The sequence below is a fragment of the Lolium rigidum genome, chromosome 3, assembly GCF_022539505.1.
Source record: "Lolium rigidum isolate FL_2022 chromosome 3, APGP_CSIRO_Lrig_0.1, whole genome shotgun sequence".
NCBI lineage: Eukaryota > Viridiplantae > Streptophyta > Magnoliopsida > Poales > Poaceae > Lolium > Lolium rigidum.
Window position 1 is genome coordinate 292,024,537 of NC_061510.1, and position 60,342 is coordinate 292,084,878.

Here is a 60,342-nt window from a genome sequence, read left to right on the forward strand (position 1 = left end):
TCTTAGTGCATAAACCCTTGTGATCATTTCGCAAACTTTGTGTAACACTTCTACTTCTAGTAAAAATTCTGATGTCTTTTCCCGATAATCAGCACTCGCGGGTTGGCGATGGCTCCGTTCCATGCCTCATTTCACGGGGAAGCCAAAAGTGGCTCTATTTCATTGTATTTCACTTTCTAGCACTTCCTATCATTTAATATCCATCCCTTTGGTCTTATTGACATAAGAGATGTCATCTATAGTCTATCTCTTTCTATATATGGAAAATCAAGAAATTCTCATCGAAACATCGATAAATTGTGTGTTGCCTACTGGCACTAGTAGAGTAGGATTGGCCTGACCTGTAATCCATAACCTTTCATGTAAGTGTAGCCTTTCGCTCAATACTCAAATCCATAATTGAAGCATCCGAGGCCGCATCAATAGAGGATATACGACATAATGAATTGTTAGTTCACCTCACCTTCCTGAATCGTGGGTTTTCTTTACTAATACTCTTCTTTCAATGCAAACCCCCTCACTTTCGCGGAAGACTGAGGTCTAGGTAGGGCTAAAAAAACAAAAAACGAGTCAAATCGCACCATCTCTATAATAAGTAAATGCTTTTTTTCTCCTAAGGTTTTTGGAATTATTCGCAATAAAATATTGGCTACAATTGAGGAGGTCTTAACAATGAAATTTCCATGATAAAGCTGATGTAGGCACTCTTAAAATTGTTAGGTAACGCGTGTGCGTTGGATGTCACTATTATACTTTAACACATTTAGTTGGGAATTAATAAAATTTAGAGGAAGGTGCAGCTTTGCGCGGTATCATGACACGACAACGGCGTGCCTCGTTGTGTTCTTCTAGGCTCATTATGTATGGTGGACCCTTGTATTATGAGCCAATTAATTAAGGAGGGAGACCGCGCGAACGCTCAGAATTTCGCAGTGCCGCGCGACGCTGGTGATGAATGAGATTAATATAATGAGGAGCAACGTAGGGATAGTACTCCCTGCAAGTTAAATTGTGTAAATTTTTGACTAAAAATATGGATAATAATACAAAGATCTACTACGACAAATGCATATAACATAAAAAAATATTTCATGAAAATTCTAAAAATATTTTTTTGTCGTATATGTTTACATTTGTATTAATATAGATCTTGACCAAACCTTATATGCAACATATTTTGGGCAGGAGGGAGTTTTTTAGATAAAGGATGCTTTATTACTTTTTGAGAAGCAATTACATCCAGCCTCTGCATAACCAGGATGCACACAGCCGTTTATGAGTCTTAAGTCCAAAAGATATCAAAACTAAAAAAACTAGGCGGAATACATATCGCAACGATGAATCATATAACGCCTAAGGTGTGGGTGGGGCTTCAATCCGTAGACTATGCTGCCACCCATGTAGGGAAAAAGTATCCCTCGCCGTAGCCTCCGACCGTGTACAGACCTCCGTAAATAGGTCTCGGTTCTCCATGCGCTGAAGAGGTTACCACAAACGGAGAATACCTGTACATCTGTAGATGACCTGCAGCAAAGAGTAATTTTTATCATTAAAAATCTTGTCATTTCTCCTCAGCCAAAGCGCCCAGATAACTGCTAGCGCCCCCACCCTAAGAAGCAACTTGAACCTTGGATCTATACCGTGAAGCTAATTGTCAAAGACATTGGCCACACTAGTCGGAGGATACAAGGTAGACGCAACTTGGATAACAGACCAAACAGATCTCGCAAATTGGCACTGGAAGAAAATGTGTTTAATGGTTTCATCCTAATGACAAAAAAACACACCGAGTACTTCCGTGCCAATTCCGCTTAACAAGATTGTCTCTGGTGAGAATAACTCCTCGACGAAGGTACCATCCAATTTTATTTTTATTTTTAGTGGTATCTTCATCTTCCAAATTTTCTTATTATTATCAACTGGTAAATCACAAAACCACATTTATTATTTTGTACACTCATTCTTACTTAGTACCCTAATTACTACTATTTTGGCATTGTATGTTATGTTATTAAAGTACTTAATTGGCATTGCATGTTACTAGCTATGTACTTTCCCTATAAAAAGTAGCTTTAAAAAAATAAGTCACCATGGCCCACACTTAAAGCCCCGACAACACTTATTTTAGCCGTCGCGTATAAGTCCTTTTGCGGGCACGTTTTGCCTTTAGAGCATCTCTAACAAATACCCTATAATTATCTAAAAAACCGATACCCTATAATAGGGCAGCAATTTTTTGTTATAGGATATGTGTTTTAGTGTTTTATAGGGCACCATTTTTTTTTCTTTCGAGATGCCCTATTAATTTTAGGGCGCGATCGCTCCAACATATGTCTCAAAATAGGGCACGATAGAAATGTTTCGACAGGCCAGGTAGAAGTTATTCTGGTAGTTCATAAACTTCAAAATTAAACATATATTCGACTCACATTTGAACGATTTCACCTTAATATGAATGATTTGAATGCAATTCAAATAATTTGACCTTAATTCAAAGCCCTAGTTCTACCAATCCCATTGATACATGTCGTACCGTGAATCAGACTCCAGCGGTATCACCTTCGGCGGTCCGGCCTCCTCCTTCACCGTCATCGACGGTCTGGCCTCCACCTTCTTCATCGCCACAGCCATGCTGGCGAGGAAATCGAGCTCTGCCCTGTACGATTTCAGGGTGCCCATCGCGGAAGCGGGCCATATCGGCCTAGTCGGCTTGTGCGTCGCAGAGCTGCTTCTCTGCCTAGCGGCTCTCCTTCTCTTCCTCCATGGATAGGAAGCAGATGTTCCCAGCGCGACGAACTTTGCCTCTGCCTCGTCCCGCGTGTCCGGGAAGTTTAGGTGGTGGTGGGGGATGCCGAAGCGGAAGCCAGCAAGGTCGTAGGCGTGTGTGGCTTCTTTGGCGCGATCGAAGATACCCATCCACCAGTGGTCACCGTCGCGGGTGATGTCGGCCGCATACCGGCTAGACCGCCGCTGGTAGATGTCGCGGAAGTCGGTTGCGCTTGCGGGCTGCGGCGCAAAGGTATGGCGGGGAAGCAGCACGAGGAAGGCCGGTGGGTCTCCCCGGCTGCCGTTTTTGGCTAGAATCAGCGGCGCGGCGGAATAAGCTAGCGGAATGGGGCGGGTTGCGGAAGCGGCGAGGCGGTGGGTGGGGGAAAATGATATCCGCGACGGCGACGGTTGGGTTGCGCGGGTTTTAACGCGACGGCGACCTCTATGCCCCAAATATGAGGCAGAGTGGCAAAATTTGAGGCAGCCTTTAGATAGGGCACAATTTAGGGTATCTGTTGAAGTTCGTTTTTCGGCCTCTCGTGCCCTAAAAACTGGTTTTAGGGCACCATTGGGCATTTGTAAGAAATGCTCTTAGAATTTCGTTAATTAGATCAATCTATTTTCAATTCTGTCATCCTAGCTAATCCTACCTATAAATACTGAGGTGGGACTGGATCCACACCACACATGCAAGCAACGATCATTTACCTAGCCACTCTTTGAAGTAGCTAGCCACATTAATATGGATGCGAGCAATGGCAGCTCCTCAGCAGCGGCACCTCAAAGCCGGCCTCTCTCGATACGCACGAAACCAAGGGCACCAGCCGCCGGCACCGACGAATGGACGACGAACGATTCCACGGCGGAGAAGGAGCCCGTGAGCCCTACTGCAAGGCTCATGGAACCTGTATACATCGTCGTAACCATTGGCCTCGGCTCACCCTTAGACCTACCCGTCTTCACCACCCACATGGCCAGCGGGCTTCCCCGATATTCACGCTTCCAAAGTATTCAGGTACTCCTTCCAGGGAGGGCTATATTACCACCGCTATATATTATATACTCCGATTCAGATTGTTAGCCATTTTGCCGCAATCCATTGTTGCACGCACAGGTGACAGAGGATGGCAACCTGCGGTGGGCACGCGTAAAGGTGAAGGTGGAGGATCACATCGTCGTCCCGACGCTGGATCCCGTGGCCGTGGCCGTGGCCGCTAACCCAGACCAGTCCGTGGAGGATTACGTGGCCTCGCTGTTCACGCTCCCCATGGACCGCTCCCGCCCGCTCTGGGAGTTCCACTTCCTCAACTTCCCGACTTCGGAGGCCACCTCCACCGCCATCATCCGCGTGCACCACTCCCTTGGCGACGGGATGTCGCTCATGACGCTCCTCATGTCGTCTGCAAGCAGCGCCGCTGACCCGACGAGACTGCCGGCCATGCCGAAGCAGCCAGAGCGCACTGGCGCCATCTACGCGCCGCGGCGGCCGCGCTCTTCTGGCGCCATGCCTTTTCTCGGCTGGGTCTGCTCGTATTTTGTCTTAGCCTGGAACACCATGGTGGACGTTGCCGCCTTCATCGCCACAATGATGTTCCTGAGAGACCCGCACACGCTCTTCAAGCGCTCCGACGACACAGTGTTCAACCCACCGAGGCGCTTCGTACACAGGAGTCTTAGCTTGGACGACGTCAAGTTCATCAAGAATGCCATCAACTGCGTAAGTATGGGCAGCTAGGATATTTATACTTTATCTCCCATGTATCTTTACTATCTTTATCTTTACTTACTAGTACTAGTACAAGTGCCCGTGCGTTGCCACGGGTCATTAAATTTTATTTTTCAATGCATATATATAATTCACAACTTATACATCTGAAAATTCGAAAGAGTGATAGTTGATTTGAATATTGTTAATCTAGCATTTTTTTTAAATTAACTTTTTCAGTTTTGAACAATCTTCAAATTTGAATAGCCTTTTTAGAATTATCGGACAAAATATATCCCGACATGTATTCCATAAACTTTAACCTCCACAAACCAAAGGATACTTAACTCATTACGATAATCTGAATGATGCACTTTTTAAGAAAATTATGATTTCCAGGAAAATCAAATAAAACCAATTATCAAAAAATATCATAAGATTTATTTTTAAAACAAGTAGGATGCTTAAAATATTTTTATAGTCCTAATGCTAGCTGGACCAAAACAAGTCTGAGAGCATCTTCAGTTGCGTCCCCCAAACCGTTCCGTAAACGGCGCCAGATCGAGCGTTTGGGGGACGTCGCTCCCTAGTCACGTCCCCCAAACAAAATTTCGGAAATTTTAAACTTGAGCGAGATTCGATTAAATTCATCCAAATTTGGCATATATTACATAGATCCGAACGAGATTCGACTAAATTTATACTAAACATAATCTAGAAGTACTTGCGGCGGCCAGAGGCGTCGTAGTATTGGTGGAAGTTGTACATGTTGTCGATGAAGACCTTCTGCTTGACGCGCTCGTAGCTCTGGGCAGTCCCCGGGGTCGTCACTGCTGGCGATGAGCCGCTGCTGTCGCTCGTACTCCGCCAGCAGCGCCTCCTTCGACGCTTCCTCCGGCTCCTCCTTCACCTTCGGCTTCTTGATTGCAATAGGACGCGTGATGGTGATTTTAGGTTTCATACGTAAACAAAACCGATGCCTTCATCCGCTGGATCCGTAATTCCAGCAATTGGTAGTACGTACTAAAATAAACCAAGCGACGGATTCCTTCGTTCGTGATGCGCGTCGCCAGAAAAAGTGAGCGGTTCTGAAAGGAAACTGGACAACGTCTACGAGTAGGATTTATGTGCGGATGACTTTCCAAATTAGATGATTTCTTTAGATACTGTATAATCCAATCAAGAGAAGAATCAAAGCCAGGGAAATTTGGCTGAGGAGCGAAACATACTGGTTGTTCGATGCACTCTCGTACGTGATGTCGTCAACTCCTCATCCCAACACCCAACGTGCCTTCCGCGCATAGATATCGAGATCGAGATCCTTGCCTGTTATGGCTGCCGCTGCAGCTTAATTAGTTGTGTTTCCATGTCTACGTGCGTGCGAGTGGCGTTCATCAAAACGTGGGATCGTGGCCATCGAGTTATCCTAGCTCGGCTCCTGGTGGCGTTGGCCGTACACGTCTCTATGCTCGACGCGACCGGCATCACAATCCTCACGTTCACGCTCCAATCCACTCCGGCCGAGTTCTCACTTCTCAGTGACCTCCTCCGGCTACGAGGGCCTCAGCCGGAGTGCCGGCGCGCCTTCCGCTTCACCATCCTCGATTCCTCGTCAAGATTCAAGGTCGGAAACGTGCCCACCATGATTTCTTTTTTGAAGATGAAGATCAGGAGGCGAGAACCCAGGCTGTGCCGGCGGCCCGACGCAGATGGGAATAGTCATGGCAACGCACTGAGCGTAGTTAATGGGTTTGACAGCTCTCTCTCTCTCGATCTCTCTCTCGTGGATGCAAAGTAGAGAAGAACGCGATGAACACATGAGGTTTTGTGCCGCGTACAACGTACAGCTTTTCCGTTTCTTCTTCTCCTTTTGTTCTCAACTGAAAGGGAAATAGTGACCTGGTAGTGCTCCTACCCCTACGCCACGATCCGGACATCTCGTGCCATCCCACGAAACCGATCGTGATCGATCACGACCCTATAAACACGCTACGACTGAGTCCTGATGCAACAGGCTCGTGTCTTCGAACTGAAAAACGAATTCAGATAAGTAAACTATCCTAGTAGCTGACGACAAACAGGGTTATTCAGCTAACAATCACCCCCTTAATCATGTCGTCGTCAGGCTTATTGCAGCAACGCCAATTCTGCTCCTCAGCTCCTGGAAACGGATACGCCCAAGTGCTTTCGTCATGACGTAGTCGACCTCAAGGACTCCCTTCTCCACATAATCGCGGATCAGATGGTAGCGGGTGTCGATGTGCTTGCTACGGTCATGGAACACAGGATTCTTGACGAGTTGGATCGCCGATTTGTTGTCAACCAACAGCTTCGGCGGCCTCGGATCTTCATTCAGCAGCTCCCCAATGAGCCTGCTCAGCCAGACGCCCTGGCAGGATGTGGTGGCAGCTGCGATGTACTCCGATTCGCATGACGATACTGCCACCACGCGTTGCTTCTGCCAATGCCAACTGATCGGGCTCCATCCAAAGAAGAAGACCATGCCTGTCGTGCTCTTCCGATCGTCGACGTCCCAGGCCAGATCAGCGTCACTGTACCCCAGCAGCTCCTGCCTTCCCTGTCCACGCCTGTAGGTGACACCGTAGGACAGGGTTCCAGCGATGTACCGCAGCAGGTGCTTCACCGCTGCAAGGTGCTCAGAGGTGGGCGCCTCCATGAAGCGACTGACGTAGCCTACGGCGTAGGAGATGTCAGGCCTCGTGTGTACGAGATACCTGAGCCCGCCCACGATGCTGCGGTAGTGGGTGGCGTCCACCGGTTTACCTGGTCCTGCTCAGCTTCAGGCGCGCCTCCATTGGCGTGGCGCATGGGTTGCAATCGTCCATGCCCGCGCGCTGCAGCAGCTTCTTGGCGTAAGCGGCCTGTTGGAGCCTGATCGTTCCGTCCTCCTGCTGCACAGTGATGCCGAGGTAGAAGCTGAGCTCGCCCAGGTCGCTCATGCGGAAGAGATTGGTCATCTCCTCCTTGAACCTTGTCACCTCCTCGATCGACGTACTAGTGATGACGAGGTCGTAGACGTACACGCCCACGAGTAGCAGCTCCTTGCTGCCTCCGCGGCGGTACACAGCATGCTCCGTTTGGCTGCGCACGAACCCGAGAGAGTGGAGGCTAGCGTCAAGCTTCGCGTTCCACGCCCTCGGTGCCTGACGGAGCCCGTCGAGCGCCTTGTCCAGCTTCAGCACCTTGTGTTCTTCTCCGTCGACGACGAAGCCAGGAGGTTGCTCGACGTACACCTCCTCCAACAGCTCACCGTTCAGAAACACCGTCTTCACGTCCATGTGATGGATGGGCCAGCCGTGGTGAGCAGCGAGTGCAACCAGCAGCCGCACGCTCTCCATTCGGGCAACAGGGGCGAACACTTCGTGGAAATCCACCCCCTGTTGCTGGACATACCCTTTCGCCACCAATCGTGCCTTGCGCTTCACCACGTCGCCATTGGAGTCTCTCTTGAGCTTGTACACCCACTTGAGACCAATGGCACGGTGCCACGGCGGCAATCGCATTAGCCGCCAGGTCTGGTTGGCTTCGATGCTCGCCATCTCCTCCATCATCGCCGCACGCCACTCCGTGTCCTTCTCTGCTTCAGAGAAGTTCGCTGGTTCGTCTGCAGCGAGCAGGCACAGGTCGCTGCCGGGCGCTTCCGTTTCATCAGTGGCGTCGTACAGCTCCTCCAACAAGCGGTAGCGTCGAGGGGCCTCCTCACCTGGGGAGGGTAGCGACGCGTTCGACGGTGGAGTGGCGAACTCCACCATGCGCGACGGTGGTGTCGCAGGGGTCGCTGGTGGAGCGGGCGAAGAAACGTTGCACATTCCAGCAGTGTCGTGACCGTCGACGTCGTGGGCACGCTCTGTGCGCGTCCCGTTCTCGGATGGCATGTCCGGTGCGCGCCCAGAGCGCGTCGTGTTCCAGCTTAAGTCGGCACCTGAAATGGGAACGACAAGATGCTCAACGGTGAACGGGTCAGCAGCATCACTTTGCTGCTTCTCCGCGCTGGTCCAGTCCCATGTTGCGTCTTAGTCGAACACGACGTCACGAGACACGTGCACCTTGTGCGTGGCAGGGTCGTACACACGGTACGCAGCAGAGCCAGGCTCATAGCCTAGCAGCACCATGGGGATGCTCCTGTCCGCCAGCTTCTTCAGGTTCGGGCGCGTGACCTTGACGTGGGCCACGCAGCCGAACACCCGCAGGTGCTGCACGCTTGGACGCCGGCCGTGCCATGCTTCAAATGGCGTCTTACCCGCGACACTCTTCATCGCGACGCGGTTCAGGAGATACACCGCCATCGTGACGGCCTCACCCCAGAAGCGAGCAGGAACGTTCCTGGTCTTGAGCAAGCACCTTACCATGCCGACGACGGTTTGATTGCGCTGCTCGACCACCCCGTTTTGCTGTGGGGAGTACGCTGCCGTCAGCTTCCTCTGGACACCAAGGTCGGAGAAGTACTCCCCGAGCTCGTTGGAGTTGAACTCCCCGCCCCTGTCCGTGCGCAGCATCTTCAGCTTCTGACCGCTCTCGAGCTCAGCCGCTGCCTGGAACTTCTTGATCGCCGCGGACGCCTGATCCTTCGTCGCCAGCAGGTGCAGCCACATGTAGCAACTGTTGTCGTCCACCGGGAGGAGGAAATAGCGTTTCCCTCCGGGCGTTGGCAGATCGATGGGGCCGCATAGATCCGCATGGACGAGTCCAAGCCTTTTGTCCGCGCGGTTGACGGCCTGACGAGGAAACGGAGCGCGTTTCTGTTTCCCGGCGAGGCAGGCGTCGCAGAGGCGTTCGAGTTCGTCGAGGAGGGGCAGTCCATGCACCATGTCGCCACGGGCGAGGCGGCGGAGTGCATCGAAGTGCATGTGTCCGTACGTCGCGTGCCAGCGCCACGCGTCCTCGCCGCCGTGCGACGCAAGGCACACCGGCTGTGCCAGCTTGAGGTGAAGGATGTAGAGCCTCCCACGGCTCCGTGGCACACGTGCTAGCAGCCGTTCGTCAAGGTCCCGCAGCTGCAGCTAGCCGTGGCGGATGCGGGTGTCGTACCCTAGTTCGTCGAGCTGGCCCAAGGAGACGATGCTGCTGCAGAGCTTGGGGATGAAGTAGACCTCGGACAGGGTCAGGTGCTCCCCGTTCTTGCAGGTGAAGAGGGTCGTTCCACGACCCTCGATTTCCACGGAAGTGTCGTCGCCGAGCTTGACGAAGCCGTGCACGCTTGTGTCGAGCTCGGAAAAGAACTCGCGCCGGCCGCACATGTGGTTGCTGGCACCGGAGTCCAGGAACCATGATGTGTCGTAGCGGATCGTGCCGTCTGTGGCCATGGCTCTGGAGCGCTTCTCGTTGAGGAGAACGATCTCTCCGCCGTGCTCGATTGGCGTGGCCAGCAGGACCTCACCGACACGCGCCATCAGGAGAGCCTCTTCCTCCGTCTCCTCCTGGGCAAGATTCGCCCCGCCCTTCCACTCGCGTTGAGGCTCTGGACACTGCTTCGAGAATGGCCCTTGTTATTACAATTGTAACACATTACCGTGCTCATGTCGCGCTCGCCGCCACGGTCGTTGCCGTTCTTGGCCTTGGCCTTGCCTTTCTTGCCGCCGTTGTCGTTGCGGTTGTTGGCATGCCCTTGACCTTGATCACATTGGCGACGCCGTTTCTCCCACTCCTCCTCAGTGAGGACTAGGTTGCCGTCGTTGTTCGCTGTCGATGAGGATGCGCCGCCCCGTCCCTCGCTGGAGCGCAGACGACCGAGCAGCTCCTCGACGGAGATCGTGCTCAGATCGAGCAGTGTCTCGATGGAGCACGCCATCGGCGCGTACTCCTTGGGCACCTCACGCAAGATCTTCTCGACGACCCTCACCTCTTCCAATTGATCGCCGAGGGAGCGGAGGTTGTTGACGATCCTCGTGATCCGCATCACGAACGAGTCCAAGGACTCGCCGTCGCGGAACGTGAGAGCCTCGAACTCCTTTCGGAGTCGCTGCGCCGTCGCCTGTCTGACGCGGTTCACGCCGACCCGCATCATCTTCACGGCCTCCCACACCTCCTTCGTTGTGCGCTTCACCAGGAGCGCAGCTTGCATGTCTGCCGGTACGGTACGCAGGATCATCGCGAGGGCGGCCTTGTCGATGGGAACGCTTGGTGCGTTTCCCTCCACCGCGTCCCACAGCACGCAGGCCTCCATGTTGATCTGCATGAGAAGCGCCCACTCGATGTAGTTCGTGGAGGTTAGCATGGGCCAGACAAGCACCCCGGCCTGCACCGCCGGCCGCTCCTGGTACATCGTCTCGCGCACGACGATCTCCTTGCCGTTCTGACGTGAACGGCTTCGCCCGCGGCTCTGGTTCCGTGTCTGCGGGGGAGTCGCCGATCGTTGTGGCGGAGGCGATCTACCCGCCGTTGGGGCAGGCGCGCCTGGAGCCGACGCGGCAGCAGCGGCCTGGCACGCTGCAGCGCCTGCCGCCGCGGTACCACCTCCTCCGTCGTTCACCATGGTCCCTCAAAGCTCTAACGCGGCTCTGATACCAATTGACAGCTCTCTCTCTCGATCTCTCTCTCGTGGATGCAAAGTAGAGAAGAACGCGATGAACACAGGAGGTTTTGTGCCGCGTACAACGTACGGCTTTTCCGTTTGTTCTTCTCCTTTTGTTCTCAACTGAAAGGGAAAACGTGACCTGGTAATGCTCCTACCCCTACGCCACGATCCGGACATCTCGTGCCATCCCACGAAACCGATCGTGATCGATCACGACGCTATAAACACGCTACGACTGAGTCCTGATGCAACAGGCTCGTGTCTGTCTAAACTGAATGAACTGAAAAAACGAATTCAGATAAGCAAACTATCCTAGTAGCTGACGACAGACAGGGTTATTCAGCTAACAGGGTTCTCTGACCATGGCCATGGAAATGGCGTCAACTTCCTGGCCATGGGCGACAGGCCACAGCTGCGCCGAAAATATGATGGGGCTGCATCAAAAGCGTGACGCGCCTGCTGGTGCCGAACGGTACCATCACGTCCTACAAGCCAACCATGTCGCACAACATCGCCACGAAGGTGCTCCACAGTCCACACGCCCACACCACCGTTGGTGAGGGTGCCGACCAAGTGACGGTGTCTCCATTGACTCAATGAGAGCACGGCGTTACCGGTCACGCACTGTCTGTCGTCATTGACACCCAGCGTGGCGTGGTTGCTACCCGACATCATGGGAGGCCCCACGGCTCCATCGAGGTTTGAGTGTTGGTACCGCCTCCGGCGACACATGCTGAGCAGCCCTCCCGGCGACAAATGAAGGAGACACCACAAAGTTTTTACGGAGACGAACGCCACGGCGCAACACTACCAGAGGAGCTCTCCTGCCGGTCAGGCACACACCACGGTCGCGGCGAAGACTACACGCTCATACGCGGGAGACTACACAGGAGACTCTCTCATATGCTAGCTACTCAACTCAACTCCCAACACTACCAGATTAAATAAGCACCATTAGTAGAAAAGGGGGCTTCCGTCTAGGCCTTTAGTACCGGTTTCCTTACGAACCGGTACTAAAGGGTGCATTAGTACCGGTTGCACTGTCCAGACCGCCGGCAACCTTTAGTACCGGTTCGTGTGGGATCTTTAGTACCGGTTCGTGTCATGAACCGGTACTAAAGGGTTGGCGTCAGCCAGAAAACCTTTAGTACCGGTTACTAAAGGTTTTCCTGCTCCCCACGCACCTCCCCCCCCCCCCCCTCGCGTGGATCGGCTTTTTTAACACTGTAAAATTAAAGAAAATGATAGAAAATTCAAAAAATAAAATGTTTTCATATTCCTACATGTTATGCAACCTACTATTCGGTGAAATTAAGAAATTTTAATTTTCACTTTTTTCGCAAAAAAAGTTTGAAAAATGGTAAAACCGCTTTAACTTTTGCATACGACGCCGGAAAAAACGTATAATATATGAAAGCAGGAATATTTTAGTTTTTTTCCAGAATTTTAGAATTTAATATATTTCTATTTTTAAAAAATTAAAACTAATAATTGCAACCTGCACAAAGATTACTACTACTTTTAGAAAATTATAAGATTTTCAAATTTTCAAGTTTTAGGTTTGGCAAAAAATATATTTAAAAATAATAAATATTAAAAAGTTAATTTTATTTATTTATTAAACATTATTATTACATCATTACTTTTATTTATTAAAATAATTATTTGGAATTTAAATAATAAATAAGTGTGACATCGACCAACATGTTAATAGGATTGATATGATACTACTATCAACATCATGCGCGCGAAGCACTTGGATGCGGGACGGATGGAACTCAGAAGTTAAGCGTGCTAGTGCTGGAGTAGTGGGAGGATGGGTGACTGACCGGGAAGTTTGGCCATGGGAAGTAATTTGACTAGAGATTAAGTGTAGTTGAGACTAAGTGAAATACTAGAAATTTTGAAAAAAGTATAAATAAAAAAGGGAGTGAAAAATAATAATTAGAAAAAAATGGATAATTTTTTTAACGAAATAGCCTTTAGTACCGGTTCGTGTTACGAAGCGGTACCAAAGGTCTCTAGACTCGTGGGCTCCTCCGTGCCCACGTGGAGGCACCTTTAATACTGGTTCGTAAGGAACCGGTACTAAAGGGGGGAGGCTTTAGTACGGAATCTTTAGTACCGGTCCAAAACCGGTACTAAAGGCCCTTTAGAACCGGTATTAAAGGGGGTTTCTCTACTAGTGCACACAACAACTTATGCAGTTATGAAAAAAAGTTCGGAAAGTCTCCTCCCGGGTCACTCTCGCGCGGGGCAACTCTGGAGGCACCCCAAACCCTAGCAGAGCCGCCCCAGATCCCGGCCACCACGGGCCGCTGCTGCCGCCTGCGGCGCCTGGCCGCTGAAGGCGGAGGGCTTGGCGGGCGCCCCAGACACCTCTCTTGCGCGCGTTCAGGCGGCGGTTGTGGGGGTCGCATGGTGCGGCACGGCGACCCGTTGGCGGGTGCTGTGGCATGGGACCGGTGGGGCGAGGGTGCGGCGGAGGTCCAGGAGGCGTCGGCGCGGGCTCGGGAGCGTCGGCTTCGGCTGCGGCCGCGGCGCCGCTGCGCGGGCCGCGAGAGCCTGGTGCGGGCCGGCCTGGGCCTTCTCTGGGCTGCGGCGCCGCGCTCTCCCGGTGGCGGGGTGGCTGCCAGGAAGACTGGTGGGGAGGCAGGTCGCGGCAGCGGCGCCCGGGCCGTGGGGCTCTGCCCGGCGTGCGCGGTGTCTCTACCGCCCGTGGTCCTGTTTCTGGTCGGGCCGGGGCACCAGCGGTGTTGGGCGGCTGCTCCGGGATCTCGACGGTGGCTCCTTTGCGGCCGTGGCGCTGCTGCCGCGTTGGAGGTGTGTTTTCAGCGGGGTGCGGGCTGGCGGCGATGTGCTCCGTCTTGTTGTCCGGCTGCGTGAGGAGGTGAAGGTTTCGGTTGCTCCGGGCGAAAGCCTGATCGCGCGGCGTGTGCGGATGTCGCCATCCTCCTTGGGGGCGGTCGTGGAGCTCTCCGACCTTCGCTGCCCTCGGGTTCACTTCTTCGAGTGAAAGCCTAGATCCTAAGGGATCGGACGACGGCGTCGTTTCTTCGTTGTTTCCCCTCTTGGGGGCATCGTCTTGAAGTTGGTGATCCCCTTCGCGCACTCCGGCGAGCTGTACACACAAGGCATCTGGGTTGGCAGGAGGTCAACCGGAGATGCGGGTGTTCCAGGTGGAGGCTTGTGAGGCAACGACGATGGTGGTGGCCAAGGTCTGGTTGCGGCAAGGTCATGTTAGTCGGCTCCGTTCCGGCGTGTCCGGATGTCTTCGTGCTGGTCTCCTCTTGCTGTGAAGTCGAAGCTGCCCTTGAGCGGTGTACGATGAACTTCGAGGGGCGGTCCGGTGAAGGTCCTATTCGGCGCTTGTCTTGCTCATCTCCTTCCCGGGGCTCGTCTTCAGAATCGGAGCTTCCGGTCTTTTCTCGAAGGGTCATCGGTTTGGCATAGGCCAACTTGAGCTTCTTGTGTAGCTTTTGTTGGTAGCCAGGATGGCTAGGTGTGTCCCTCGCGGGAGTGTGGGTGGTTGTGGGTGTGCCTTGGCGCTGTTGTGTTGTTGTTGGTTTTTGCCTGGTTTTCTCCTAAAAACCGGGCACCTTCTGCTTAATGAATGAAGAGGCAAAGCTTTTGACTCCATTTCGAAAAAAAATAACAACTTATGCAGTTGATTGTTGCCAGCTTCGTGCGGACGACTCCGCTAACACCAACCAGCCATGATCAAGATTAGTGATGACAATTTCCCCCTAATCTTGATATGGCTCGTAGTCGATTGACCTGAACTGTTCGCCCGATGCCACCACACGCCTCTACATGCAATCACGCCTCCATGGCCGTTGTTCCATGGCCGTTGCACCCGCTGCAGACTTCGCTGCCGGACGGCACCTCCATGCTGGCACGCCGCCGTGTGCACGTTGCACCATGCTGTGCCTCCGTGGCCTCTGCGCCACGACAAATCGCCTCCGCGGCTTCGACGCTCGCTGCAGACTAACCGTGTGCCACGGCCTCCGTCGCCTTGAGAGGCTTTGATACCAATTGTTGAGACTGCCTCCGGCTACACAAGCCGAGCAGCCCTCCCGACGACAAACGTCGTTTCCCTCTGGCGACACACACCGTGCAGCTCTCCGGTGACACGAATGCTGGAATGGAAGAACTCGAAAGAGACACCACAAAGTTTTCCCGGTGACGAATGCCGCGCGCACAAACGCCTGTATCTTGGCTTTATTTCTAACAACGACTCAGATAAATACATGGAGGTACACACGCAAACACGCAACACTACCCAGAGGAGCTCTCGTGCCGGTCAGGCACACACCACAGCCGCGACCGACAGGGACGGAGCCCAATGGGCTCACTCTGATGCACATGCATCAGGGTCCAGATTTTTTTTTTGCTTGTATTTGAGGCCAAAAAAGGCCATGTGCATCACCTTAGCCCAATAAAAGTGCATCAGGAAAGCCCATTTTTCTCATACGAAGGAAGAGTTGCATGAACATGCATTAGGGTGGAAAAAAGTCGAGCTCCGCCCTACGGAGACTACACCTCTGGCTCCTCCGCGCACACACGCTCATACGCGGAAGACTACACAGGAGACTCTCCCATTTGCTAGCTACTCAACTCAACACCCAGCACTACCGGATTAAATAAGCACACAACAACTCACGTCGACCTGGCCGCGCATGTCCGCACAAGCTGTGCCATGATCCGCATGCTGCGCCCACTGATAAGCCCAACTCGATCACTGGACAGCTCGGTGCGGACAACTCGGCTAAGAGTAGTCATGCACATGATATTAGTTTAGGATACTACCCCACAATGCATAGTATCATAAGAAAGTATCATAATATCATCATATTTAATGTTTTGTAGAATCTTAATGCAAATTTGTGTACATGATGTATTTGCCATTAAGTTTTCTAGTTTTATGTGCTATGATACGGTATCATATTATGATACCACACCCATCTTTCATCTCATTAATTGGTGCGCCACATCAGATTTTTGTCATGGCATGCATGATACTACTTATGATACTTCCACTATGGCTAGTCTAACACCAACCGGCCGTGATAAAAAATTAGTGCTGCCATTGAGCTCGTGTTGGTCGAGCCACCGCTAGCGTAGGATCTCACGACAACTAACGCCGTGTCGTCCTCGTCTCCCATGGCGTTGTTGGGCTTCATGTCCAACAACCTCCACGCTCCAAACGCCACGTACGTTGTGGGAATCTAGGATTTGAAGTACCATACCAGGGAGTCCATGCTATCAGAATTCAACATCCTAACCACAGAAACACCCTAATAGCGCGCAACCCCAGTCGCTCGGCAGGGTCAACACTCAATAAGGGGCTAGGAAAGGTAGTAAGATGTATAGTCCCACCAATAGAGCGGATACGAAGTAGAAGGCCAGACTTTATCTCTGCCAGGTTGCTTTTGTTATTTTGAATCCACTTGCTATTATTTTTATTTCCATTGAGAATCGCCACTTGATCCTGTTGTGTCTTGGCTTGGACATGCCATGCTTGAAGCCTCTTGGTAAACATGCTTATATATTAATTTTTACTATGTTTAAGTCATCATTCTTTGCTCTTTTCAAGTTCCCCCTAAATTCGTCAGTGTTGATGTTTTATGTACAATCATTAAGGTGCATAGCTTATTTTCATGGGATTTGCTATTTCTCGGCTAAGTTCGTGCTCAGTTAAGTCTTACACCGTTTGATTACATCGTGATTCGTGCATATGAGTTGCAAGTTACGTTGCAACTGGGGTTTTTCAGTTGCAAGGCCATCAGCGTCAAGGGCCATCTATTTTCGCGATCTAGCGATTTTTGCCCATCTGATACTATTTGGGTCGTATGTTCCTAGCGGCACCTCTCTGGAGAACAAATCGATTTTACATGGTTGATTTGGGCTCGTACAAAGCCCGCAACCCAAATAACCGAACCTTTTCGGTCTATCCTTTTTTATCCCACATAGTTTTTCTTAGATAGAAGGCTTAAAGAGCCTGATATAAAATTAATAATGCCATAAATAACAGGTATATAGAGCTTACAAGACCGAGAAAACATGCAAACAAAGAAAGGAAAAGTAATCCGAAAGTGTCTTTGGCACATGACGACTAGTGCTCATGATTTTTAAAAATCATATTTTTTGGATTCTAAAAAATTTAAAATTGAATACACACATACATATAGGTACAGTAGAAATTTTGGAGAAAAATATATTGTATTTTGAGCTGTACAAAAAATACAAATTTTTGAGCCTATACACATCCATAAATTTGTTTTTTTCCTGTAACTCAAAATACAACGCAATTTCTACCGAAACTTTGCACAAGTATTCAGGACATGTGCATGTATTCATGGAATAAATTTGCTAATTTTTTGGTACATAGAAATACAATTTTCAAATACTTTAGAAACCGGGAGCAGTAGTGCTCATGTGCACCAAATTTGCTTCCAAATAAACCCCACTTGAAAGTAATATGAGGTTATCGTCTTCCACAACAACCAAGGGTAGAAGAGAGGCAAGCATCAATGTAAGAGGCACCATTAGCGGAAGAGTGTGCTCTCTTCTCTCCTGAATGTCCAATTGGTGTCCAACCCTCCATCTGTATCTCTAAAGACTAAAGAGGGGTCCTTTCCCCCTCTCCCTGGTTTGAAGAGCGACAACTGTTGGCAGGCAATGCGGTTCACCCAAGAGCCCGTAGGAGCAAGGTCGGAAAAATACTTTGAGAGGGGGGCATACAAGCAATTTCTGACAAATTAGGGCTCAATCTGGCATAGTGCCCAGCCCGCACCCCTAGCTATCCTAGAAGTATATATTGGAATCACCCACCCAATCCATTAGTTAGGTCGTCGGTCAGGCTGAACCATGTATGACACTAGCTTCTTCCTTCACAACTTGTTACTTCTCCCACAACATGGATGACACTAGCTCCTTCCCGAGTTGTCTCTCTCCTCACGCAATCATTCCTCTGTAGTGCTCCCTCCTGCTAAGAACCATGGATGACTTCTTGGTGGATCACGATTTTGCACCATCTATCTCGGGGAAAAGGTGGCCCAAAAGGAAATGGTCCGGGATCACCCAATCTGAAATGTTGGGCGGTGAGCACCCAACGGTGAAGTCGGTGCCTCCATTATTCACTTTTTGTTTTATATAGATAAACTATGAGGAGAGACATATTGAACTCACATGGGTACATATTATTATACTGCTTATAAAAACAATGTATCAAATATGTATTTTTTATAAATATTAGGTCATTGACTCGTTGTTATCCAGTTATTCGGTCACTTGCATCAGCTTGACACATTAGTTCTAGTTAGTTTGCACTGTAGTTGTTGATGTTTAAGACTGCTTCTTTGGTTTTAAAAGATACTTCGTGTTGTGTAATTTTGTTTCTCTGTACTTTTGTGCTTCCGTAGACTGTCAATGATGTCTTAGTTGGTGCGACTTCTGCTGCTCTGTCACGGTATTACTTCCGCAAGTCAGGTAAGTGGTAGCTGCTGTGATTGTGCATTTTATCCTACCGGAAGGATATTAAACATTCGTGTAGCTTACCTTCAATTAACGTCAGGTAACAGCAACTCGGATAAAATCCGTCTGCGCTCGGTCCTCCCTGTCAATTTAAGGTCAACCACTAGCTTACAAGTAAGGTTTTCTTCATGGAGATACGGTGAAATACTAAATGCATGCCGCTACTACTGATTTTCATTTATATGTTGCTTCATGGATATTTTGGGCATTCACACAATTTTTAAGTGCAAGTTTGACCACTGCTTTTCATACCATTATGTTAGTAAAGGAATGCAAATCATGGTTTTGTTAAAATCTATTGCATGAAAAGCTAATACGATTATGTTAGTAAATATTTCATGGTTTTCTGAACATATGTTGCATGAAAACCGAATGAGATATATTATGTTGACCTGACCAATCTAAATAATGTGTGTATATTACTAGTCAGTGTCGGAGTAGCTAGTTTATTTCATTGCCCTTTTTTAAACGTGTTTTTATCTGAGATGCAACTTTAACCAATACTTTCCACGTGATTATGTTAGTAAAAGAATATAAATCATGATCTTATACTCTCTCAAAAAAAAATCATGATCTTATAAAAATATGATGCATGAGTGCATGGCAAGCTAATGAGATGTATTATGCTCACCTGACCAATCTGAATAATGTGAGTGTATATTACCAGTCAGTATTGGAGAATCTAGTTTCATCACCCATATTTTTGGAATGTGTTTTTATCCTAATGAAGGTTTTACATCATTTTAGTACCAACTTGTAGCATGTATACTATTATTTTAATGGGATTTCTAGTTTCGTGCCCCTGGTTCGTTAGTTGTACTCAGTTTTCCCCAGTCCCTTAGTTTTTCCTCAGTTTTCCCCTCCTCTAGTTTGAAACACGCACAAGTGCTGGAACGGCCGGTAGCCGTCAGGTCAGAGGCCTTGACCGTTAGTCTGACCGGGTGGGGCCGCACAGGGGCAGCTCCTCCCGACCGTCTCGTGCCGACGGGTAGGGTCGGGAGACACGTCGGAGCAGCCATCCATCTATCGCTGACGTGTGGGCCGTTTTATTTCATGATTTTATACGCGGTGCTGCCAATGACAAATGGGGCCGCTCTATAGGGCTGCCGCAGCCAATGACCAGTGGGGTCGTATATTTTTCAGTAAAAGACATATATTGCCGCTCTGTGGGGCTGCCGCAGCCAATGACCAGTGGGGTCGTCTATTTATTTAGGGAAACTCATATATTGCCACTCTATGGGGCCTCCGCAGCCAATGACCAGTGGGGTCGTCTATTTTTCAGGAAAAGACATATATTGCCGCTCTGTGGGGCTGCCGCAGCCAATGACCAGTGGGGTCGTCTATTTATTTAGAGAAACTCATATATTGCCGCTCCGTGGGGCCTCCGCAGCCAATGACCAGTGGGGTCGTCTATTTTTCGGGAAAAGACATATATTGCCGCTCGTGGGGCTGCCGCAGCCAATGACCAGTGGGGTCGTCTATTTATTTAGAGAAACTCATATATTGCCGCTCCGTGGGGCTGCCGCAGTCAATGACCAGTGGGGTCGTCTATTTATTTAGAGAGAAAAAATCATATCTTGCCGCTCTGATATATGTCTTTAGAGAATATCATAGAGAGAAGCAACAAGTTCGCTAATTAATTATTCTTAAGCTAGACCGGAGAACCGCTGGCAGCTCGTTCCCCACCGTCGGACGGAGCAGCCATCGCCGGGGGACAGAGCTCATAAGAGGCTTTGCGGGTGTCTGTCTCTCCTACTATAGTAAAGATTCAATTTACTCTTCTATTGACAACATTAGTATCAACGTTGTGGTTCATGTTCGTAGGTAGATTAGATCTATATCGAAAACCCTAAACCACGTAAAATATGCAAACCAAATTAGAGAGCGTCTAACTTGTTTTTGCAGGGACGAACTGCGGCGCTGCACGTCAACCACGGCTCCAGCACTTGTTTCGTCCGCACGCATTGTACCCACCGCAGGAAAGTCCGCCGCAAGCAGATCCGCCGCCCACGACGACCGGGATTTGTTCCGCGCACCAATTGGTAGACCTCCGCTTCTGCCTCCCCCGCCCCTAATCGATTCGGTTCCCGTAATTTATTGGAGTTTGCGGGTACGAAATAGTCCTCAATGTCTCGTCGTAGCGGGTACACCGGCGAGGGTGGGGATTCGATCATGTCGTGGCCACGTTCTACTTCTCCTACCTCGTCGGAAGTGCAGGTATATAGCTTCAGCTCTCTGTACTACCGTTGAATTTGGGGTGAATTTGAAGTTCCGCCATGGCCTGTTGGGGTGATTTCAGTTGTTCTTTTTTCCATTATTGTTACAGTTAGCCGGGCAAGCCGATGATCCATGGTACATTGCATACCAAGATGAATCAACCCAGTGGTGTAGCCAGAGGATGGATTTGGAGGAGAAGGTGGCCAATTTAGGTGATGAATTGGCCCGTAAAAACCTGATGATATTCGAGCTGAAGCGTATTGTGGATGAAGAAAAGAAGAATTCAGAGCTTATTCGCAAGGAGAAGTTGAGAGTTGAGACGAGATCTTGCCGTATTTGATCAAGTGGTAGAAAATCTAGAACATGAACTAAAAGTGATGGGAGAGGAGAAAAGTAGATTCATCCGTGCAGTTTTATTAGGTGTCATCCCTGTCCTAGCAGTTATGTGGTTCTGGTAGACGATTTAGTATAGAATTGTTATTCAGTAGATGGCTCTAACCACTGTATTTTGTTGTGGCTCTAAGCATTGTATTTCGGTGTACAATTTCCTACTTGTGCTAAGTAATGTGCACGATAATTTTAGCAAGGGATCCCAAAAGTGAAAGCATGTACCAGCCTCCGGATCAAATACATATCAATATCTTCCCAATCAAGTTGGGATAGAATTCAAATCATACATACGGATGTACATGGACACATCAAGAACGTGAAGAAGCTTTTATTGAGACGGAGGTAGTAGTTCGAACAATTTTATCCCATTTGGAAATTGAAAAATACAAATTTATAATAATTTATCCCAATTTGCGGCGTCGAACACGGTCGCGCAGCGATGGGCAAGAAAGGCCGGGACGACGGGCGGGCGAGGGGTGGTCATCTGCGCCATCAAACGTTGAAGCGATGTTATCGGCGATGGCTTCAATGTTCGTGGCATCGATGACCGAGTGTCGGAACCGCCGCTGTCTTGGTATTCTTCATCGGCGACGGATCTGCGGAGGGCTGGATCGGCGGCTTTGCAGCGCGGTTGTAGACGATGGCTTCAATCGTCTTGGCATCGATTCGCACTCTCGGCACCGGAAGTGAGACATCAACAGGCTCCGACATTGAAGGCCGGGTGCTGCGCCGTCGAAGCGATGTTGTAGGCGATGGCTTCAATGTTCGTGGCATCGATGACCACCTGCCGGCACGGCCGCCGTCTTGGTGTTCTTCATCATTCAACGGATCCGAGAATAGAATCGAAAGTGAGACAGAGAGAGACATTAGACAGAGAGAGACATTTCAACTATTTCGACGGTTAGATCCTCACCGGCACTCTTAGATCCACGGCGCACGCACGGTTAGATGCACGCCGCCGCACGCACGGTTAGATCCGCGCCGCTGCACGCCGACGCACGCACGGTTAGATCCGCGCCGCCGCACGCCGCCGCACGCACGGTTAGATCCGCGCCGCCGCACGCACGGTTAGATCCGCGCCGCCGCACGCACGGTTAGATCCGCGCCGCCGCACGCCGCCGCACGCCGCCGCACGCACGGTTAGATCTGCGCCGCCGCACGCCGCCGCACGCACGGTTAGATCCGCGCCGCCGCGACCGCCGTAGTAAGAGAGGAAATACGAGAGAGGAGGATGCGGCCGGAATATGCGATTGCCCGGGGTTGGTAGGTATGTGCTCTGCTCTTGTCTCCGTATGCGTCCATCGTGGTAGAGAGAGATACAGGCCGTCCGATCATAAATGATCGAACGGTGCAAGCGTTCGTTGAGCTTTCAACTAACCAAGATCCGTGTGACATACATCTCGACCAATCGAGAGATCAGCCGGTGAGTACAAGTTAGGAAAACCGAGTAGAACTAAGAGGGGGAAATGTGAGGAAATGTTTATCGGAAGGGCAAAACTGAGTATGACTGAGTAAAACAAGTGGGCCCGGAGGAGGAAAACTGAGTAACACTAAGTAAAACAGGGGCACCCAAATAATAAACGGACTAAGGGAAATTGAAGCTTTTGGCATAAAAATTGTAAAATTGTGTTATTTGAACAATATATTACATTTTGGCCGACTAGATATTGTTTGCAACTCAAAGATACACAAGTGTGACGAATTTGGACTCATTTGGACAAAGTTTGTAAGCATAGTGGGTATTTGGGAGGTGTATTGAGCGAAAGCTACTGCATCTTCATATCTAGTAGCTCATGGACTAGGAAGTGGTTTTGAAGCTTTTGGCATAAAAACTTCATATCTCTATATTTCCTTTTCCATTATTATTTCTCTAGGTTGTAGGTAACATAATAAGGCTCCATGGGAAGGTTCCACCATGTTTTGAATTATTTTGAATTGAACCCTAAAACCCTAAAACCCTAAAACCCTAAAACCCTAAAATGATAAATGTGGCTTAAATGTGGCATACAAATTGTTCATACAAATTCAAATTGTTCAACACAAAGGGATCCCCAATACAAAGGGAACCACAATACAAATTGTTCATACAAATTCAAATTGTTCAACACAAAGGCATCCCCAATACAAATTGTTCAACACAAAGGGATCGCCAATACAAAGGGAACCCCAATACAAATTGTTCATACAAATTCAAATTAGTTGTTCAGAATAAAATCTTTCTCTTGCTCCTGGTGTGACTCGCGGGGCCACCACCTTACTCCGGGTAACCCTAACGGGGATATTACCGGTGTCTACCTTCCTTTTGCCCTCTTTCTTGTTCTTCTTCTTCTGCAAAGCTTGTGCTTTTTCTTCGCCATGCACTCTTCGAAGTTAGCTTGTATCATGGCCTTACCACTTTCGTGGCATTCTCGACTATACTTGTTCCCTCTCCTCTAGACTCATCGGTTGAAGCCATTCTATATCCATCTTTTCCCTCTCGCTCTCCATCCAATGGTTCAAGCAGCTCTACATCCATCTGTTCCCCCGCTCTCGATCCATCGGTTCAATCTCCTCATGTTGAACCGCTGCTTCAATCTCCTCTGCACTTGCTGCTTCAATCTCCTCATGTTGAACTGCTCGCTTCAATCTCCTCTCGCATTTGCTCTGCTTCAATCACATCATGTTGAACTGCTGCTTCAATCTCAAGTTGAATTGCTGCTTCATTCTCCTCTCGCATTTTCGCTCCCGCTCGATCTTCCATTCCAAAAGCTGGGTCAACTCCATTTTTACAAAGCCTAGCAATGTGTCCAGGGATTCCACAACGTTTGCACTTACGTTTTCGAATCGGTGCACCACCCTCCGCACTAGCTCCGATCCTATTCTTCCTCGGCCTACCCGCCGGTCTAGTCAATACCGGAGAGTACGGTTTGAAGCCTGGATCGACTTTCATCCATTGGTCTTTTCCCAACAAGGTAGGAACATTCATAGCATATGCAGCCCTAAATTTGGCAACAGAGAAGAACTCGACACATACCGATCAACTTCACCATCTTCACCCCCTATAACACTCATGAAAAACAATGCGTGTATGCGGTGGTATCCCACGGATCTGCCATCCCCTACAATGGCATGTCCTATCAACCAAACTCACTCGGATACCTCCACCGCTCGTTGTCTTTGTCGGTGTAGGTTACCTCAGCCTCCATTCCTTTTCCGACGCACTCGCATCCTCAATTGTTTTGCCCTGGCATGCAAAGACTTAATCAAAGACGGGAGCATGAGATGGCCAACATAATTTGTGGATGCAATTCTTTGACGCAGATCGATCTTTATCATGATCATCTGCCTAATCTTATCAAATATTTGCCACAGCATAAGCCATTTCAATGACTTGACCTTTGAATTGAAACTCTCCGCAAGGTTACTTGTTACATAGTCTACCTTGCAAATTTCATTGAATTGGCTTCTTGACCACACCCTACCATGATGTTCATCCAAGTACTCCTTCACCCCAGGTTTTTGTTTATACAACACATCCAAATGAAACGAGATGCTTCCTAGAGCTGCATGTGTATGAAGCTGGCCATAGGTTGTCGATAAAAACTTTACCCTTGAATTTCTTTGTAAAATTCCGTACCAAGTGTCGCATACATTCCCTATGCTCCACTCCGTGGAATATCGCTTCTACCGCGAGTCTCCAAACCTTTGCAAGCGTCACGTGTGGATAACAAGTCCTGTTGGATGACCTATAAGGTCGCGCAAATTCTGCAGAAACCAAGTCCAACTTTCCCGTGACTCAACCTCCAAAACCCCATAAGCAACAGGGAACATCCAATTATGTCCATCAATCGCAATGAGCAAGCAACTAGCTGTCCTTTAAACCTGCCATGAAGAGCTGATGCATCCACGGCCAAATAAGGCACGCAGCCGATCCAAAAGCCTTTCCGAGCAAGCTTTGAAACAAACAAAAGCCCTTCCGAAACATTCCTTGTGCATTACCTTCCCGCTTTTCAATTTGTAGGGAACCGTATGCTTGTCTATCGCTACAACACTTGCTCGGACTAGCCATCTCCACTTCAGCTTTGAAAGTGTAAAGCAACCGAAAGCTTTCATTCCATGGACCATTGATCTTGTCAAGAGCCATTTCCTTTGCATAGAACATTCTCATGTAAGGTACCTTCATTTTATACTTCTCAACCAGCTTTTTTACGAGTGCTGTTGGACCAAGTGAAGGCTCTTCTCTCAGCCAATCTAGGATTACATCTGCCAACCACCTAGTCTTCGCTAGCTTTGTTTTCAGCTCTGGCTCTCCCCCTAGAGGTGGACACCTATGGATCTCATTATTCTTCTTTATCTGAAACATAATGATAAGGGATGTCAGTAATAGATAACAAATTTTACACCGTGATCTAAATACACAACTGGTTGGCGTAGTACCCGAACCAAGCTGCTTCGCGCATTGTGGATGCATGCAGCCTAAACCTACACCTTGGGTATGGGGATTTAATTGTGAACCTACCCGGCTCACTTTTAATAACCTCGAAATTATTCTTAGTGAGAATGTGATATGTAGTAATTGCATTACGGCAGTCCATCATCGTTTGAAACACGGTGCCTTCTACAAGTCGGGGTTTCTCCCTGTTCCACTCAATTGTTGGCAAGTCTTCACCTTCGTAATCGGCTAAAACGAGGCTGTCATCATTCTCATTCTTCTCTTCATCATCGGTGTCATCAAATCCGGCACCAAAAGCCATATCTTCCATGTATTGATCCTCCATTGCCTCGCTTATCGCATCGATCTACCAATTCGAGAAACATCAACTCATCCTCATCATCTTGAGGAGGCTGATCCTCAATGTCCGCATCGTCCTCCACATCGACCGTACGAACGATCCGGCTACCACTAGCACCGGGGACGGATGGTGCTGCTCGTGGACCTACAAGGAGCGCCACGGCGCACACTATTAGCAGAGGCAGCAGCAGTAGAGAGACATGATGCCCGACCACCCGATGATGCCCCAGACACCGGATGATGCCCGGCCCCCGTCCACATGGATACGAATTTTACCGAACCGGCAAGAAGCATTCAAAGCAAAAAGAAATCCCAGATCTTCTTCGGAAATTAGTGGAACAAATCTTTCCTCCGAGCTGTTGAAATATTCGAAATGAACTGCATCGAGAGAGCTCCAGGTGTAGTTATCGTAGATGTTAGCTTTGAAATCCGTTAACGAGATGGTGGTTGCAACCACCGCGAGGGAAGTTAAACCCGGTCTTACGACGTTTAGAATCACGCGTAAAGCTAGAATCCAGCCTAACCACCAGCCGAAAAGCCAGCGCTGGATCCATCCTATTCGAAAAGCAACGCAGTTAGTTGAGCAACAACGATTGGCGCTCAAAACCTGCCTACTGTTAATTCACATGGGATAGGCAGACGATGCTTACCCAGATGGAATCCATGCGTTAGATCCCTCTGATTCCCAATCTTCTCCACGGCTGGCGGGAATAGTCTCGCGCACCGGACGGAATTACAAAGAGGACAGGGGTAGACCCGGATCTGGTGGAGGCGGAGCCCGGGGGTGGTGGTGGGGGCGGGGCCGGCTCGGCGGCGGACGACGCCATAATGTAGGTGGGCAGGATGGCGTGGCGGCGGAGGGGCGGTGTGTGAGCTCCTCCAGTCTCGGACGGAGGGGAAAGCTTTGGGTCAGCTCTTCCAGTCAATAGTCAACACATTTCGAAAGCAACGGTCAAGTCAAAACCACCGCGGCTCCCTAGCCGTCACCGGTAACGGAAGGCCTCTCGAACAGACGGCAACCCTCCCGTCCGAGCCTCTGGAAGGGGTTTCAAACTAGAGGGAGGGGAAAACTGAGGAAAAGTTAAGAGGCTGGGGAAAACTGAGTACAACTAACGAACCAGGGGCACGAAACTAGAAATCCCTATTTTAATTTAGTCTGATGTTCTCTTACAACTGTGAACAGACAAATGTTAATATGATAGAATCTGGTAAGAGTGACGATGTGGCATGGGGAAATCAACTAGGCTACATCATCCTTCCATTTCATCTAGCAATGCACGATGATCCACTTGCATATATTCGCAAAGCAAAGAAGACTCTGGATAGAAAAAAGAGCTCACTTGAAGTGGTTTTCACCTGTAAGATGAGTGAACTTTTTCTTAAAATGTTTGGCGTAAAGGTATATATTTGCTTCCCATTTGTAGTTATGTTGATTCTCAAAACTAAATTACTCCCTCCGGTCACATTTAATTGATGCTGAAATTAGTTGCTCCACATGTAATTTTGTACTATGGTGGCTCCAATTAATTCACACCAGAGTAGTAAAACAAAGTGTTCAACTTGATAGACTAAGACTGCATTTATTTAGATATTGTTCATGTTTGTAATTGTTCAACTTGCACAATCCAAGCAGGCAGGCGCCTTTATCTTCCGCCGCATGTTCGCAAATACAACTATATCTTTCACAAGCATGATTGGACCGGCTGAACAAACAAATTGGTGTGGGCACCCAGTTGTCTTCATTGCACCTAGTGTTTATGGAGTTCCCCAAGTAAGTCAACCACGACCTTACATCGAAATATTCTATCATAAACCACATTAATTGTACTTACTTTTGACAATCCAAAACTGTGAAAGAACCATCAACAATGATAATCTCAAGCTTATAGACATATGAGATTGAGGGGTTCTATTAGAGATCTAGTTAGATAATTGAATAAAGAGTCGTAATGTATAGCTTTTCTTGAAAACATAGTGACATGTTATTGTAGTTAGTTAATTAGCAACCATTCGGCCAAAAAGTTAATTAGCAACCACATCATGTAATTAAATATGTACTTAGAAGTTAAGGGCTTGTCTGGTTTAGAGTAAAAATGAATGAATAACATGTGGATAAAGCTTTTCCTAGCGTGACATCATTAATCTGTTTGATACAAAGGAATAGAGAAAAGGAAAATCATAAGAAAAACTCCACCTATTTCAGCTTCAAAGGAAAAACACGGGGATTTTATGATATAGTAACATAGTAACATACTAACTGTACTCTCTCATGTGGTTTGATATAATAGCATACTAACTCTACTTTCTCGTGTGCTTTGATTTTGATTTGACCATGTTCATTAGGATTTGTGTGTGTTTGCATATCCTTGTGAACCAACCACTCAATTTAAATAATGTGTTTTCAGTCACTTGTTTTCAATGGCGGAGGCAGGAAAACTGAATCAGGGGGGCCAAAGTGGAAAAAACATCTATTAGGGGGGCCGAAGCGAAAAAATATGTAGCATTTAGCTGTAGTTTGGCATAGAGAGGCAGGGATCTAGGCGTAAATACAAAATCTTAGGGGGGGCCAGGGCCCCTGCTGGTCCCCCCTGTCTCCGCCAGTGCTTGTTTTGTATACATATTCCCATCATGTTTCGGTGAGTTCATATTTCTTTGTTTAGAATCATGTGTACCAAACATGTCTTCAATGCAGAAGACTTGAAGATACCCTAACTTGTAACTACGTGGATAAGGTGTACTATGAGTCTCGAAAACCTCCCACCAATATAGGATTTTGAATAATAAGAACACCTAGTAAAATGTGCGTGTTGAAGAGTTTCCTCTTTTTTTGAGAGTAAATTTGAAATCAAGACCCACAAAGTGGATATTTTCGGTGTCTCTGGGAATAGTTCATCACTAAGAATATATCCAGTTGCGCCCCCATGCACCATCCTACGCCGGATTGGTCGCATGGAGAGCGCCAGCACTAGGAATAAGTTTATAGCCAGACTTATTACTGCCGGCGAACTCAGGCCAAAGTGGCCGGCGGTAAGGCCTTGCAGGGTGGCCTCACGTTAACGTCGGCGAGTTCGTTTTGAATGCGCCGGGGCTAGCTAACTTATCGTCGGTGAAGAGAGATAGAAGGCGCCGACGATATGTTGGGCCGCGAGGCCACGGATAGGCCTCGCATTACCACCGGCGAAAAGGGTTTGAATGCGCCGGGATAAGTGTAGTTACCACCGGCGAAAAGGTTTTGGTAGCAAAGGCAAGACGGAAAAGCAGGAATGAAGGTTGCTAGGTACCGCTCCATGGTAACATCTATCGATTCCGCTATCGGGAAAGTCTGGCAAGGGGAATATCTGGCTGACGAATTAGAGGAACTTTGGTAGCACTCGGGGACGGAATCAATCAAAGAACTTAAGAAATTGCCCATACCGACAGCATGCGCCGGGGGTAAAGTGGCCACCCGGGCTGAGTTTACCGTCGGCGCCCACTGATAGCTTTCGCCGGGGTAAAGTGGACAACCGGGCTGAATTTTCCCTCCCATGCCTCCGCCCCCCAAATACGTCTAAAAAATTAAACAAAAATGATAAAAACTTCAAATTTCAAAATCCTTTGACATGCATGTACCTGACGCAACCAACTTATAGGGTTTATCCGGTTAGCCAATTTTTAGATTTTTAAAATTCCAAATAGAAATATGAAAGCAGGAAGATTTTAGATTTTGTCAAAAAAAAGAAAATTGTTTTCTTTCTTGAAAGTTTAGAATTTATTTTGTTGTCAGTTTTTAATTATTTTGAATGTTTCACATTATTTTGGAATTTTTGAATTTTTTAAGTTTTTTGAATTTTTGAATTTTACTGAATTTTTTTATTGTTTTTAATTAATAATTGAATTATGCATAAAGATTATTTGAAATTCATTGTTGCTTAATATTACTTAATCATTGTTGCTTATTTTTAAAATTATTTGAAATTTAAAAAATAAAATCATGCGTTATCAAAGTCTAAGGCTTAATACAATTTATAGCATACTATTATCAAGGAGTTGCGAGCGCAGTCTTGGAAGCGTGTAGGGAAGGAATGAAGAAGTTAAGCGTGCTAAGTGTGGTGAGGATGGGTGACCGACCGGGAAGTTTGACCATGAGTATACTTTGATATGAGAATAGAGTTGTGATTAGATATTAGAGTGGAAGCTCTCAAAACAATTGAAATATCCAAGAATAGAGAAATTAAAAAATATCAAAAAATTTATTTTCGAAATACCTTGCGTTACCCTCGGAGAATAGGCTTGGCGCCGGTGGTAACAAAAAAGCACCGGCGGTAACAAATACCGCTGGCGAATTGGAGAAGGCGCCGGCGATAAGTTGCAGTTACCACCGAAGAAATAGTAGGCGCCGGGGATAAGCCCTTACCATCGGCGAGGTGGTCGCCAGCGAATGCGAATGCGCCTGCGGTAGGCCTTTCTGGTGCGCCGGCGGTAAGCAAATTCCTAGTAGTGGGTAGCCGTTGTATCGGGGGCTTCTGTACCTAGCCAGCCTCCGAATAAACCACCCCAAATTTTATTTCCCATTTACATATTTTTTTTTCGAAATGGGGAACCCATTTACATATATGAAGACACACTTGGATAAAGGCCATCGGACAAACTTCCATTTTTCGTAAGTTTGGATTATTTTGAAGACATGCATCATGTTTAATTTCTTCACTTTGTTTTGCTCTTGAAACATCCTTAGTGCATCAATCAACTAACAAAAAAGAGACACATCAATACATGATAAAATTTTAGTATGACAACTGAACAAGTTTTAGAGCATTTACTTGATCCTCCATGTTCTTTCCACTCTTGGGTCTTCCGCGAATTTGCTCAAGGTTTCCATAGAAATTGTTGCCAGCCTTTTGTATAATACCCCACCTATGTGACAAACCCAACTCATTGCGTATCATGTGAGTGTGCTTGAACTCATTGAAGAGTTTAAGCTCGTCAAATTGGTCTTTTATCATGTTCCAATATTTTTCAGACATTTGTTGGGCACGGGTAATTGGTTGAAGGCTTAAGGCCTTCCAATATTCGGTGGGGCACTCCTCCTCCAAGGCCTTCCATCTTGAGCCTCGGCTTCCACTTTTTTCTCTTGATTTTCCTTCTAGTCTCAACATCGATGGTCTAACCGTTTCCTCTTCCTCCTCTTATTTTTCGTCATCACTTTGTGTATCGGCAGCGGTGGCCTCCATTCCACCATGGATCATTTGACTCAAGATGGTGTCCTCATTCTATGAATCCAAACACAAGAATAGGTCTATTATCATGCTATGGACATAAAACACAATGTGCCTCGGTTCTGATACCACATAGGCACCGGGTGTCATTCTGTGGAACATGTTGCTAGTGTCCTAGCTGGCATCACCAAAGAGGTTGCGGACAGCTGCTAGGGTTCACAATGCGACCTCGTCGAACAGAAGTGTCCCATGTTGCATTGTCCATGATCCAAAGTAGGGGTGGTTGAGGTTTATGACAATACCGCCATCTGAACAATGGTGGCAGTCATGGACAACTTGGGAAGGTAAACCTTGATAACTATGTCGTATTGTCGACTTCCTAAAAGTAGGCCGAGGAAGACAGTGACATGCTCCTTGAATGGCGTGTCGTGGTGCTCCCTTCACTACCACCGGTGACATGGCCGTTTTTGTTGGTGCTACAGTTGAACCATTTGTTGAAGGCAGCAATGGTTGTTGCTACCTCGATCACCATGTTCTTCATAATGGTGATTCCACAATGCTCCTTGCAATCGGTGGTAAGCATATCCTTTTATAGTCCCCCTCTCACGCGTCCAGTGGCATCCCCTCCAGCCGTTTCATGGGCTTGAGCTTTTTCCGAGGTTTAACAAAGGGCGTCCTTGGTGGCATAGCGATGAGGTCAAGCGAATTACGTTGGTGGCGGTGGAGGTGGAAATAGGAGGGAATGGAAATGGTGGGAGGGAGAGGGGAATGAATTGGTGTGAAGGGAGAGTTGAAATTGGGTTTTGGTTGTGTCTATGACAACACTAGCCCACCATTTCTTTATGGTTGTGTTCGGCGCTCCTAGGCGACTTCCTATGGGACGGGGCTTGGTTGGGAATGCCCGACACTATATTGGGTCGCGCTAGTGCGAAGGAGGTTATTACGGCTACAACTTGATGCCAAATTTGTGTTTTGCACCCCAATATCCCTTTAGCGGGCTACAGAGAGGCTGAGAAGCTTTAAGTAAATCCACAAAAGGACTTACCAGCTTATCTCAGGTGCGCATATGCAAATGACCGACAAGCTAAACTAAGATCATTTCCTTAGAACAATATAAGTAAAACTTGATCGCGGAAAGGAAAAGAAAATGGAAGTAACCCTATAAAACTATAATAACAAATATGTCGCCATATTGTATATTTCAGAATTGCAAATTCTTCACTACCTGAGAATTAACTTAGTGCTCAACCAAGTCCTACATTGTCGGATTTTCTTTGCGTTTGATTCATCTATGAGTTGCAGGATGGGTTGCAACGAAGATTCTATTCTTTTGTGGTTAAAATAGTAAATTTATTCAACAAGATGGGTTACAAGTCCATCATGGTCTAGATCCGAAAAAAGAGCTTCAATCCTAGAGCCTAACCAAGTAGCACTGTGGTGTTATAGTCTTGCAAAGTTTGCAATACTATGGCTAACCCTAACCTACGATTGTTCTGCTTTTACAAAAACACACTCATACCCTTGACTAGTTAACAACTTAATCTGATGAACCCCACAGACTTCACAACATCCACCCACTTTGAACAACCAGTCTCATTGATTATAAGAAACCCACTTCTTATTAGAGGCACCTCCACACATGCGCGGAGTTCAACTTCAAAAGGTGAACCACAATGTGCCAAAAAACCGCAGGATGTGAAGATGGGGAAATCTCGGTCATCACATAGAGCCATGCAAATACGAGCTGATTTATCTTCAATATGAAAAGATATGTCGATGGTGAGTTTCACCAGCCCAATGGTGGACTAGACCAGGGCATATCATGGCCCTTTTTCGCCTCGTATAGAGCAGGTGAAGGACCAACTGTTGCTTTCCCTTAATCAACAACTCAATGGAGGTGTACATGGAATTTTGAATAAACTTTAGGTAATTAGATAGGAACCTCTTAGAGATTTCGATCGGAGGGATGGATTTATCATGTGTCACCTCTTTCCGAATGAACCATGCACGTCATGCCACCAACGAGCGTCGTGTCAACCATCTGATTTGGTATATGTTTAAGCAATGATTGGAAACAATGGTATGGATAGTCATGAAGTACATAATATGTTGGTAGGTTCCAGATTGTTCTCATATCATTCCACAATGCACATGTGTGGGGGGAAGATGTCGAGATAATGGGCGACCTCCTCCGATGTTGCACGAAGATAATACAAGTGACAAGTAATCTGCATATTGCGGTGCAGTTTGTTTGTCTCTGTAGCTAGAGCATTCGATGCCCCCTTCCACGCAAGAACATTCACCTTCTGTGGTATACAGGCCCGCCGCATTCTTGCCCAACCAGGGTCAGCTTTAGCACTGAAATCCGGAATAGCACACTAGTCAGGATGGAGTGCAAGACCCAACTTATATGCAATGCAGACTGAATGGACACCAGATGGCTCCAGCTGCTATGCAAGCACCATCAAAATCAATTGGTAGAAATAACATGCGGACCAAATCTAATTTCCAGCTGCCATCCTCATCAATCAAGACCTTGTGCTTCATGGCCCAGGCTTATCGTGAGTTGTAATATAGGTTATAACTAAGATTCGATGACTTTCCGTAACCGAAAAACTAAGTTAATTATCATTCGTCGGGAAAATAGTCACACTCTTTGTATTTATCGATAAGATTTTCTTTTGCAGGCTCTGATTATGCACTACCAGAGTTATTGTAGCACTATCAAGGTGATTCTATCTGTCGACAAGGAAATATTTCCGGATTATAGTCAACTTCTAGATGACTTTGCTGTCTCCTTCAGGTGCATCAAGGATGCAGCCTCCAAGCTTTAATATTCATCAAGAAAGAGTAATTCCCGAATAATTTTATAATTTTACTTACTCAAGCTGTATAATGCTACCAGTATATACTCCTATGTATTCGATGAATGTATAGCGAAGCGCTACATGGTAATTACAACCGTAAACACTACAAAATTAAGGTTGGAATTCAAATACATTGAGCGCACTGTTATTGTTGGATAATGATGTATCCAAAGGGAATTTGAAATGCAATTTCTATATCAGGACCATGCAGAAGCTTTTTTTTCTTTTCAGGAACGGGTGAACCTTATCACAGTAATTAAGGAGGAATGTGCTTAAAAATTACAATCTTGCATGCTCAGTCTGAGTGTGTAGCCGGACCATATTTTTGAAGCAAGAGGCAAAAGCTTTGCCTTTTATATTGATATAGAAGGAGCAAACATGACACGGCCTAAGCCAAAACAGAAACAAAGATACAAAAATCAAAGCCAGGGCTAAGAAGTGATTTCAGCTAAGTGTTTTGCGCCGGCAACGATCCAGTTTATGCCCTCGTCCTTAATCCTCTGCATAAGCGCCAAAGGTGTGGATGCCTTGTTGTTGAAGACCCTAGCGTTTCGCTCCTTCCAAAGCTCCCACCCGATAAGAATGACCGCGGTCTGTAGGCCTTTAGGATAAGCCGATGATGAGGCCGTGATGGCATGCCAATACTGGAGAACTGTGTCCCTTCTGGTGCCCAGGTCATTAAGCAGAGAGGGGCAGGAAAGCTAGGAAGGGCCTGCTGCCAGATTCTTCTGGAGTAACGGCATTCGAAGAGGATGTGCCTGGTGGTCTCCGGCTGACATCTGCAGAGCTGACAGGTCGGCTGATGCGGCCAACCACGGATAGCCAGGCGGTTAGAGGTCCACAACCGATTCTGAACCGCAAGCCAGGCGAAGAAGCAACATTTGGGGGGTGCCCAAGTCTTCCAGACAATCTTCTTGAAGGAGCAAGACGTGGACCCTTAAAACTGAGCGGCCGACCCCGCGGAATACACACCGTCAGTAGTGAGGGCATCTCCAGCGGCACGACGCAAACGGACGCTCAGCGACCGTTTTCGTCCGCCGTGACCGGAAATGCGTCTGGGGCCTGTTCCAGCGGGGCGACGCAAAGTGACCGAGCCGTCCGCGGAGACGCAAACCTGGCCCAAATATGCGCCTCCGATGCGTCTCTGCGGACGTCCGGAAACGTCCGCTCGTGTCTGGCGGACGTTTCGGCTGGCCCGCCTGGCAGCGACCCTGCGTCGATGCGTCTTCTCAAACGCGCCAGCGACTGCAAAGCTGCGTCCCTTCGGCACTCTGCGCCACGTTAATGGCGAAGATGCCTCGGCTGCCGAGCGGCCGCCCACCTCCGCCAACCAGGTTAATGGTGATGCCACGCGTCCCGCGGCCACCGCATGCCGCCGGCCTATATAAAGGGGGCGCGCATTCTTCTTCCTCATCCACTCCTCCAAAGAAACCCTAGCCGCCACAAAGCTCGACCGTAGCGCCTCCTAGGTGTTCCTACGACGCAGCCAAGCCCGCGAGGAAGTCCATGGCCGGTCCTGGTGGCCGGCGAGGGGGCCGAGGCCGCGGCCCTGGGCGCCCCCGTGGCCGGGGCAGGGGCCGCTGTGGTGGAGCAGCTACTGCCCCACGCTCGCCGTCGCCTGCGCCCTCCTCGTCCTCGCAGGAGGAGCGCTGCTTCGAGTTCCTCCTCCGCATCGACGATGACCCACTCGCCATCAAGCGGCTACCGGACAAGTTCGCCTAGTTCATCGACGGTGATGACGCGTAGAGCACACGCCCGTTGGGAACCCCAAGTGGAAGGTGTGATGCATACAGCAGCAAGTTTCCCTCAGTAAGAAACCAAGGTTTATCGAACCAGTAGGAGTCAAGGATCACGTGAAGGTCATTGGTGACGGAGTGTAGTGCGGCGCAACACCAGGGATTCCGGCGCCAACGTGGAACCTGCACAACACAACCAAAGTACTTTGCCCCAACGTAACAGTGAGGTTGTCAATCTCACCGGCTTGCTGTAAACAAAGGATTAAATGTATAGTGTGGATGATGATGATTGTTTGCGAAGAACAGTAAAGAACAATTGCAGTAGATTGTATTTCAGATGTAAAGAATTGGACCGGGGTCCACAGTTCACTAGTGGTGTCTCTCCCATAAGATAAACAGATGTTGGGTGAACAAATTACAGTTGGGCAATTGACAAATAAAGAAGGCATAACAATACACATACATATATCATGATGAGTACTATGAGATTTAATCGGGGCATTACGACAAAGTACATAGACCGCTAGCCAGCATGCATCTATGCCTAAAAGTCCACCTTCGGGTTATCATCCGAACCCCTCCAGTATTAAGTTGCAAACAACAGACAATTGCATTAAGTATGGTGCGTAATGTAATCAACACAAATATCCTTAGACAAAGCATCGATGTTTTATCCCTAGTGGCAACAAGCACATCCACAACCTTAGAACTTTCTCGTCACCGTCCCAGATTCAATGGAGGCATGAACCCACTATCGAGCATAAATACTCCCTCTTGGAGTCACAAGTATCAACTTGGCCGGAGCCTCTACTAGCAACGGAGAGCATGCAAGAACATAAACAACATATATGATAGATTGATAATCAACTTGACATAGTATTCAATATTCATCGGATCCCAACAAACACAACATGTAGGATTACAGATAGATGATCTTGATCATGATAGGCAGCTCACAAGATCTAACATGACAGCACAATGAGGAGAAGACAACCATCTATCTACTGCTATGGACCCATAGTCCAGGGGTGGACTACTCACACATCGATCCGGAGGCGATCATGGCGATGAAGAGATCTCCGGGAGATGATTCCCCTCTCCGGCAGGGTGCCGGAGGCGATCTCCCGAATCCCCCGAGATGGGATTGGCGGCGGTGGCGTCTCCGGAAGGTTTTCCGTATCGTGGCTCTCGGTGCGGGGGTTTCGCGACGAAGGCTTTAAGTAGGCGGAAGGGCAGGTCGGAGGCGTCACGGGGGACCCACACGCTAGGGCCGCGCGGCCGTGGGCCTGGGCCGCGCCGCCCTAGTGTGGCGTCGCCTCGTGGCCCCACTTCGTATCTCCTCCGGTCTTCTGGAAGCTTCGTGGAAAAATAAGCCCCTGGGCGTTGATTTCGTCCAATTCCGAGAATATTTCCTTACTAGGATTTCTGAAACCAAAAACAGCGAGAAAACAACAACCGGCTCTTCGGCATCCCGTCAATAGCTTAGTGTCGGAAAATGCATAATAATGACATATAATGTGTATAAAACATGTGAGTATCATCATAAAAGTAGCATGGAACATAAGAAATTATAGATACGTTTGAGACGTATCAAGCATCCCAAGCTTAGTTCCTACTCGCCCTCGAGTAGGTAAACGATAACAAAGATAATTTCTGAAGTGACATGCTATCATAATCTTGATCATACTATTATAAAGCATATGAGATGAATGCAGCGATTCGAAGCAATGGTGAAGATAATGAGTAAACAAATGAATCATATAGCAAAGACTTTTCATGAATAATACTTTCAAGACAAGCATCAATAAGACTTGCATAAGAGTTACTCATAAAGCAATAAATTCAAAGTAGAGGCATTGAAGCAACACAAAGGAAGATATAAGTTTCAGCGGTTGCTTTCAACTTCAACATGTATATCTCATGGATAATTTTCAACACAAAGTAATATAACAAGTGCAATAGGTAAACATGTAAGAATCAATGCACACAGTTGATACAAGTATTTGCTTCTAAGATAGAAAGAATAGGTAAACCGACTCAACAATAAAGTAGAAGATAGGGCCTTCGCAGAGGGAAGCATGAATTACTATTTTTGTGCTAGAGCTTTTCATTTTGAAAACATAGAAACAATTTTGTCAACGGTAGTAACAAAGCATATGTGTTATGTATAAGACATCCTATAAGTTGCAAGCCTCATGCATAGTATACCAATAGTGCTCTCACCTTGTCATAGTATACATGGATTATCATTGCATAGCATATGTTTCAACCAAGTGTCACAAAGGGGTACCTCTATGCCGCCTGTACAAAGGTCTAAGGAGAAAGTTCGCATTGGATTTCTCGCTTTTTATTATTCTCAACTTAGACATCCATACCGGGACAACATAGACAACGGATAATGGACTCCTCTTTAATGCATAAGCATTCAACAACAGTTAAAATTCTCATAAGAGATTGAGGATTAATTGTCCAAACTGAAACTTCCACCATGAATCATGGCTTTAGTTAGCGGCCCAATGTTCTTCTCTAACAATATGCATACTCAAACCATTTGATCATGAAAATCTCCCTTACTTCAGACAAGACGAACATGCATAGCAACTCATATGATATTCAACAAAGTTAAAAGTTGATGGCATCCCCAGAAACATGGTTACCGCTCAACAAGCAACTTATTAAGAAATAAGACACATAAGTACATATTCTTCACCACAATAGTTTTTAGGCTATTTTTCCCATGAGCTATATATTGCAAAGACAAAGGATAGAATTTTTAAAGGTAGCACTCAAGTAATGTACTTTGGAATGGCAGAGAAATACCATGTGGTAGGTAGGTATGGTGGACACAAATGGCATAGTTTTTGGCTCAAGGATTTGGATGCACGAGAAGAGTTCCTCTCAATACAAGGCTAGGCTAGCAAGGTTGTTTGAAGCAAACTCAAGTATAAAAGGTGCAGCAAAGCTCACATATGAACATATTGTAAGTATTATAAGACTTTACATTGTCTCCTTGTTGTTCAAACACCTTAACCAGAAAATATCTAGACTCTAGAGATCAATCATGCAAACCAAATTTGAACAAGCTCTATGTAGTTTTTCATTAATGGGTACAAGGTACATGATGCAAGAGCTTAAACATGATCTATATGAGCACAACAATTGCCAAGTATCTCATTATTCAAGACATTATACCATTTACCACATGCGGCATTTTCCGTTTCCAACCATATAACAATGAATGAAGTAGTTCAACTTTCGCAATGAACATTAAAAATAAAGCTAAGAACATATGTGTTCATACGAAACAGCGGAGCGTGTCTCTCTCCCAAACAAAGAATGCTAGGATCCGATTTTAGTCAAACAAAAACAAAAACAAAAACAAACAGACGCTCCAAGTAAAGCACATAAGATGTGACGGAATAAAAATATAGTTTCACTAGAGTGACCTGATAAGTTGTCGATGAAGAAGGGATGCCTTGGGCATCCCCAAGCTTAGATGCTTGAGTCTTCTTAAAATATGCAGGGATGAACCACGGGGGCATCCCCAAGCTTAGACTTTTCACTCTTCTTGATCATATTGTATCATCCTCCTCTCTTGACCCTTGAAAACTCCCTCCACACCAAACTCAAAACAATCTCATTAGAGGGTCAGTGCATAATTCATATATTCAGAGGTGACATAATCATTCTTAACACTTCTGGACATTGCACAAAGCTACTGAAAGTTAATGGAACAAAGAAATCCATCAAACATAGCAAAACAGGCAATGCGAAATAAAAGGCAGAATCTATCAAAACAGAACGAGTCCGTAAAGACGAATTTTTAGAGGCACCAGACTTGCTCAGATGAAAATGCCCAAATTGAATGGAAGTTGCGTACATATCTGAGGATCACGCACGTAAATTGGCAGATTTTTATAAATTTTCTACAGCAGGGGCGGCTCAATTTCGTGACAGCAAAAAATCTGTTCCTGCGCAGTAATCCAAATCTAGTATTGACTTTGCTATCAAAGACTTTACTTGGCACAACAATGCAATAAAATAAAGATAAGGAGAGGTTGCTACAGTAATAACAACTTCCAAGACTCAAATATAAAACAAAGTGCAGAAGTAAAATAATGGGTTGTCTCCCATAAGCGCTTTTCTTTAACGCCTTTCAGCTAGGCGCAGAAAGTGTGGATCAAGTATTATCGAGAGATGAAGCATCAACATCATAATTTGTTTTAATAATAGAATCATAAGGTAACTTCATTATCTTTCTAGGGAAGTGTTCCATACCTTTCTTGAGAGGAAATTGATATTTAATATTACCTTCCTTCATATCAATGGTAGCACCAACAGTTCGAAGAAAAGGTCTTCCCAATATAATGGGACAAGATGCATTGCATTCAATATCCAAGACAACAAAATCAACGGGGACAAGGTTATTGTTAACCATAATACGAACATTATCAATCCTCCCCAAAGGTTTCTTTATAGCATTATCAGCAAGATTAACAACCAAATAACAGTTTCTCAATGGTGGCAAGTCAAGCATATCATAAATTTTCTTAGGCATAACAGAAATACTTGCACCAAGATCACATAAAGCATTACAATCAAAATCATTGACCCTCATCTTAATGATAGGCTCCCAACCATCTTCCAACTTCCTAGGAATAGAGGTTTCAAGTTTTAGTTTCTCTTCTCTAGCTTTTATGAGAGCATTTGTAATATGTTTTGTAAAGGCCAAATTTATAGCACTAGCATTGGGACTTTTAGCAAGTTTTTGTAAGAACTTTATAACTTCAGAGATATGAAAATCATCAAAATCTAAACCATTATGATCTACATCAATGGAATTATTGTCCCCAATATTTTGAAAAATTTCAGCAGTTTTATCACAAACAGTTTCAGCAGTTTTAGCAGTTTCAGGCAATTTTGCACGCTTTGCACTAGGAGTAGAAACATTGCCAACACCAATTATTTTACCATTGATAGTAGGGGTGTAGCAACATGTGAAGCATTATCATTACTAGTGGTGGTAATAGTCCAAACTTTAGCTACATTATTCTCTTTAGCTAGTTTTTCGTTTTCTTCTCTTTCCCACCTAGCATGCAATTCAGCCATCAATCTAATATTCTCATTAATTCGAACTTGGATGGCATTTTCTGTAGTAACAATTTTATTATCAATATACTTATTAGGCATAACTTTCAATTTTAAAAGATCAACATCGAGGCAAGTCTATCAACCTTAGAAGCAAGAATATCAATTTTATCAAGCTTTTCTTCAACAGATTTGTTAAAAGCAGTTTGTGTACTAATAAATTCTTTAAGCATGGCTTAAAGACCAGGGGGTACACTCCTATTATTGTTGTAAGAATTCCCATAAGAATTACCATAACCATTACCATTAGCGAAGGATATGGCCTATAGTTGTTACCGAATTATTCCTATAAGCATTGTTGTTGAAATTATTACTTTTAATGAAATTCACATCAACATGTTCTTCTTGGGCAACCAATGAAGCTAAAGGAACATTATTAGGATCAACATTAGATCTACCATTCACAAGCATAGACATAATAGCATCAATCTTATCACTCAAGGAAGAGGTTTCTTCAACAGAATTTACCTTCTTACCTTGTGGAGCTCTTTCCGTGTGCCATTCGGAGTAATTTGTCATCATATCATCAAGAAGCTTTGTTGCCGCCCCCAAAGTAATGGACATAAAGGTACCTCCAGCAGCTGAATCCAATAGGTTCCGCGAAGAAAAATTCAGTCATGCATAAAAGGTTTGGATGATCATCCAAGTAGTCAGTCCATGGGTAGGGCAATTCTTCACCAAAGATTTCATTCTCTCCCATGCTTGAGCAACATGTTCATTATCTAATTGCTTAAAATTCATTATGCTACTTCTCAAAGATATAATTTTAGCGGGAGGATAATATCTACCAATAAAAGCATCCTTACATTTAGTCCATGAATCAATACTATTTCTAGGCAGAGATAGCAACCAATCTTTAGCTCTTCCTCTTAAGGAGAAAGGAAACAATTTTAATTTTAAAATGTCACCATCTACATCCTTATACTTTTGCATTTCACATAGTTCAACAAAATTATTAAGATGGGCAGCAGCATCATAAGAACTAACACCAGAAAATTGCTCTCTCATAACAAGATTCAGTAAGGCAAGTTTAATTTCAAAGAATTCTGCTGTAGTAGCAGGTGGAGCAATAGGTGTGCATAAGAAATCATTATTATTTGTGCTAGTGAAGTCACACAACTTAGTATTCTCAATAGTACCCATTTTAGCAGTAGTAAATAAAGCAAACTAAATAAAGTAAATGCAAGTAACTAATTTTTTGTGTTTTTAATATAGAGAACAAGACAGTAAATAAAGTAAAACTAGCAACTAATTTTTTGTGTGTTTTTGATATAAGAGCAAACAAAGCAGTAAATAAAGTAAAGTAAAGCAAGACAAAAACAAAGTAAAGAGATTGGATGTGGGAGACTCCCCTTGCAGCGTGTCTTGATCTCCCAGGCAACGGTGCCAGAAATTTAGCTGTTGGCGTGTAGTTGACGTGGGAGTTAGAAATCTTTGTGGTGTAACTTTTCTTCAGATCCCCGGCAACGGCGCCAGAAATTTAGCTTGATGACGCGTAGAGCACACGCCCGTTGGGAACCCCAAGTGGAAGGTGTGATGCGTACAGCAGCAAGTTTCCCTCAGTAAGAAACCAAGGTTTATCGAACCAGTAGGAGTCAAGGATCACGTGAAGGTCGTTGGTGACGGAGTGTAGTGCGGCGCAACACCGGGGATTCCGACGCCAACGTGGAACCTGCACAACACAATCAAAGTACTTTGCCCCAACGTAACGGTGAGGTTGTCAATCTCACCGGCATTGCTGTAAACAAAGGATTAGATGTATAGTGTGGATGATGATGATTGTTTGCGAAGAACGAGTAAAGAACAATTGCAGTAGATTGTATTTCAGATGTAAAGAATTGGACCGGGGTCCACAGTTCACTAGTGGTGTCTCTCCCATAAGATAAACAGATGTTGGGTGAACAAATTACGGTTGGGCAATTGACAAATAAAGAAGGCATAACAATGCACATACATATATCATGATGAGTACTATGAGATTTAATCGGGGCATTACGACAAAGTACATAGACCGCTATCCAGCATGCATCTATGCCTAAAAAGTCCACCTTCGAGGTTATCATCCGAACCCCCTCCGAGTATTAAGTTGCAAACAACGGACAATTGCATTAAGTATGGTGCGTAATGTAATCAACACAAATATCCTTAGACAAAGCATCGATGTTTTATCCCTAGTGGCAACGAGACATCCACAACCTTAGAACTTTACATCACTCGTCCCAGATTCAATGGAGGCATGAACCCACTATCGAGCATAAATACTCCCTCTTGGAGTCACAAGTATCAACTTTGCCAGAGCCTCTACTAGCAACGGAGAGCATGCAAGAACATAAAAAACATATATGATAGACTGATAATCAACTTGACATAGTATTCAATATTCATCGGATCCCAACAAACACATCATGTAGGATTACAGATAGATGATCTTGATCATGATAGGCAGCTCACAAGATCTAACATGACAGCACAATGAGGAGAAGACAACCATCTAGCTACTGCTATGGACCCATAGTCTAGGGGTGGACTACTCACACATCGATCCGGAGGCGATCATGGCGATGAAGAGACCTCCGGGAGATGATTCCCCTCTCCGGCGGGGTGCGGGAGGCGATCTCCTGAATCCCCCGAGATGGGATTGGCGGCGGCGGCGTCTCTGGAAGGTTTTCCGTATCGTGGCTCTCGGTACTGGGGGTTTCGCGACAAAGGCTTTAAGTAGGCGGAAGGGCAGGTCAGGAGGCGTCACGGGGGACCACACGCTAGGGCCGCGCGGCCAGGGCCTGGGCCGCGCCGCCCTAGTGTGGCGTCGCCTCGTGGCCCCACTTCGTATCTCCTCCTGTCTTCTGGAAGCTTCGTGGAAAAATAAGCCCCTGGGCGTTGATTTCGTCCAATTCCGAGAATATTTCCTTACTAGGATTTCTGAAACCAAAAACAGCAACTGGCTCTTCGGCATCTCGTCAATAGGTTAGTGCCGGAAAATGCATAATAATGACATATAATGTGTATAAAACATGTGAGTATCATCATAAAAGTAGCATGGAACATAAGAAATTATAGATACGTTTGGGACGTATCAGACGGCGTCGAGCCGGCGCACTTGCAGCTACGGGAGGCCAGCTGCAACTTCTGCCGCTGGACCGTGGAGGTCCTGTTCGACGGGCAGGGCAAGATGTACCTGCACACGGGGTGGGACAAGTTCGCCCGTGACCTCGACCTCGAGCCCGGCTGCCGGCTCACCTTCCTCTACGAGGGGCGGCGAGATGATCGTCAAGGTGTTCGACGACACAGCCCGCCGAGCACTACCACACTGACGACTCCAGCTCCGACACCGATAGTTAGAACGTTGAGTGTTCTTTCTTTGCAACGAATCTGGCTACGGGCCAGATGAAGCCAGTAGTCGAGGTTTCTGGATGTTCGCTTCATCGGTAGAACCAACAAGGGCACCATCTCCTTCCGCTGGATTTTCCAGTTTGGGTGACTGGGTGCCCTTGAATGTTCTTTCTTGGCAGCGAACATACGGAAATCAACACAACTGGCTTCTTTTTAAAAAAAAATTATATTTGTGTCAACCATGGTTCAAACTATGTGTTAGTTTGTGTAAACCATGTTCCAAACTATGTGTTAGTTTGTGTAAAATCATGTTTCAAAATGTTATATTTGAAACTATGTTTAAATGGAGAAGAGGGAAAAAAGGAAAAAAAAATTAAATGCGTCGCCCCGCTGGAGCAGACCCCAGACGCAAACGGACGGGCGGACAAAAACGGTCATTTTTGCGTCCGCATCGCGACACAAACGGACGCTCGCGAACATTAAAATGCGTCGCGCCGCTGGAGATGCCCTGAGGTTCCAAGAGATCGCGTCTGTGGTCCCCGGAAGGAGGGCAATGTCCTGTAGCATGCCCCAAAGGGTGATGAACTGGGACATGTGCTTGACGGTGAAAGTGGAAACGGCAACATCCGCAATCCATCTGTTGTTGGCCAAAGCGCCGTGGACAGTGCGGTTTTTCCTTTCGGACACCTTGTGGATGAGCGGGGCGAAGAGCTTCGGTGGTCTGGCGTCCAGCCAGGATGAGTGCCAGAAAGAAGCCTTGTGGCCATCGCCCAAAGTGACTCTGGTGGCCGCACAGAAAAGGCTCCGGTCCATCTCGTCGTTAGGAGTTTCGAGGCCCACCCCGGGCTTGTTCGGTGCAGTCCATTCAAGCCATAGACAACGCAGCCGAAGGGCCCGAGCAAACTTTTCAAGATCAAGAATTCCCAATCCCCCCAGTTCCTTGGGTCGGCAGACCTTTGCCCAGCAGACCTTGCTCTTCCCGCCACTGACCGAGCTACTGCAGGCCCACAGCATGCCGCAGCTGATTTTATAGAACGCCTTCATGGTGGATTTGTCGAGCTTGAGTGTGGTAAGGAGGAAAATGTGCATCAAGGTTAACACGGACTTCACGAGAGCCGTACAACCCGCTATGTTGAGGAACTTGGCTTTCCAAGGGTCTAGCCGTGACAGCGCCTTGTCCACGTACGATTGGAGGTGAATGCAACACAGCCGACCAAGCGTGATAGGTAAGCCCATGTACTTGATGGGGAAGGAGGCCCTCGCGGCGGAGAAACCTGCGAGAACAGTGGGAATGTCGATCCCGTCGTAGCGAATGGTAGCCACCGAGCTCTTTTCCACATTGGTCTTAGTCCTGTTGAATCGCCAAAATTTTGCAGCAGCTCTCTAAGGTTGTTAACATCGCGCGCCTCCGGCTTGAGGAAGATGACAGCATCATCGGCGTAGAGGGAGACCCTCGAATTGAAGAAGTTTCCAGGCAGCGGCTGAAGCATCCCAGACTGCGTGGCAAGCTCGATGATCCTCGGAAGGGGGTCCATGGCGAGATCAAACAGCAGGGGGGACAGTGGGTGACCTTGGCGAAGACCACGCCCATGGAGGATCGTGTTGCCCGCGATACCGTTGAGGAGCACCCTAGAGGTGGCAGACGAGAACAACAAGGCGACCCAGGACCGAAAGCGATTGGGGAAACCACGCTTTTGCATAAGGTCCAGGATGTATTCCCAACGCACGGAGTCGAAAGCCTTGGCAATGTCGAGCTTGATAAGTAAGGCGGGGGAGCGCTTCTAGTGAAGGCGACGGGCAGCGTTCCTCACAAACATGAAGTTGTCGTGGATGCTCCTTGACTTGATGAAGGCTCTTTGGCTCGGCGAAATGATGGCATTCATCTTGGGCTGCAGTGTCATGGCCATGCTTGGAGATGATCTTCGAGACAATGTGAATGAGGCTTATCGGGCGAAAGTCCGTGACCGACTCGGCCCCTTCTTTCTTGGGCAGTAGGACGATGTTGGCGCCGTTGATGATCTGCATGTTGTTGATGGAAAGCTCGGAGAAAGCATCGATGACCTTCATAAGGTCGTGCTTGACGATGGGCCAGCAAGCGCGAAAAAATTCGACGGTGTAGCCATCAGGGCCAGGAGCTTTGTCAGGCAGTAGGGACATAATGGTCTGGAATCTCTTCCTCAGAGAAGGGTAGACCTAGTGCATCAAGGTCCTCGACGGAGGGGTCTAGGTCCTCCCAATTGAAGTCTAGAGAGCGAGTCGGAGGAGCGCCCAAAACCGCGGAGAAGTGTTCATCAATGATTTGTGCCTTGTCAGTGTGTGATGATGCCCAACCCTCATTGCGCTTGAGCCTTTGGATTGTATTCTTGCGCCGCCTCGAATTTACCCTAAGGTGGAAGAACCTGGTATTCGCATCGCCCTCCCGGAGGAAATTGATGCGCGAGGCTTGGCGCTTACGGGTGTGCTCCAGAACCGCGAGACCCATAACTCTACGTTTCAGCGCAGCACGAACACTACAAGGAATATGGTTAAATATGACGGTCCAAAATCATCACTGAATCATCACAATAGTCGGTTTGTGACGTTCTTGTGACGTTTTTGAAAACGTCGAAAGATGAGCGTTAGTAATGGTCAATAGTGACGGTCCCCTTAAGAACGTCACAAACGATTGCGATGTTTTACGAACTTCATAACTTTTATGACATTTTGAAAACATCGTTGGCGCCGCTGCTATGCCACGTAGGCAATCAGTCGTGGCAAAGATTGTGACGATTTGAAAACGTCGTTATTTGAAATCAGCCCCGTCCATTCAGTCTGTTGATGGGCCAAGCCCAGCAACGTTGAATTTTTTTCCTTTGTTGGGCCGAGCCCAATTTTTATTGGTCTTTTTCATTTTTAATTTCCTTTTTTTTTACCAATTGTTTTTGGGCCATGTGTTTTTCGCAGCATGTCGAATCGGGCGTTGGCCTTTTTGAGGTACATTAGAGTTTTGGACCTCGGCATGTTTGGTGTCCATTTCGGTTTTGTGCTCTAGCCTTTTTAGGGTCGAGTTACTTTACGGGCTTTTACTTTTTTCAGCATTTTTCAATTCCTGCTTTTCTGAAATGCACGCATACTAATCAATTTTTTGTTGGGCTGTAGCCTTTTAAGAGCCCATATATTTCCATGCTACTTTGGGCCTTGGCCTTTTAACAAACAACAAATAGCCTAACTACACATCATTTAAGTTATGAAATTCAGCAGCTAAATACAAAAACCAACATTGCAAATCTGTTCACGACGAGCACATAATTCACAGCGGCATCACAACATGTTCACAGATTCATCAAAATGACCAACATCACAACATGTTGACATGTTCACAGATTCACCAACATGGTGCACAAAAACACCAACCCAGCAGGACATAAGACCAAGTTTTTCACACCAAAAGACACAGAACCAACAGCACCTTCACAACAAAACTCTATAATTCCCAGCAGATCTAGCTCCAAACAGCGCCAACATCTGAGCAACCCCCGCAACGTTTTCTTCAGTCCTCTTGAGCAGCGCCTAGTAATCCTTGTCGCATTCAGCCTGTGCGGCTTCAGCAGCATCCGCCTTCTTCTTGATGGCGGCCAATTCTTCCTCTAACTTCTTCTTCATGGCAGCCAGCTCCACTTTCATTTCTGCACTCTCGTCCTGTGATCTCTTGAGCTGATCCTCCAGATCAAGAACTTGAGCAGATACAGCACCTGCAGTGGGCTTGGTAACAGAACCAGACTGAAGACCAATGTTTTTGAGGAATGTGCTTTTGGGGCACTCTTTGGTAAGAACTTTCGCAACGACCTCAACATCAGACTTTGGCGGTGCGCCTTCTAGCAAAGGAATAGCCATTTCAGCTTCCATAACGGCATGGACATCAGTTTCCAAAAGAATGGTTCAAACATGTACAATTGTGCAAGAATGGTTCAAATCTGTGAAATGCACAAGTCACTTACTATTGCAGCTTTAGATTCCTCAGAGAAACCATCCTTCTTGCTGTGATGGGTCACGTTAAAAAGGTCAATTGCATCAAGCTCTTCACCATTGCGCTCCTCCCTCTGGAAATGATGTACACCAAGAATCAGAACATAAGCTTGTGGAGGCAAGAGTAAATTGCAAAAGAAAATTCTGAAAGAGGGTTCTTACAATTGCATACATATGAGCTGCATAGCTCCGAGAGCCGATCTTCGGGCAAATTTGACCGCGTAACGATTATCCTTGTTCTTCTTACATGTAGTCTGCAGATGAGCACAATTATGTAAGCTATCCAACAATATGCACAGTATAAAGATGAGCAATATTTCTAGCATACATACAAAGATACCCTGTCACAACAATATGCATACATTTCTTTCACTGAAGCAAAAAACATACCCTGTGTTTTGGGGTTGCCCACAGAGCGGTGAGAGCTTGCCATTCTTCATCTGAGACACCCTTAGCAGGGGAATTGATGCTGACTTCATTTGCTGGCATTTTGTCAAAATAATCCCTCTTGAGGACGTAGCTCCTGTTCTTCGTCACGTTCTTCAGGATGTCACAGCAAGCATTCTTGATGACATCCGACTATGTGTCCATGTTGAAATTTTCCTACAAAGCAAACAAGGGAAAGGACACAAAGTTAGTTATCATGAGCTTTTAACAATCAGAGCAAGCCCTCCTATCAGTTAACCAATAACCTGGTGATCAAGAAGATTACCCTCACTTTCCCAATGAAGTTGGGCAACATATTCTTTTTCTTCTTGTACTCCTTGAAATGCGAAAAGACTGGCATCTGGTCTCTTGCAATCAATCCACCCTCCGATGCAAACTTGGCAGCCGACAAAGGCTTCTCAGGATGTTTCATCCCTTCAGGAATCTCAATGGTAACCTTGGCTCCCAACCCTTGGGTAATCTTCTCCAGCCCTTTGCCCTTCCTTTTACGCTTCACAACAGTAGATAGTTCGGTTGCATCTGAATAGCATACATACAAAGATCATGTCATAAAACAGCACACATCCAAAAGAGTCTAGAAAGATAATAAATGCAGATGATAGCGTGGACAAGCTCGTCCAAAGGAAAACTTGTCCGCATCATCGAATTCAACCTCAGGATCAAGGAAGCCATCAGAGTCAAAGTGCTCATGACCCCTGCCAGCAGATGCAGTAGGACTGGGGACCTGCGCATAATACTTTCTTCATCCATTGACTGAGACCCTTCATCCATGTGCGCTGAGCTTCTGTGATTGATGCGGAGCGGGGTATCTTCATGATTGGTTGCAGACACCTCCGTCGCTGACCTCCTGGAGACTCTTTTGGGAGAAATTTCATGAACAACTTCCAGAGGCCTCTTTGTCGCTCCTGGAGCATCAGCAAACACCCTTTCGGAAGGCATTGAACTTGGTGTTTCTTGGAACCTCTTACTCCTCCTTGGGGCTGTTGGCTTTTTAACACCAGCCTTCTTCTTTCTACTCTTGTGAATATTCAATACCTAGTACAAATAGCAAAAACAATGGCATTACATAATAGGTTATAGCAAAACAAAAATAAGCAAGCAGATAAAAGTAATCCCAGCCCTCCAACAATGATGAGGAGTATGCACCTGCACAATCCCCTCCCCTAAACTGCCCTGAACCTCCTCCTCCTCCTCAGTTACTTGGTCATCTCTCGGATTATAGTCAGAGCTCTCGCCTTGTGTTATGGCAGATGACCCATCACTTGAAAGTGGGCTACCACATCGTCCACCTTTACCACCTCGACCACCATGTGTCTTCCTAATCATTGAAACTACGGCAGGAATACCTAGGGACTGTAAGATGCGGTTGTTCCACATCATTGTGGTAGCCCTGATCTTCTCTATTTCAGTGTGGGATGCTTCTTTACATGTATAAGAAAAATGTAATCATTAGATGAATGGTTGATATGCATAGGGGACCAAGACAACTCAAACAACTAAGGTAAATTATTTAATCATAGCAAGTACCAGCTTTTAGTTTCATTTAATCCTGGTAGACTATTTATGTGCACAATTATTCGGATCGGAACACTAAACTTCAATTACCGACCACCGCTTCTTCCCATTTTATGAGCATTAGACACAATGATGAGCAAGGATGAAGTTCCATACCAGCCACCCGCTTTGTCAACACCCGGATTTTTAAGTCCAGATGCCTATTATGCCATACCTCGCAATCCCAGGAATATTGTTTTTGCGAGACATAATAGATTGATATCACAGAACATCATTCGTTACAAACCATAATCGTCTTACAACAAGGGATCACATGATACAGTCTTAATACAACAGTTGATCTAATGATCAATTACAAAACATGCAGCGGAAGAAACGTAGTAGCGGTCCATATGTTCCACAGGCAACTTTTGACGTCAGGAGGTAGTCCTCGTTATCATAGACGTCCTGCTGTCCATCATCTTGGTACTGGTGCTCCTCTTCATAGTCTGGCCATTTGAATAGCCAGGGACAAAGCCATGAGTACTTTAAAGTACTCGCAAACTAATACTAGTGTAAGCACTATCAACTATAGTAAGGGGGTTCTAAGCTCTAGGTTCATTTGCATAAAGCCAATTTTATTTCATAAGCACTTAGTGGTAAAAGACTCTTTATTTGCCTAACTAACTCAAGTGGGAACATTAGTGTCATTCCCACAACTCAGTTGCGATCAAGTCAAATTCACCTTTCAAGTTCAAGTCACAAGTCACCAGTCATATGTCACATTTTGAAATTGTCTGATGACGGAACAGTATGGCCTTTCCAACTGCCCATGACCGCGGGCGCGGATATTCGAATAGTTTTACACTCTGCAGAGGTCGCACACTTTTTGCACAACCTTTGCAATAATCCGTCAGGGGAAACTGGCCCTGATTTATCACACTCAGTGTGCGGACTACTAACCATAACCTTTCACTTACATACCCTAATACAGGCACCTCTCCCCATGAGCCTTGCCTCCCAGCCATGGCAAACCGCCATCCTTGGAACTGCACAGGGCTTGGACATTCACCTCATTTCACGTCATTTCACTTTCAACGGAGGCAGCCTCGGCATAACCCCTATGACGCTTGTTTAGAGGGAACACATACTAAAGCACATAAATTTCCAGTTAAGCCCTACCCATGATCAGGTATTGTGGGGGTACTCTAAAATTGGAATGGTATCGCATTCGAACCCAACCATCAGTTTTTGTCAAATTCACCATGTCATTCACAAGTCATATTCACCTTAAAAACTTTCAATAGAATGACTCATCATTCTAAGGTTTTCAAAGTCATTTGATTCACATGTTCCCATCTAGAGTAGTCAATTTTAGTTTTAGCACCAGCAACTAGTCAGGAGGGGTGCTAACTAACTTGTAGTTCTCTAGGCTAACTTTGATGCTCTTGTAGTACTTCATATCTAGACCAAAGTGAACTATGAACAAAATAAACTTTGATAACTGATACGTCTCAAACGTCTATAATTTCTTATGTTCCATGCTACTTTTATGATGATACTCACATGTTTTATACACATTATATGTCGTTTTTATACGTTTTCCGGAACTAACCTATTAATGAGATGCCGAAGTGCCAGTTCCTGTTTTCTGCTGTTTTTGGTTTCAGAAATCCTAGTAAGGAAATATTCTCGGAATTGGACGAAATCAACGCCCAACATCTTATAATTCCACAAAGCTTCCAGAACGTCGAAGAAGTACCGGAGGAGAGCCACAGGCCCACCACACAAGGTGGCGGCGCGGCCCAAGGGGGGGCGCGGCCCAAGGGGGGGCGCGCCCCCCTATTGTCTGGCCCCACCAGGGCCCCTCCGAGGCTGCCCTTCCGCCTACTTAAGGACTCCGTCGTGAAAACCCTATACGAAAAAGCCACGGTACGAGAAACCTTTCAGAGCCGCCGCCATCGCAAAGCCAAGATCTGGGGGACAGGAGTCTCTGTTCCGGCACGCCGCCGGGACGGGGAAGTGCCCCCGGAAGGCATTTCCATCGACACCACCGCCATCTCCATCGACGCTGCTGTCTCCCATGAGGAGGGAGTAGTTCTCCATCGAGGCTAAGGGCTGTACCGGTAGCTATGTGGTTAATCTCTCTCCCATGTACTTCAATACAATGATCTCATGAGCTGCCTTACATGATTGAGATCCATATGATGAGCTTTGTAATCTAGATGTCGTTATGCTATTCAAGTGGATTTTACTTATGTGATCTCCGGAGACTCCTTGTCCCACGTGTGTAAAGGTGACGAGTGTGTGCACCGTGTGGGTCTCTTAGGCTATATTTCACGAATACTTATTCACCGAGTTATGATTTGAGTTGGATGTCTCTATGAAATTGTGGTGTGTTAGTACCTCCTATGAATGCTCACGAGTGACGGCGTGGGGTGTTTATTAGTACTTGGGAATACATCTTTAAGGTTGCCTACATGATGAATTAGTGTTCGTTATCTTGCCAAAGAGTAATTCAGAATAGCATAGTGAAGTGCTTATTTATATTCCTTTATGATTGCAATGTGCTTTATATCACTATTAATCTATGTGCTACTCTAGTGATGTTATTAAAGTAGTCTATTCCTCCTCCATGATGTAATGGTGACAGTGTGTGCATCATGTAGTACTTGGCGTAGGTTATGATTGTGATCTCTTGTAGATTATGAAGTTAACTATTACTATGATAGTATTGATGTGATCTATTCCTCCTTTCATAGCTTGATGGTGACAGTGTGCATGCTATGTTAGTACTCGGTATAATTGCGTTGGTCTATCATGCACTCTAAGGTTATTTAAATATGAACATCGAATGTTGTGGAGCTTGTTAACTCCGGCATTGAGGTGCTCTTGTAGCCCTACACAATTAATGGTGTTCATCATCCAACAAGAGAGTGTAGAGTGGTTTTATTATGTGATCAATGTTGAGAGTGTCCACTAGTGAAAGTATGATCCCTAGGCCTTGTTTCCAAATACCGCAATCATCGCTTATTTATTGTTTCTATCGCATCTTTACTTCCTGCAGTATTACTACCATCAACCGCACGCCAGACAAGCTATTTTCTGGCGCTAGTTACTACTGCTCATATTCATTCATACCACTTGTATTTCACTATCTCTTCGCCGAACTAGTGCACCTATACATCCGACAAGTGTATTAGGTGTGTTGGGGACACAAGAGATTTCTTGTATCGTGATTGCGGTGGTTGCTTGAGAGGGATATATTTGACCTCTTCCTCCCTGAGTTCGATAAACCTTGGGTGATTCACTTAAGGGAAACTTGCTGCTGTTCTACAAACCTCTGCTCTTGGAGGCCCAACACTGTCTACATGAAAAGAAGTGTGAGTAGACATCAAGCTATTTTCTGGCGCCGTTGCCGGGGAGGTAAGGTAAAAGGTATTCACATCCTCCGACTACTAAGCTATCTCCTAGTCTTGTTGCCGGTGTGTGAGTGCTCGAATCTATTTCCTTTAGATCCTGCAATTGCATCTTTTTGTTTCTTGTTTTTTTCACTAGTTAGGCTTAATGGAAAACAACAAAAATATTAGAGATCTTTATAGTATTTATCTTGAGTTAGGACATGAGGTGTTTGAAGAGAAAATTAAAAAACCTATGGAACTTTATATGCATGATAATGCCAATGTTATTAGTATGAATGCTTTGAACACCATTGTTGCTAATGCTATGGAAGAATATAAGCTTGGGGAAGCTGGTTTTGATGAGCATGATATTTTTAGTCCCCCAAGCATTGAGGAGAAAATTTTCTTTGATGATACTTTGCCTCCTATTTATGATGATTATAATGATAGTGGTCTTCTGGTGCCGCCTACTATGGAGGATAAATTTAATTATGATTACAATATGCCTCCTATATTTGATGATAGCTACTTTGTGGAAATTGCTCCCACTACAATTAATAAGAATAACTATGCTTATGTTTGGAGTAGTAATAATTTTATGCATGAGACTCATGATAAGAATGTTTCATTTGATAGTTATATTGTTGAGTTTGTTCATGATGCTACTGAAAATCATTATGAGAGAGGAAAATATGGTTGTAGAAGTTTTCATGTTACTAAAACACCTCTCTATATGCTGAAAATCTTGAAGTTGCGATTGTCTAGTTTTCCTATGCTTGTTGCATTATGCCTACATGACTTGTTTATTTACAAGATTCCTTTTCATAGGAAGTGGGTTAGGCTTAAATTTGTTTCATACTTGCTTTCTGATGCTCTTTTTGCTTCAACTCTCATCCTGATGTGAGTATCATTGAAATTACTGAGCCCATCTTAATGGCTATAAAGAAAGCACTTCTTGGGAGATAACCCATGTTTTTATTTTGCTACTGTTTTGTTGTGTCTTGGAAGTTGTTACTACTGTAGCAACATCTCCTTATCTTTATTTTATTGCATTGTTGTGCCAAGTAAAGTCTTTGATAGTAAAGATGATACTAGATTTGGATTACTGCGCAGAAACAGATTTCTTGCTGTCACGAATTTGGGCAGGGTTCTCTGTAGGTAACTCAGACAAATCTTCCAATTTACGTGAGTGATCCTCAGATATGTACGCAACTTTTATTCAATTTGAGCATTTTCATCTGAGCAAGTCTGGTGCCTCTGAAAAATTTTCTTTACGGACTTTTCTGTTTTGACAGATTCTGCCTTTTATTTCGCATTGCCTCTTTTGCTGTGTTGGATGGATTTCTTTGTTCCATTAACTTCCAGTAGCTTTGTGCAATGTCCATAAGTGTTAAAAATGATTGTGTCACGTCTGAATATGTGAATCTTTGATTATGCACTAACCCTCTAATGAGTTTGTTTTGAGTTTGGTGTGGAGGAAGTTTTCAAGGGTCAAGAGAGGAGGATGATACAATATGATCAAGAAGAGTGAAAAGTCTAAGCTTGGGGATGCCCCCGTGGTTCATCCCTGCATATTTCAAGAAGACTCAAGCATCTAAGCTTGGGGATGCCCAAGGCATCCCCTTCTTCATCGACAACTTATCAGGACACCTCTAGTGAAACTATAATTTTATTCCGTCACATCTTATGTGCTTTACTTGGAGCGTTTGTATGTTTTTATTTTTGTTTTTGTTTGAATAAATTCGGATCCTAGCATTCCTTGTGTGGGAGAAAGACACGCTCCGCTGTTTCATATGAACACTGGTGTTCTTAGCTTTACTTTTAATGTTCATGGCGAAGGTTGAAAACTGCTTCGTTCATTGCTATTTGGTTGGAAACAGAAAATGCTTCATGTGGTAATTGGTATATGGTCTTGAATAATTTGATACTTGGCAATTGCTTTGAGTTCTCAAGTAGATCTTGTTTAAGCTCTTGCATCATGTAGTTTAAACCTATTAATGAAGAACTACCATAGAGCTTGTTGAAATTTGGTTTGCATGATTGATCTCTAGAGTCTAGATATTTTCTGGTTGAGGTGTTTGAACAACAAGGAGACAATGTAAAGTCTTATAATAGCTACAATATGTTCATATGCAAGCTATTTTCTGGCGCTGTTACTATTGCTCATATTCATTCATACCACTTGTATTTCACTATCTCTTCGCCGAACTAGTGCACCTATACATCTGACAAGTGTATTAGGTGTGTTGGGGACACAAGAGATTTCTTGTATCGTGATTGCAGGGTTGCTTGAGAGGGATATCTTTGACCTCTTCCTCCCTGAGTTCGATAAACCTTGGGTGATTCACTTAAGGGAAACTTGCTGCTGTTCTACAAACCTCTGCTCTTGGAGGCCCAACACTGTCTACAGGAAAAGAAGTGTGAGTAGACATCAATAACCAATAGTAAAAGCTTGCAAGATAAAAACTTGGGATTGGAATCCTTAAACACAAAATAATATTCTAATGGTGCCTTGCTCTAGTAGAGCTTGTATTATGGTAGCTTGCAAGAGTATAGCTTGCCTTGAGTGGTGTAGTGATCAAAGTTTTCTTCTTCTTCGTAGACTTCTTCTTCTTCCTCGTAGCACTAAGTACTAGCGTCTATAAATGAATACGAGGTACGCAATCACCAAACAATTCTTAAGTATTCTATTTACCACACAAGATGATCTATTATCATCACAATCATCACCCAACATCATACTAGGATTTCTATTTATTTCCTTTGAAAGTAATTTCCTCTCATTGAAATATTTATTAGGGTTTCTATTTATTTCCTTTGAGGAATAATTTCCTCTCCTTGAACATTACTAAGATTTAATATCCTCAAATAATAAGTATGAGATCATGTTGACCTAAGTCAACACTTCATATTTACCATTTGGGAAAATGATTTAAATGAGATAAAATATCTCATACCATTTAATCACTACTATTTTGGAAAAGGATTTAACATTCTCAAGTAATAACATATGGGGTCATGAAGACTAATGTCATCACCTCACATTGAATTACTTAGAAAAATGATTTAAATGAGATGCTACATCTCATAGAATTTAAATACTATTTTTTAAATAATTTAAATGGGCTAGAAATAGCCACATAGCCATTATTTGAATCTAGACCATGATCATATGAAACAACCAGGTCATATTTTTATATTTTCAGATAGACAATATGAAATGTGATTTTTGAGCGTTGGAATCAACTCAAAATTCATTATGGTTGATTTTTAATAAATGTTCGGATTTTGAAAAGGTACTGACTTGTTATTTTCATTGCAAGTGATATAAAATGAACTAGGGTTTGATACCAGTGGGGTTTGCTAGATAATTTCATAAGCTTTCCAGAAATATAAAATTCATCAATTTTGGCTCAGTAGATTTTGTTTTATTGAAATTTGAATCAAGCACCAGTATTGAATTTCTATTTAAACGTAATAAACGAATTCAAATCTGTGGGCGCGCGCGGGAAAAGCTAATGGGCCAGAGAGGGGAGGGGTTAGCAGGCCGGCCTAGCAGTGCGTCTTGCGCAGCAGGCAGCCTGACAACGGGCCCCACTCATCAGCGACGTTTAATTCCCGAAACGGTAAGTTTCAAAGTGGGCCGCAGGATTAGATGCAAGATCGACGGTGCATAGTCGTCGTCGTCTCCGACGAGAGGCAACCCTACTGGCGGCGAGCGTAGGGGGTCGGAGGGCTCACCGGTGGCCGGCGAGGGTTGGCATCGGCGGCGTTCGACGTGGAAGACGATGGCGATGTTCCTGGTACCGATGGCTTCTCCTGGGACGGCTCCAATCGACGGCGAGCTTGCAGGGTGCTGGCGGGGCTTCGGCGAGAAATTGGGGCGGCTCATGCGATAATGTGGAGGGGGAGGTGGTCGAGGAGAACTAGAGGAAGGAGGGGAGCAAGATGGTGTGTGGATTTGAGGCCGGGGCGTCCTCGTTTTATAGGCGCGGGAGAGTGCAGCGTGGCACGGGCAGGTCATCATCGTCGACGAGGCTACAGTGGCGGAGGGGCATGGGCGAGGATGCAGCGCTGTTCCTGGCGTCATGGTGGTCCTAGTGCGCGTCATGGCGCAGCAAGAGGTGGACGGGGGCGTGCAGGCGACGTCATCATCCTCGCAGTACCGGGGCGGAGAGCGTCGACGGTGACGGCGACTACAGCGCACGCGCGGGCCAATGGGGATGTCTGGGCGGTTGCTGGGGTCATGGTGATGGCGTGTGCGAGAGGAGTGGGCGAGGCGAGCGCGGAGTCAATGGAGCGATGTCGTGCCTTTGTCGTGCCCGTGGCATGTCCTGGCGCGCTCTGGTGTGGTCTGGGCGTCATGGGGCACGTCGTGTTCTAGGCGTTGCACGCGTCTCCTCGGTCGATGGCGTGTACCAGCATGATCAGGAGGGAGAGAGGGAGGTCAAGGACATGCTGAGGTGGGCTGGAAGTGAGAGGAGAGGAGGGTTGACATGGGGGTGGCATGACATGCACGGCATGGTCCTATACTCGATGAAAACATGCATGATCATTTTCTCTGAGACTTGGCATTGCTCACTGGGTGCAAGAGGGAGTTGAGGTTGACCAGAGAGGTGATGGTTTAGTCTAAAACATGCTGGATAATAGGGTGTAGGGAGTTGGCAGGTTTGTGCACATAAGGTGCTCGACACAATGGCCGCAAGAGAAATATTTTTGAATTTTTCCAAACTATTTTATGGGTGTTATTCAAATAATGTTTGGCATCTCCTGGTGGTCTTGGTTTGCAAAATGGAGTTAGTTTGAGAAAAATCAAAATGGGTATGATCTTGAATCTGATTTGCTGTTGCAAGTTTGCTTGATTATATTAAGCAAATGAAAAAAATTGTATAGTTGGTCAACACCAAATGTGTTCACCTTGATGAGGTCTTGGATGAGGTGCAAAGACTTGAGAGAGTTTAGTTTAAAAATTTCTTAATACAGGGGCTCAAACTGGGTAACATGTTAAAATTGTCACATATGACCATTATCATATGTGGCTTGCATTTTTCATTTTCTTTTCTTTTCTTTTGATTTTCTTTGACCAAAATGTATTCTTTTGAGTTTAGAAATGTTTTCAAACCGTTTACACAAAGTAATCATGGCCTAGGTTAAGGTTTTACAAAAATGGCCATAGGCTCATATGTGATGATATTTGTAATTTCTTTTGTTTTGTTTTCATTTTCTTTGACCCAAATTATATTCTTTTGGGTTCATTTAGTATTAGGTTAAGTTTGTTAATGGTTTCCAACCATTTAGATAAAATAAATATTGCATAGGCCACTATTTGCAAAAATAGCCATAAGCTCACATATGCTTCTCTTTTTAATTTAATTTCTTTTCTTTTTTTATCTTTGATTGTGAAGAAAGCAAGGTTTAGGGTTTAGAACATGTTCAACACTTCAAACAAATAATCATGGCAAAAATTACAACCTTCATGCATGAACACTATGCACATAAAGCAATTCAATTTAAGTTTTTTTGGCTCCAAAATTTGAAAATTGGGATGTTACACGCTTCTTACCAGTCTTTGCCATGACTGATGTTGAGGGCTTGGATCTGTGTTGGCAAAACAAAAAGAATACGAATTAGTGACAACACAACATACGGATGCAATTAAAGATCCAAACAACATAGGTTCATGTTGATCAACCAACCTTGATGAGGTCTTGGATGAGGTGCAAAAGAGTTGAGAGACTTTGGTTTAGAAATTTCTTAATATAGGGGCTCAAAGTGGGTACCTGCACTGATATAAAATGCCAAAATGACCATTATCATATGTGAGTGGGTTTTGCTTTGTATTTAATTTATTTGTCTTCCATAAATTAATGTTATTCAGCTATTGGTTTAAGTAATGTTAATATTATTGTCTTAGTAAAAGGGCCTAGGTTTAGATTTATAAAAATATCATATTTATTATGTAAATTCATGTTTATTTTCTGCACTACTGATCTTAAGAGGTCACAATTTGGGTTATTGGATTGGATTAGTTAGTAATAAAATTTATCAAACAGCGAGGTAAAGTAAAAATAATGTAGACTGAGATTTATCTAAGTATATTATATTACTTCATATATTCTTTTTCTTTTATTTTCCTTTTTCTTTTGTTTTTCTTATTCTCAAAGAGAAGACTAGTTTAGGTTTTGAGACATGAGGCACTCAAACAAACAATCATGTAAACTATCAAATCATATGGCTGGGTGTGGTGGCAATGCAGGGTGTGGGTGGGTTAATTTGAAATAGTGAAATTCATTTCTTCTTTGTTTTTAAAAATGAGATTAATATAAATACCTGCAATGAAATCTAGTCCCGTAGTTCAAGAAGTTGGGAACCTAGAGTTAGAGCAATGGGTTAGCAGAAACCTGCAGTAGAGTTCGGTGCTTCACAGGCTTCGGTTGCACTCATGCGGTGGAAACGACCGTTGCGGTTGTTCGGGTTCCTTCCAGTGGAGACACGACGCTGTTGCTGGGCAGGTGCAGCGGTATTGGGGGCAGTCTTGGCAAGCTTCTTGGGGCACTCTTTGGATTAGTGACCCACGACTCCACATTCATAACAAGTCACAGTTGACTTGTCCTTTGGGGTGACGGGGACAGCATTGCTTCCAGTCCTTGGGGAAGTGTTGGTGTTGTTACCATTCTGGTTGTTGTTGCTGTTGTGGTGGTGGTTGTTGTTGTTGTTGTTGTTGCCTGGGGCTTCGGGGCCACACTCCATTGTTTGTTGGTGTAGTTTGGGCGGTATGTACGAGCGGTGGCTTGTT

The 60,342-nt window shown here is 45.8% G+C and overlaps 1 protein-coding gene across 4 annotated transcripts; it reads left to right on the top strand.

The window, feature by feature from the left end:
• The first annotated feature begins 3,468 nt into the window (after positions 1-3,468).
• Positions 3,469-34,185, top strand: LOC124703551 (wax ester synthase/diacylglycerol acyltransferase 11-like). Of its 4 annotated transcripts, none has more exons than XR_007003160.1 (7): positions 3,469-3,784; positions 3,884-4,486; positions 18,434-18,500; positions 18,586-18,659; positions 27,107-27,281; positions 27,557-27,694; positions 33,806-33,912. XR_007003160.1 is itself a non-coding variant. In XM_047235766.1 (7 exons), the coding sequence occupies exons 1-7, from the start codon at positions 3,512-3,514 to the stop codon at positions 33,950-33,952; spliced, it is 1,518 nt and encodes a 505-aa protein (XP_047091722.1). In that variant the 5' UTR covers positions 3,469-3,511; the 3' UTR covers positions 33,953-34,185. The 4 variants fall into 4 exon arrangements, 3 of the variants coding, with proteins under 3 accessions (XP_047091722.1, XP_047091723.1, XP_047091724.1); XM_047235766.1 differs by having other exon boundaries at positions 27,107-27,322; positions 33,806-34,185; XM_047235767.1 differs by lacking the exon at positions 33,806-33,912 and adding an exon at positions 33,235-33,722 and having other exon boundaries at positions 27,107-27,322.
• Positions 34,186-60,342: the final 26,157 nt, after the last annotated feature.

What these genes read in the sequence shown, in the direction of transcription:
- LOC124703551 (XM_047235766.1), top strand. Translation starts at nt 3,512, where the DNA reads ATGGATGCGAGCAATGGCAGCTCCTCAGCAGCGGCACCTCAAAGCCGG. An exon ending in GTATTACTTCCGCAAGTCAG is followed by an intron (nt 18,501 to 18,585) that starts GTAAGTGGTAGC and finishes AATTAACGTCAG; the next exon opens with GTAACAGCAACTCGGATAAA. An exon ending in GTGTTTATGGAGTTCCCCAA is followed by an intron (nt 27,695 to 33,805) that starts GTAAGTCAACCA and finishes TTTCTTTTGCAG; the next exon opens with GCTCTGATTATGCACTACCA.